General features: G+C 39.1%; 1 protein-coding gene and 3 pseudogenes across 1 annotated transcript; all 4 read right to left on the reverse strand.

The window, feature by feature from the left end:
• Positions 1-13,918: 13,918 nt before the first annotated feature.
• LOC100669912 (olfactory receptor 7E178-like) lies at positions 13,919-15,114 on the reverse strand (annotated as a pseudogene).
• A 19,241-nt stretch (positions 15,115-34,355) lies between these two features.
• LOC100670200 (olfactory receptor 7A17-like) lies at positions 34,356-35,712 on the reverse strand (annotated as a pseudogene).
• Positions 35,713-55,251: 19,539 nt separating this feature from the next.
• Positions 55,252-56,837, reverse strand: LOC100670486 (olfactory receptor 7E178-like). Its single transcript, XM_023542063.2, has one exon. The coding sequence runs from the start codon at positions 56,185-56,187 to the stop codon at positions 55,252-55,254; it is 936 nt and encodes a 311-aa protein (XP_023397831.1). The 5' UTR covers positions 56,188-56,837.
• A 13,731-nt stretch (positions 56,838-70,568) lies between these two features.
• LOC100659639 (olfactory receptor 7E178-like) lies at positions 70,569-71,437 on the reverse strand (annotated as a pseudogene).
• Between the last annotated feature and the right edge of the window lie 652 nt (positions 71,438-72,089).

The following is a 72,089-nucleotide window of genomic DNA, read 5'->3' on the forward strand; positions in this document are numbered from 1 at the left end:
TATCCAAATGCAGCACAATATATTTTCTGATTTGGAATATATTTTAAATAAACACCCAGTAAGAGATAGTACCACATTACTGGATTCTAAATTAAAATAAGTGTTCCTAAACAGAGATCATTTTTGCATGTCAATTATCTTCACTGGTTTGAGTAGGCAATCCTTTGGATGAGCCTGGCACTATGGTCTTCCCTGTTCCTTCCTTATTAGCATCTTTGAGCTTTAGGAACAAATCATCTCACCACCACCCCTCAAGCATAAAGCTTTGTCTAAATGTCAGCAAAGTTAAAAAGTTACAGTCCTGGATGAGGTGTCTGAGCACCTCCTCCTTGAATGGTCAGGTATGGAAAAATCTCCATGCTACAGGTTGTATAGGCTAGTGGTATCAAATATCTGGGGAGGGATTTTTCTCTGTCCCTCGGTTATGATGCTAATGGGCAGCATGTGTAGCATTAAGCTTATAGGCCGCCTAAGTGGACATAACTCTCCGAGGCAAGACCAGCAGAGGGGAGGCTCCCATTGTGTTCCACATCTATGATGCCAAGTCGGGGGGCAAGTGGAAAGCAGGCATGGAAGAATGAATACACACTGGGACAATTTCCAGAAGATGGGAGGGATAGGCTTGTCATATACTATTTATTTGTCTCACCCATGACACAAAATCTGGTGTGCATGGAAAAATTGTCATCTCTGCCTGGACAGCTTTTGAGCCAGAGGTGACTGCTTTCGTGTTGTATACTGTCTCCTTCTTATTGGATGTAATAAAATCTACTTTCCATGTGCTATCGTGTGGAGCAATCCATGTTAATTATTGGTGCCCTTTTTCTAATCGCCTCCTGGCTCTCTAGAACCAGGTACAACCTGGAATTGCATTGCACATTTGCCATGTTGTGCTGCAGTTATGGCTCAGCAGAGCAAGGTCTGATGATATTGTCCCTCATGGGTTTTCATACTCTTTGGTTTTCTGACATCCATCTTCCATAGAGGTAAGTGCTCACCCAAATATGTGGGTTGTCTTAAAAAAAAACTTTCAAATACAAACCCTACTCCTTGGCTTTGGTGGGCATCAAATTTTGATAAATGCACAAAATCATAATATCATTCAATATAAAAATGGAATTAATGTATGATAAGTTAATCAGTAAACATTAATTAACCTTTAAGAAACACTGTTTTCTTTTATTCATTTCATAAAATTTATTTGAATCAATTCTAAACCATCTCAGGGAAGTCTGGTGCTGAGTTCACTATAGCTTTATTTTGTTTCCATTCTATATTGGTTTCAGGAAGTATATTAAATGTATTTATCATTCTAAGTATTTGGAAAGCTTCATTTTCTTATCAAACCAACCCTCTTATTTACAGTTGAAGTATTTAGGATTGGGGAGAACCCAAAATAATATCTGATATCCAGCCATTTTGTGCCTACATAAGAGCTTTTCAAGCCAATCCTTCCTGATAGGGAGATTGCACTTCTCCTCATCTCAGCTCCCTGATGACAATTCAGTTCTTCATTTCTTGAAATGTCACAGTGTGATTTAATTTGGGAAAGTGAAAAAAGTAGAGAATAATATGGAAAACACATGGGTAGTTTGCACATTTATAAAAATGTAAATATTAATTGAACTTAACTTTTGGGGTTGTTGTAAGTAATTAAATCAAATAATACATATGAAGTGCTTAGACCTGTGGCTCTCAATGCTTATTTATCATTATAATTACCTATGGATCTTTTAAAATATACTAATGAATGAGCCACAGCCAAGAACCAATTAAATCAGGAGAGGCGGAGCCAAGACGGAGGAATAGACAGACCCTTCCAGCAAGCCCTCTTTACAACAAAGACCTGAAAAAACAAGTGAAACGAGTTTATTTGTCACAAGCTGGGAGCCCTGAACATCAAAGGCAAGCTTAGACAATGAACTGCAGGGCAGGAGGAGGAAGAGACCCTTCAGAAGTGCAGAAGAGTTATTGGACCTGAATCACAGAGAACCCTCAGGCACCATTCCAGGAGCGCCGGCAGCGGTGGCAGTGTGCTGGTACAAGCGTTCGGCCACAGTTTCCTTAGGGACAGGCAGTGAGCCACACAGCCTACTCGCACGTCTGGAACCTAAGAACGGCGTTCTTGGCAAAAGCTAAGCACTTGCGTATACTTTACCAAGCCTCCCCCAACCCCAAGCCGGCTTCAGCAGCTGAAACCCTGGGCCTGAGATAGACCTTGGTGAACACCTAGAGCCATCTGCCTGGCCTTGGGAAAGGAAAAAAAATGCAATTGGGGAAAAAAGATAATTTGCTAGCTCCATTAACTGGGGGAGCTCAGGACAGAAGCGGCTCCTGTCCAGGAATAAACCATCCATGGACCTTGAGCACCTTTCCCTTCTGCATGGACCTGTGTGGGCCTATTTCAGGAGAATAGGCCTTTGTTGGCAAACTCCAACCATTTCAGCTGTGCAGTGCAGAGGTGGATGTTTGACGTTTGACATTGCTTTGCCTGTTAAACAAGGTCCTCACCTACCCACATCAGGAACCTAAAGACTGGTAGCTCCACTCATGTTACTCAGCCAGCCGTGACAGGGGTCCAAAGAAAAATGGTACTTCCCAGTCCTTACAACAAAAACCTTGGGTGCCCATGGCCCATCTGCAGAACCCACCCAACAGCACGCTCTAGGGAACAGAGATGTGTATTCCTCAGAGACACGTGGTGGTCGGTTCTCAACTCCCTGCCTTGTTCAGAGCATGACCCCCTGCTGCAATCACATACCGGTATATACGACAATCACTCCTGCCCCTCTAAGACTGTAGGACAGAGTCTGTACCACACACTTGATGATCAGCTACCTGGAAACCTGAGCTGAATTCATACAAGAAAACTGAATGGACTCCTAGACCGATATACCTGATAACAGCTCTAGCCAGCTGGGGACAGGACACCAGAGCTCCAAAGGTGAAAATAATCAAGCTAGCTCACTCAAGCAACCCATAAGGGTGTACCAAAACAAAACAAAGCAAGCAGCTACGACACAGTAAGCAACCATAAACTAATACAATAACTTATAGATGGCTCGGAGACAACAGTCAATATCAAGTCACATAAAGAAATAGATCATGATTGTCTCAACAGGCTCTCAAAATAAAGAATCCAGAGATCTTTTAGATGAAAGTACATTCCTGGAATTACCAGATGCAGAATACAAAAGTTTAATATATAGAACCCTTCAAGACATCAGGAAGGAAATGAGGCAATGTACAGAACAAGCCAAGGAACACACAGATAAAGCAACTGAAGAAATCAGAAAGATTATTCAGGAACATAATGAAAAGTTTAATAATCTGGAAAAATCCATAGGCAGACAGCAATCAGAAATTCACAAGATTAAGAATAAAATTAAAGAATTAGACAACTCGATAGAAAGTCAGAGGAGCAGAATTGAGCAAGTAAAAACTAGAATTTCTGAACTCAAAGATAAAGCACTTGGCACTAATATATCTGAAAAAAATAAGATAAAAGAATTAAAAAAATGAAGAAACCTTAAGAATCATGTGGGACTCTATCAAGAGAAATAACCTACGAGTGATTGGAGTGCCAGAACAGGGAGGGATAACAGGAAATACAGAGAAAATTGTTGAAGATTTGTTGGCAGAAAACTTCCCTGATATTGTGAAAGATGAGAAGATATCTATCCAAGATGCTCATCGAACTCCACATATGCTAGATCTTAAAAGAAAGCCACCAAGACATATTGTAATCGAACTTGCCAAAATCAAACATAGAGAGAGAATTGTAAGAGCAGCGAGGGATAAACGAAAAGTCACCTACAAAAAAGAGCCACTAAGAATAAGCTCGGACTACTCGGCAGAAACCATGCAGACAAGAAGGCAATGGGACGATATATTTAAAAAATTGAAGGAAAAAAATTGCCTGCCAAGAATCCTATATCCAGCAAAACTGTCTCTTACATAGGAAGGTGAAATTAAGACATTTCCAGATAAACACAAGTTTAGGGAATTCATAAAAACCAAATCAAAACTAAAAGACATACTAAAGGGAGTTCTTTGGTTAGAAAATCAATAATATCAGGTATCAACCCAAGATGAGAACACTGGACAGAGCAATCAGAAGTCAACGCAAATAGGGAAATCGGAAAAAAAAAACAAGATTAAAAAAAAAAAAGCCCAAAACATGGTAAGAGTGATGTTATCATATAAAAGAAGACAACATTAAAATAATAGAGACTAAGAAATGTAATCATACACCTTCCAAATGGATAAGAAGATATGGCGATACAAAGAAATGAATGTTAGTTTTAAATTTAGAAAAATAGGGGTAAATAATAAGGTAACTAGAAAGGAGACAAACTATGCTACTCATCAAAATAAAATAAAAGGCAAAAATACAGACTCAGCAGAAACAAAATCAACAACAACAAATACAAGAAAGACAATATATAAAGAAAATCTGCTCAGCACATAAAATCAAGTGGGAAAGAGAAGCTGTCAACACACAAAAAAAGACATAAAAGTGATAGCACTAAATTCATACCTATCCATAATTACCCTCAATGTAAATGAACTAAATGAACCATTAAGGACACAGAGAGTGGCAGAATGGATTAAAAAACAAGATCCATCTATATGCTGCCTACAACAGACACACCTTAGGCTTAGAGACACACACAAACTAAAATTCAAAGGATGGAAAAAAATATATCAAGCAAACAACAATCAAAAAAGAGCAGGAGTGGCAATATTAATTTCTGACAAAATAGACTTTCAAGTTAAATCCATTAAAAAGGATAAGGAAGGACACTATATAATGATTAAAGGGACAATGCACCAAGAAGATATAACCATATTAAATATTTATGCACCCAATGACAGGGCTGCAACATACATAAAACAAACTCTATCAGCATTGAAAAGTGAGATAGACAGCTCCACAATAATAGTAGGAGACTTCAACACACCACTTTCGGTGAAGGACAGGACATCCCGAAAGAAGCTCGATAAAGACACGGAAGATCTAAATGCCACAATCAACCAACTTGACCTCACAGACATATACAGAACACTCCATCCAACAGCAACCAAGTATACTTTCTTTTCTAGGGCACATGGAACATTCTCTAGAATAGACCACATATTAGGGCATAAAGCAAGCCTTAGCAGAATGCAAAACATTGAAATATTACAAAGCATCTTCTCTGACCATAAGGCCATAAAAGTGGAAATCAATCACAGGAAGAGCATGGAAAAGAAATCAAATACTTGGACTGACAATACCCTGCTCAAAAAAAGACTGGATTATAGAAGACATTAATGATAGAGTAAAGAAATTCAGAAAATCCAATGAGAAAGAAAACACTTCCTAACAGAACCTTTGGAACACAGCAAAAGCAATACTCAGAAGCCAGTTTATATCAATAAATGCACACACCCAAAAAGAAGAAAGCGTCAAAAATCGAAGAATTATCTCTATAACTTGAACAAATAGAAAGAGAGCAACAAAAGAAACCCACAGGAACAAGAGGAAAGCAAATAATAAAAATTAGAGCTGAACTAAATGAAATAGAAAACAGAAAAAGAATTAATAAGATCAAAAGCTGTTTTTTAGAAAAAATCAACAAAATCGATAAACCACTGGCCAAACTGACAAAAGAAAAACAGGAGAGGAGCAAATAACCCAAATAAGAAATGAGAGGGGCAATATTACAACAGGCCCAAGTGAAATTTAAAGAATCATATCAGATTGCTATGAAAAACTATACTCAAACAAATTTGAAAACCTAGAAGAAATGGATGAATTCCTAGAAACACACTACCTACCTAAACTAACACAAACAGAGCTAGAACAACTAAATTGACCCATAACAAACGAAGAGATCGAAAAGGTAATCAAAAAACTCCCAACAAAAAAAAAGCCCTGGTCCAGATGACTTCACTGTAGAGTTCTACCAAATGTTCGGAGAAGAGTTCACACCACTACTACTAAAGTTATTCAGAGCATAGAAAAGGACGAAATACTACCAAAACTTATTCTATGAAGCCACCATATCCCTGATACCAAAACCAGGTAGAGACACCACAAGAATAGAAAATTATAGACTTATATCCCTCATGAATGTAGATGCAAAAATCCTCAACAAAATCCTTGCCAACAGAATTCAACAACATATCAAAAAAAAATTCACCAAGACCAAGTGGGATTCATACCAGATATGCAGGGATGGTTCAACATTAGAAAAACAACTAATGTAATCCACCGCACAGATAAAACAAAAGACAAGAAGCACATGATTTTATCAATTGATGCAGAAAAGGCATTTGACAAAGTTCAACACTCATTCATGATAAAACTCTCAGCAAAATAGGAATAGAAGGAAAATTCCTCAACATAATAAAGGGCATTTGTACAAAGCCAACAGCCAACATCACCCTAAATGGAGAGAGCCTGAAAGCATTCCCGTTGTGATCGGGAACCAGACATGGATGCCCTTTGTCACCACTCTTATTCAACATTGTGCTGGAAGTCCTAGCCAGAGCAATTAGGCAAGATAAAGAAATAAAGTGCATCCAGATTGGCAAGGAAGAGGTCAACGTATCTCTATTTGCAGATGACATGATCTTCTACACAGAAAACCCTAAGGAATCCTCCAGAAAACTACTGAAATAGAAGAGTTCAGCAGAGTATCGGGATACAAGATAAACATACAAAAATCAGTTGGATTCCTCTACACCAACAAACAGAACATCAAAGAGGAAATAAAATCAATGCCATTTACTGTAGCCCCCAAGAAGATAAAATATTTAGGAATAAATCTTACCAGAGTTATAAAAGACTTATACAAAGAAAACTACACTACGCTTCTGCAAGAAACCAAAAGAGACTTATGTAAGTGGAAGAACATACCTTGCTCGTGGATAGGAAGACTTAACATTATAAAAATGTCTATTCTACCAAAAGCGATCTATACATTTAATGCACTTCCGATCCAAATCCCAAGGACATTCTTTAATGAGATAGAGAAACAAATCACCAACTTCATATGGAAGGGAAAGAGGCCCCAGATAAATAAGGCATTATTGAAAAAGAAGAACAAAGTAGGAGGCCTTACTTTACCTGATTTTAGAACCTATTATACTGCCACAGTAGTTAAAACAGCCTGGTACTGGTACAAGAACTGATACATGGACCGGTGGAACAGAATTGAGAATCCAGACATAAATCCATGCACATATGAGCAGTTGATATTTGACAAAGTCCCCAAAACGGTTAAATGGGGAAAAGACATTCTTTTTAACAAATGGTGCTGGCATAACTGGATGTCCATCTGCAAAAAAATGAAACAAGACCCATGCCTCACTCCATGCACAAAAACTAACTCAAAATGGATCAAAGACCTAAACATAAAATCTAAAACTATAAATATCATGGAAGAAAAAATAGGGACAATGTTAGGAGCCCTGATACATGGTAGAAACAGTATACAAAACATTATAAAGAATGTAGAAGAAAAACTAGATAAGTGGGATCTCCTAAAAAATCAAACACCTATGCTCACCCAAAGACTTCACCAAAAGAGTAAAAAGACTACCTACAGACTGGGAAAAAGTTTTTAGCTATGACATTTCTGAGCAGCACCTGATCTCTAAAATCTACCTGATACTGCAAAAACTCAACTGCAAAAAGACGAATAATGCAATTAAAAAATGGGCAAAAGATATGAAAAGAAACTTCACTAAAGAAGACGTTCAGGTACCTAACAGATACATGAGGAAATGTTCACTATCATTAGCCATTAGAGAAATGCAGATCAAAACTACAATGAGATTTCATCTCACTCCAACATGGCTGGCATTCATCCAAAAAACACAAAATAATAAACGTTGGAGAGGCTGTGGAGAGATTGGAACACTTCTACACTGCTAGTGGGAATGTCAAATGGTACAACCACTTTGGAAATCAATTAGGCTCTTCCTTAGAAAGCTAGAAATAGAACTACCATAGGATCCAGCAATCCTACTGCCTTGAGTATATGCTAGAGAGATAAGAGCCTTCACAGGAACAGATATATGCACACCCATGTTTATTGCAGCACTGTTTACAATAGTAAAAAGATGGAAGCAACCAAGGTGCCCATCAACAGATGAATGGATAAATAAATTATGGTATATCCACACAATGGAATAGTACGCATTGATAAAGAACAGTGAGGAATCTGTGAAACATTTCTTAACATGGAGGAACCTGGAAGGCATTCTGCTGAGTGAAATGAGTCAGTTGCAAAAGGACAAACATTGCATAAGACCACTAGTATAAGAACTTGAGAAATAGTTTAAACTGAGAAGAAAACATTCTTTTGTGGTTATGAGAGGGGGGAAGGATGGAGGGTGTGAGAGGAGAATTCACTAATTAGATAGTAGATAAGAATTACTTTAGGTGAAGGGAAAGACAGCACACAATGCAGGGAGGTCAGCACAATTGGACTAAAGCAAAAGCAAAGAAGTTTCCTGAATAAACTGAATGCTTCAAAGGCCAGTGTAGCAGGGGCAGGGGTCTGGGGACCATGGTTTCAGGGGACATCTAAGTCAATTGGCATAGTAAAATCTATTAAGAAAACATTCTGCATCCTACTTTGAAGAGTGGCATCTGGGGTCTTAAACGCTGGCAAGCAGCCATCTAAGATGATCAAATGGTCTTAACCCACCTGGATCAAAGGAGAATGAAGAACACCAAGGATGCAAGGTGATTATGAGCCCAGGAGACAGAAAGGGCCACATGAACCAGAGACTACATCATCCTGAGACCAGAAGAACTAGATGGTGCCCAACTACAACCAATGACTGCCCTGGCAGGGAACACAACAGAGAACCCCTGAGGGAGCAGGAGAGCAGTGGGATGCAGACTTAACGGTCTGACTGAGACTGGAAGGACCCCGGTGGTCATGGCCCCCAGACCTCCTGTTGGCCCAGGACAGGAACCATTCCTGAAGCCAACTCTTCAGACTGGACTGGACAATGGGTTGGAGAAGGATGCTGGTGAGGGGTGAGCTTCTTGGATCGGGTGGACACTTGAAACTATGTTGGCATCTCTGACCTGGAGGGGAGGTAAGAGGGTGGAGGGAGTTAGAAGCTGACGAAATGGACAGGAAAAGAGAGAGTGGAGGGAGAGAGCAGGCTGTCTCATTAGGGGGAGAGTAATTGGGAGTGTGTAGCAATGTGTATATGGGTTTTTGTGTGAGAGACTGACTTGATTTGTAAACTTTCACTTAAAGCACAATAAAAATTATATATATATAAAAAAGAACCAATTAAATCAGATTCTCTGCATGTGAATCCCTTGGTCATCCCAAAGTCCAGCCAGGATTGAGAACCATTATTTTAGAATATTGACAGGCACTTAATAGCGCTCCAATAATGTTACCTGTTACTTTTATCATTAATACCCTCACCACATATTAATTATATTAAAAAGCTATATGAAAAATAGAAACATTGACTAGTATTTACTTCAGAGTCCAAACCTTATAGACACTTTAAATATTACCCATAAAAACGCGAATATTCTAGCTACACCTGCATAATCCCATTCCTCAGCACAGTCGTCCGTCAAATGCAAGCACTGTCACACACTTGGTGGGTATATTTCCACTCAAAGTTTCCATAGTATTAGCATTGCCTTATATATCTATAAACATTTTTCTTGAAAATGTGCCTAAATAGTATCATACCACACATGTAGTCTCCCAAGAGTCCTCATTTATTACAACATTGGGTTTTAAGTGTCCCTGTGAAGTACACACATCTCTTTCAAACACTTTAAATGATGCATGGTATTATCTTAGAGAGGGACTTCATTCTATTTGTCTATCTCTTATTGTAACAATCCTATGAAAATTCTTGTGCTACTCTTCACATCACACAGGTGAGAATTTCTATATGATGTGTGCTTGGAGCATAGTTGTTTGGATGTAAAAATCAATGCATGTCTAAATTTCCTATCAATTTTTAAAATTTAGTTACCTAAAAGAAAAATAAGACCATCAACTACATTTTCTTTTTGTCAAGGCATAGAATCACAAATATTCATGAAGTTAGTCTACTAAAGGTCATTTCATATAGTTCCAAATGAAAATATCATCCTGTATAGAGAGTAATATTCCCATATCTCAGATTTTCAAAGTATGAATTACTATTTTCAGAAAACCCTACAATCTACAGAATTTGAGCTATAAAGTAACCTGTAAAACATTTAGCCCATTCCCTTAATTCATCAACCAACTCACCAAGTTTTAAGAAGAAGAATGATTCATTCAGCCTCCATTTACTCATCTGGAACTAAAGCAGGTTTGAAAAGAACTGCGATCATTCTGCTCTGGTTAGGGGAACAGAGGACTGCAGTAGGAATCGGGAGACCAAGATCTGAGTCCAGATATTTCAGACATTACATATGGACTGCATGTAAATCTCCCAACCTCTCTGAGCTGGATGTGGGGGGAGTAACAACCATTTCTAGGAAAGATGTGGCAGCTAACGAAGGTTTACCACTTAATACATATTTCGTCATTGTTTATTTAATTAGAATTGGAGTCATTATGGAAGTTGCATATTTATTGATGAAATACAATGCCACAAAATATTTAATGTCCTTTTATTTGATTCTATGAGAGTGGTGGATGCCTAGCATGTTCCAGGAAAATTGACCGTAGAATGCTTTGGAATCTTAAAACATGCTCAGGTCCACAGTAAAAGTTATTTTCTCCTTCTCTTCCTTCTTTTTTCTTTTCCCTCCATTTTTGTGAAAATCTGCACAATTTTCAGAAAATAATTGAATATTGTAAATTCTATTAAATGGATGGTAATAGGTCCAACAGTAATTCCATAATGTAGACACATTCATGTCTTAGTTCATCTTGTCACTAGTCTTATGGGACATCCTTGGAGGGATGAACGCTCAGTGTATGAACTCCATACAGCCTACCCTCTGTTTCTGTGAACCAAGGAAGGATCTATTCCATATTTAACACAGTTTTGTTGTCGTTGTTGTAGCCTACTCTGTGCCAAACATGGGATAGGCTTTGGGGATCACAAATGAATTCAAAACGAAGTTGTCAATCTCTGAGGTACATGCGCTAAGTTTCACTCTGTTGCCCTACACTCCAGGAAGTTTTAAGCATAATTTCAGAGATTTTAATCAAAGATATACCTAGGGTATACCTTTTAACTGATTCTCGTTTCCTACTAGAAATGGAATCTAAGACTCAGATATGTCTCCCTTTGAGATTGAGAGGGGCTAAATTTAAAGAATTTGAATTTAAAGAAAGAGTGGATAGCTAAAGACAAAATTCAGGAGCAGGGGCAAGAAACAGGCCTTCCCAGAATTATCACCTGCCAACTCTTTCTGTGATTCCCTCCTATGATCTCACATATCCTTCCTATAGTTGATATAGCAAGGGGCACCCTCTGGAAGAGCACAAAGAATAGCTTACAGTGACCAGGAACGAGAGATGACAGGGCAGGTTGACAGGGAAGAATATGGTCAGATGCTCTGTGTCTGGAGTCAGACTGTACAGACTGAAGCCTGGCTTCACCCCTTCCTAGCCCAAGACCTGGTACAAGTTACATAAAAAGGCTGTGCTCCTGTCCTCATTTGTAAAATGATAATAATGTTTGTTGCCCTTTTTGGAAACTGGTAGCGCAGATGCAAGAAATAAGTTACGTGGAACTTTTAGCTCAGAGCCTGGCACTGTGAAGCCCTCAGTAAAAAGGCTCCTGATGTTGTACTAACATCATCACATTATTATTATCACCCCACCCCTTATGATCATTTTGGAGTCCTTGGGTGGTACAAACGGTTGACATTCTCAGTTGCTAACTTATAGGTTGGAAGTTCAATGTCACCCAGAGGTGCCTCAGAAGAAAGGCCTGGTGATCTACGTGCAAAAAATCAGCTATTGAAAACCTATGAAGCACAGTTAGGCTCTGAGACACACAAGTCATCATGAGCCAGAATCAACCCAGTGGCAACTGGTGGTGGTGGTGTTAGTTGTAGAAATTCTCAAAATTCTATGGTTTTTAATCTTGCATATACTATTAAATTGAAAAAAAAATTGATGTCATTGAATGTTAATAATCATAAAAACTTAAGCCATACAATTATTCTCTCAGGAGTTAATAGAAATCTATATAGAAGGACTAGTAGACCATCCAATACTGGATGTATCACTATCAAAATGTCTTCACTTTTTCTTGCAAGTCAGTGAATAACTTATTCAAAATTAAACAAAGAGTAGATATAACAGATCTATGCCCTAACTAAGCTAGCTTTTGAGTATAGAGAGCAATGATCTTCAGCCCTGCCCTAAAACTGCTCAAGGTCTCACTGTGCAAAGATGAAATTGTAAGGTCTTCTGTCAGGCATCCAGCTTAAAGCACACTTTGAATATCAAAGGTCCTCATCGGTGAAGTTGACTGGAGATTGACCTTAGTAGTAAAAGGCAGAGTAATTGAAACTAGCTGGTCCACAGGTTTTCAGAGCCCACGCTACTGCAGCAGGAGCTATGTGTGGCGTCTCTAAAAGAAAGATGGATATCTGCGTAGTGAAAGACAGAAGGAGCCCAAGGACACATTCAATAAGACAGAAGACAGTGAAGCATGGTTACAAAGTGGAATTCCAAGGCCCCCCTTCCCTGAGGACGTGAACTTTTGCTAGCTTAGAGTAATGAAAAACAGATAAAGTTAAATTTCCTCATAAGGACTTGGGTGACTTAATGATCCTCAGGTACCATTAGAGTCACACAACAACTGAAACGCCAACGTCAACTTCAACTGTACACACTTTCCAAGGTATATGATCTACAACCAACCTTTCTCCTGAGAACATTTGTAAGCTTCCATTTGCAGACACATGACGATATATCTTTATTCTCCACGTTATATCAGTCAGGGTTCAATCAAGAAGAAAGAAACAACACTAGTTATTTTTGATGAAGATGATTTAGTATAGGTAAGTATTTAAACAGTCATCGAAAGACTAAAAGACATAAAAGAAAAAATGTGGTAACAGAGAGATACAATCTGCAGGCAGCAGCAACCACACCAAAGAAGAAGGTGGGTAGCGAAAACATTAGGCTTATTGGGGGTGGGAGAAGGGTGGTGATCATTACAGACAACTATTGGAAGAACCTGACAAGAAAGCCAAACGGAAAATCAGAGCAGTGATGTGAGAATTTCCACACTGGCATCACAAAGTATAGTATAGAAAGGGGAAGTGGGAGCAGAGACACAAGAGCTAAATAACCAGCACATATGATTTGCTCTACGGTGTATGGTCTCTGTGAGTTAAAACCGACTTAACGGCACCTAATAACAACAACGGCATGCTAGAGCGAGAGGAGATATATGAAGAAATATTACCAAGAATATTGAGAAAAACCATATTGCCTGTTGCTAGAGTAAGTCCTCTCATATCTTCTCCCTTGTGAGCTCTGATGACTTTAAGATCTTCAGCATCTTCTCATAGTTGTCATTTTTTTAACAATGATTTCACTGAGATCAGTACTCTTCAACCTTGGTTGCCCACTAGTACCTGCTGGGGTGCTTTAAAAAACTTACCCCATACCCCACTCTAAATAAATCAGACTCTCTGGTGTTGGAACTCCAGCAGGAGTATTTTTTTTTTCACATTTTATTGTGTGTTAGGCAAAAGTTTACATAGTAAATTTGGGTTCTTTCTAAAAATTCGTATTCAACCTGTTCATGACATCAGTTATATTTTTCTTAATATTTCAACATTCTCATTATTTCCATTATTTTTGTTCTGTTTCCACTGATATAGCTTCTCTTCTCTTTATCTTCCCAACATTCTTTTGGAGTAAATAGTGACCATTTGGCCCATATAGTTAAGGCACAGGTCTTTAAATTAAGATATTCTGCTGAGGAGTCTCTGCAGGGCTCTCTTGATGTCTGTATTCCTCAGGCTGTAGATGAAGGGGTTCAGCATGGGGGTGACAACAGTGAATATCACTGAGGCCACTGTACTCATCCTGAGAGAAGGTGAGACAGCTGAGCTCAGGTATACACCAACACCTGTTCCATAAAATAAGCAAATGACTGACAGGTGAGAGCCACAAGTGAAAAAAGCTTTAGACTTTCCACCCGATGATGGGAGTCTCAGAATGGAGGAAACAATTCGAATATAAGAGAAAAGAATCCCTGAGATTGGAACACCACCAAAGATGGCACCAACCAAATACATTAATATGGTATTGGTGGAGGCATCAGAACGGGCAAGGTTGAAAAGTTGAGAAGGGTCACAGAAGACACTAGGGATTTCCACATCGGTGCAGAAGGTAAGTGTTGACACCATCATGCAGTGTAGCTGGGAGTCAAAAAAGCTGGTGAAAATTGACACCAGAACCAGCAAGCCACATAGACGGGGGTTCATGATGACTGGGTAGTGCAGGGGATGACAGATGGCCTCAAACCGGTCATAGGCCATCACTGTCAGGAGTAGACTGTCCAGATATGCAAAAAGATATAAAAAAAGACAACTGAATCACACAGCCTACATAAGAGATGTGTCTTTGGTGTGTGTGAGTATTCACAAGCACCTTTGGAACTGTGGTGGGGGTACAGCCAATGTCAGCTAAGGACAGGTTGGAGAGGAAGAAGTACATGGGAGTGTGGAGGTGGTGGTCGGAGATCACGGCCAGGATAATAAGTAGGTTCCCAGCCATTGTGACCAGGTACATGGACAGGAACATTCCAAAGAGGAGGGGCTGCTGTCTCGGATCCTCCGAAATGCCCAGCAGGAGGAATTCAGAGATATGTGTAAGATTCTGTGGTTCCAGGTAGCAGAGACAGCTTCCGTGAAAGAAAATAGAGGATTAGGAAAAGGAAACAAGTAAATGGGCACCCAGCTCTGTGTTTCTATTTTTAATTCAGGTAATTCACAAGGAAAGCATTCACACTTAAGGACCATACAGCACATTCAGCAACATTTCTCAGTTGTGGCGAACCCATTCTTCGTAGGACTCTTTCTCCTTGGTTTCATCCTTTTCTACCCACATCCACTTTAGAGACACTCAGCTGAAGAAAGTTACAGAAGCAAGAACATTTAGGGACACCAAATCCATACAGTCACTAAAATATCATCCCTTCTTAATGAAGGAAATGTGTGGATTAAGAAATATCTTTCTCCTTTGAAGAATAAAATCGGTCTAATTAAAGGACACTAAAATGCTTTAAAATGTATTATATTTTATCAAAATTCATTGCAATAAATGCCTTTGACTTATTTTAAGCTTTCAAAACATACTATATTGAATTTTTTTTATTGACACTGAAAATATATTAAACATTTTCCCCCATGGGGGGGGAATTCCTCTGATGGGACTATTTATAAACACCCTATGAGAGCTATGCAATAAAAAAGTCTGCCTCTATTTGTTTCGTTGTTTGACTGCTGACAGCTCTTAAACCTAACCCTTCCTGCCTTCTGGGTAAGCTAATAAGAGAGTCCAGGTGCTCTCTCTTTTGGCGATGGTAATAGATTCAAACCGGGCGAGACTCTGCCGATGTGCTAGAACCCTCAGACCAGATCTACCTCTTAACAACAACAAAAAATTCCCTGCCAGGCTCTTTCTTTGCTTTTTCAAGATACATTTGGAACATCTTGGGAGCCTGCCAAGGTCTCCCTAGACAGTCCTCTTTTTGAGTAATAAGGCTTTTCATCCACTCTTGGTTGCAGGGGCGGGGGGGGGGGAGTGGCACAGGCAGGTCTCATCAGCCTCAACATTGGAGCCAAATTCTTGGTGGATGAGAGTCCATCCTGACTCTCTAGAGTGCTGAGTCTCATTCATCTCTCTAGACCTACTGGGCACCCCTGAAAGGGAGGAAAGCAGAGGCAGAAAAGCACCCAATATGTGGACAACAGATTGAGTACACTTTGCTCCCCTGAACTAAAAAAGATAATCAATATTTAACCAAAATTTCTTGTTTGGTTGCCTACACTTTGCCAAGCGTGGTGTAGGCTATGTTGTTGTTAGATGCCATTGACTTGGGACCAACTCATCATGACCTTATATACAACAGAACAAAGCCTTGCCCATTCCTGTGCCATCCTCACAATTATTGCTATGTTTGAGCCCAGTGTTGTAGCCACTATGCTGATCCATCCCATTGGGGGGGGTTTTGTAGGTTCTAGGAAAGCAGAAAAGAATGAGGCTCTGTCATTTCCCTATAAGCACTCCACCTGGGTGACCCAAGTAGAGAAATAGCAGATTGTGTTAACAGGTTAGAATATTGGCTAGGTGCCCTGTGAGTGGGGTTTCACTGCCCAGATTCAAACCTGGATTCACTCCATTCTCCACCAAAATATATATATATAAAATTGCTGTGTTTCATTTCTCACCTATAAAGTAATAATAATCTATACTCTTATATTTTGGGAGAAAATTTTACAGATGAAATTTTAAAAGTCCTAAAACATATAACTGAGATCCTGCCACCAGGAAACCCTCAACACAGTTTGCCATTGTTATAGTTACTGGCATCATCATCATCACTGTCATCATCCTCAATTTCATAATTTAGAAGTCCTTATTTATTTATTTATTTTTTAGGGGACAGTTTAAAACCAAAAAAAAAAGCAAAAGAAGGAAAAACCATTGTAGGTGTGTTGATTCTGACTCATAGCGACCCTATGGGACAGAGCAGAACCATCCCATAGGTTTTCCAAGGAGCAGCTGGTGGATTCAAACTGCTGACCTTTTGGTTAGCAGCCAAGCTCTTACCACTGGCTGTTTAGAGGGATTTGTTTCCTGCTCTGGTGGAAACAATGTCCATAAAAAAAAGCGGTAGAGGACAGCAGAACTGATGAAGGTGAGTCCTCAGATTCCCACCAGTACAAAGGACTAAACTTCATAAACCTCTTAGTTAAAACCTTCCATTTTGGTTTTCCTTCTTGCTATCCCAACTCTGTTTTTGGTTCTGATGATGAGGAAACAATGGTCTTGACAGTCCCTCCTGTGTTCCTGTCTCCCTCAACACTCACTGGGTTGCACGGTGTCTCTGATGGGTCATAGTCAAAGAATGTGAATCCACTGCCCCCCTCCTGCCTGGTGAGAGATGAAGGCTGAGGCTCCTTCATCAGGAATGACAGGAAGACAGGCTCAGGCATAGACGTCCTGAGGTGAATGATGACAATGGGAGGAAGAGACACACATAAGTAGTCTGCTGCCCTGGGACAGACACTCTGAAGGGCTGGAGACACAGGCTAATAATTTGCAATTGTATGGCTTTGAGAGTGTATCTCACAGAGCGCGGTATTAGCCTAATTGGTCTATGTTATCCCAATCTCTGAGGCTTGTTAAATTAACAGATGAGGTAGGAGAAAAATGAGTGTCCTACAATGGTCTGGGCATTCCTAATCTCAGGAGGAAAAGCATGTATTCTCAGCTCTGACTTGCAAATTGCAGGAATTGTAATATGAAATTCACTTTTTTTCTAGTTGAAAGAATCAATGAGTAACTTTGATATCAGCAAAATCAATGAATTGATCAGGAAATTTAGGGAGAATTACAATGTCTATACCAAGAATGGAAACCCTGGTGACGTAGTGATTAAGTGCTACGGCTGCTAAGCAAAGGGTCGGCAGTTCGAATCTGCCAGGTGCTCCTTGGAAACTCTATGGGGCAGTTCTACTCTGTCCTACAGGGTTGATAGGAGTCGGAATCGACTCGGCAGTACTGGGTTTATACCAAGAATCTGATACTATTTCCATATCACTTTTAAGATTTGTATCTCTAAGTAGAATATCCTACTTTCCTTCCCATAGCCTTTTCTTGGGGTTTGGGAATTTATGCATTGAAAATTTATTTATTTTTGTGTGTGTGTGTGAATTTGAATGACAGAACTAGCTCTGATTTTTCTCTTTAGTTGATGTATGTTCCTATAATAGAAAACAATTTTTTGAATACTTGTTTGGTTACTTCATTATTTGTGTGAAATCTCAGGGTTCTACTAGGCTGCAATCAATGTGTTTCCCAGGAGACTTCAGTAATCTTAAGGCTTGATAGAGTTGTTGTTGTTAAGTACCGTCAAGTCGGTTCCAACTCATAGCAACCCTATGCACAACAGAATGAAACACTGCCCGGTCCGGAGCCATCCTTACAATCACTGCTATGCTTCAGCTCATTGGTGTCAATCCACCTCTTTGAGGGTCTTCCTCTTTTCCGCTGACCCTGTACTCTGCCAAGGATGATGTCCTTCTCCAGGGACTCATCCCTCCTGACAACACGTCCAAAGTATGTAAGACGCAGTGTCGCCATCCTTCCTTCTAAGGAGCATTCTGATTGTACTTCTTCTAAGACAGATTTTTTCGTTCTTTTGGCAGCCCATGGTATATTCAATATGCTTCATCAACACCACAATTCAAAGGCATCAATCCTTCTTCGGTCTTCCTTATTCATTGTCCAGCTTTCACATGCATATGATGCGATTGAAAATACCATGGCTTGGGTCAGGCGCACCTTAGTCTTCAAGGTGACATCTTTGCTCTTCAACATTTTAAAGAGGTCCTGTGCAGCAGATTTACCCAAAGCAATGTGTCTTTTGATTTCTTGACTGCTGCTTCCAAGGCTGTTGATTGTGGATCCAAGTAAAATGAAATCCTTGACAACTTCAGTCTTTTCTCCATTTGTCATGATGTTGCTCATTGGACCAGTTGTGAGGATTTTTGTTTTCTTTCTGCTGAGGTGCAATTCATACTGAAGGCTATGGCCTTTGATCTTCATTAGTAAGTGCTTCAAGTCCTCTTCATTTTTCAGCAAGCAAGGTTGTGTCATTTGCATAATGCAGGTTGTTAATGAGTCTTCCTCCAATCCTGAAACCCTATTCTTCTTCATGTAGTCCAGCTTCTTATATTATTTTCCAGCATACGGATTGAATAGGTTTGGTGAAAGAATACAACACTGACACACACCTTTCCTGACTTTAAACCAATCAGTATTCCCTTGTTCTATCTGAACAACTGCCTCTTGATCTATGCAAAGTTTCCTCATGAATACAATTAATAAGTGTTCTGGAATTCCCATTCTTCGCAGTGTTATCCATAGTTTGTTATGATCCACACAGTTGAATGCCTTTGCATAGTCAATAAAACACAGGTAAACATCCTTCTGGTATTCTCTGCTTTCAGCCAGGATCCATCTGACATCAGCAATGATATCCCTGGTTCCACATCCTCTTCTGAAACCAGCCTGAATTTCTGGCAGGTCCCTGTTGATATACTGCTGCAGCCATTTTTGAATGATCTTCAGCAATATGTTGCTTGCGTGTGATATTAACAATAAAAAAATGATATCGCTCTATAATTTCCACATTCATTTGGATCACCTTTCTTGGGAATAGGCATAAATATGGAACTCTTCCAGTCGGTTGGCCAGGAAGCTGTCTTCCATATTTCTTGGCATAGATGAATGAGCACCGCCAGCGCCGCATCTGCTTGTTGAAACATCTCAGTTGATATTCCATCAATTCCTGGAGCCTTGTTTTTTGCCAATGCCTTCAGAGCAGCTTGGACTTCTTCCTTCAGTTCCATCGGTTCCTGATCATACGCCACCTCTTGAAATGGTTGAACATGGACTAATTCTTCCATCTTCTTAAGGCTTGACTGGGAGAGGATCCAATACCAAGATAATTCACATGGCTATGGCAGGATTCACGTCCTCACAAGCTATTACCAGAGGTCCTCCTAAATTTCTGGCCACATGGACCACTTCATGGGGCAGTTCTCAACATGGCAACTGGCTTCCAACCAAGTGTGTCAGCAAGAGATCAATACAATTCTAGGAAGATGAAGGCCAGAGTCCCTTTGCACTATAAACTTGGAAGTCACACCCCATTTTTTTTGCCATACCCTATTTTTTAAAGTGTTTTACCAGGTCTGTACCACACTATGGGAAGGAGATTATTCCGTGGATGAAATAAGAGGAGGCATGGGCCATTGTGAGATTTTTAGGCACTGCCCACCACACAGGCCTTGCCTTCTATTAGGCTGTTAGGCTCTAAGCCCAGCATAGTCATACCCCATCTTTTAATCCCATCGCACCTCATCTTCTCAACAAAACTCACCTAGGGAAGAACTGGAAGATGGGTACATCTACCTCTGCATTGAATACTTCTGTAGACTCCATGATGCTGCTCCTGGCTGTACGTTAGAAGAAGAAGGCTCCCTGGTTTCCATTGCAGAAGCAGAACTCTTCCATAGGCATCATGCAAATTGAACGCATATTGTGCCCTAATTCAATAAATATTTCCAGTGGCTTCTGATTTCTACTTAACTGAAAAGGGCTCCCACCACCCATTTGTCAGTTTGTCCTACTGTGGTGTCTTCCATGTTGCTATGATGCTGGAAGCTATACCACCAGTATTTGAAATATTAGTAGGGTCACCCATGGTGTACAGGTTTCAACAAAGCTTCCTGATTAAGACAGACTAGAAGCCCTGGCTCTGAGTGGTCAAGAGCTTGGCTGATAACCAAAAAGTTGGCAGGTCGAATCCACCAGCTGCTCTTGGAAAACGTATAGGGCAGTTTTACTGCAGTTGGAATGGACTAGACAACAAAGGACTTTTTTTTGTTCTTGGTTTTATGAAGATTGATACAATAGCCAAAATAATGGACTCAAACATATCAGTGATGATGAAGATGGTGCAGGAGCAGGCAACATTTCGATCTGTTATAAATAAGTCCACTATGATCGGAGCTGACTAGATGGCAACTAACACAACGAAAAGGGCTCAGTTCACTCCAGAATAAAATTTTCTTTAGACTCTGCATTCAGAGCTTTTGAAGTCTTTTATAAAATGTCCTTTTATCTTATCTAGTTATTTTTGTTGTTGTTGTTGGTTGTTTTTTTTGTTTGTTTTTTTCCTTGCAGATAAAATGGGGTTTATGGGAAAAATATCTGTAGCACATTTTACATCCTACTTTTGTGGCCTTCCTCGTTCAGGGATCTCTTTTTTGAGGAATTGGAGATTGGTATGTCAATAGCTGATATGAAGAAAACTTGAATATAAATCCAATCTGTTGGATATGTAGAAAAGGATGCTATTTACCTGTATGTAGATCCATAGTAGAGACCTATTTTTGGATATCAAATGACAAAATGGCAGAAGTATAAAAATGTATCGGAGAAGGAGAGGATGGGTGTTGGGACCTTTTAGAATGCTTGGACAGTAGCAAAAATTTAATATTAAACTGAAGTCACTTCATAATGGGTAGTGGGTAGAAAACATTAGAGAAAATGAGAGAAAAATTCCATGAGAAAGACTGATGTGGTGGCTGCAACATTGGGCTCCAAACATACCAAACACACCAAAGATTATAAGGACAGTGCAGGACCAGGCAATATTTCATTCTGTTAAACATAAGACTGCTATGAGTTGGAGCTGACTTGATGGCAACTAACAACAAAGAGGATATCAAATTCTGTAGTCACTTCCAAAGAAGAATGCAGAGGGCAGGTGTATGCAAACCAAAGACAGTTGTGTTCTTGTGGTGAAAAGTGAAGATTTGCTTTGTGCTTTTCCCAATTTCCTCTCACATGATGACTATCCTTGAAAGAAACAGAAAGACTGTCACCTTCCTGCAACCTGTTTAGATGTACAATTGAGCAAAGACTACCCTCAATTTTTTATCTCTGTTTAATTATAGAATGTATCAAAACCTAGCCTTTTATTCCATGATTCTTACTCTTACACACACAATTAAATGGAATAATTTGTTGTGGTTGTTGTTAGGTGCTGTCGAGTCAGTTCCCACTCATAGTGACCTTATGCACAACAGAACGAAACGATGCCCAGTCCTGTGTCGTCCTTACAATCATTGTTATGCTTGAGCTCATTTTTGCAGCCACTGTGTCAATCCACCTGGTTGAAGGTCTTCCTCTTTTCCGCTGACCCTGTACTCTGCCAACAATGATGTCCTTCTCCAGGGACTGATTCCTCCTGACAACATGTCCAAAGTATGTAAGATGCGGTCTCGCCATCCTTGCCTCTAAGGAGCATTCTGGCCGCATTTCTTCCAAGGCAGATTTGTTCATTCTTTTGGCAGTCCATGGTATATTCAATATTCTTTGCCAACACCACAATTCAAAGGCGTAAACTCTTCTTCAGTCTTCCTTATTCATTGTCGACCTTTGACATGCATATGATGTGATTGAAAATACCATGGCTTGGGTCAGGCACACCTTACTCTGCAGGGTGACATCTTTGCTCTTCCACACTTTGAAGAGATCCTTTGCAGCAGATTTGCCCAATGCAAAAAAAAAAAAAAAGAAAAAAAAATTTTTTTTTTTTAATGCGTCTTCTGATTTCTTGACTGCTGCTTCCATGGCTATTGATTGTGGATCCAAGTAAAATGAAATCCTTGACAACGTCAATCTTTTCTCCATTTGTCATGATGTTGCTCATTGGTCCAGTTGTGAGGATTTTTGCTTTCTTTATGTTGAGGTGTAATCCATGCTGAAGGCTGTGGTATTTGATCTTCATTAGTAAGTGCTTCAAGTCCTCTTCACTTTCAGCAAGTAAGGTTGTGTCATCTGCATAACTCAGGTTGTTAGTGAGTCTTCCTCCAATCCTGATGCCCCATTCTTCTTCATATAGTCCAGCTTCTCGTATTATTTGTTCAGCATACAGATCAAATAGGGCCTTGGGCATAGAAACAATGCCAGAGATCGAATGATAGAATTTTGCAAGAGCAACAACTTCTTCTTCATTGCAAATATGTTCTTTCACTAACATAAATGGTGACTATACACATGGACCTCGCCAGATGGAACACACAGAAATTAAATTGACTACATCTGTGGAAAGAAACAATGGAAAAGCTCAATATCATCAGTCAGAACAAGGCCAGGGGCCGACTGTGGAATAGACCATCAACTGCTCATATCCAAGTTCAAGCTGAACCTGAAGAAAATCAGAGCAAGTCCACGAGAGCCAAAATATGACCTTAAGAATATCCCACCTGAATTTAGAGACCATCTCAAGGATAGGTTTGACGCATTGAACACTAGTGACCGCAGACCAGACGAGTTGTGGAATGACATCAAGGACATCATCCAAGAAGAAAGCAAGAGGTCACTGAAAAGACAGAAAAGAAAGAAAAGACCAAGATGGATGTCAGAGGAGACTCTGAAACTTGCTCTTGAGCATCGAGCAGCTAAAGCAAAAGGAAGAATTCATGAAGTAAAAGAACTGAATAGAAGATTTCAAAGGGCATCTTGAGAAGACAAAGTAAAGTATTATAAGGACATGTGCAAAGAGCTGGAGATGGAAAACCAAAAGGGAAGAACACACTCAGCATTTCTCAAGCTGCAAGAACTGAAGAAAAAAATCAAGCCTCGAGTTGCAATAGTGGAGGATTCCATGGGGAATATATTAAATGACGCAGAAAGCATCTAAAGAAGATGGAAGGAATACAGAGTCATTATACCAAAAAGAATTAGTTGATATTCAACTATTTCAAGAGGTGGCATATGATCAGGAACTGATGGTACTGAAGGAAGAAGTCCAAGCTGCTCTGAAGGCATTGGCAAAAAATAACAAGGCTCCAGGAATTGATGGAATATCAATGAGATGTTTCAACAAACAGATGCAGTGCTGGAGGTGCTCACTCGTCTATGCCAAGAAATGTGGAAGACAGCTTCCTGGCCAACTGACTGGAAGAGATCCATGTTTATGCCTAGTCCCAAGAAAGGTGATCCAACCGAATGTGGAAATTATACAACAATATCGTTAATATCACAAGCAAGCAAAATTTTGCTGGAGATCATGCAAAAACAGCTGCAACAGTATATCGGCAGGGAACTGCCAGAAATTCAGGCTGGTTTCAGAAGAGCACGTGGAACCAGGGATATCATTGCTGATGTCAGATGGATCCTGGCTGAAAGCAGAGAATACCAGAAGGATGTTTACCTGTGTTTTATTGACTATGCAAAGGCATTCAACTGTGTGGATCATAACAAACTATGGATGACATTGTGAAGAATGGGAATTCCACGACACTTAATTGTGCTCATGAGGAACCTGTACATGGATTGAGAGGTAGTTGTTCGGACAGAACAAGGGGATACTGATTGGCTTAAAGTCAGGAAAGTTGTGCATCAGGGTTGTATTCTTTCACCATACCTACTTAATCTTGTAAATGGAATAATAGATCCCATCAAATATCCATAATAATAAAAAACAAACAAATTATACATTTCTTCCTTCAGGAGTTCTTAAAGATCTCTATGGAAGGTACAGTGCTCCAGGCAGGAAGGAAAATACAGGATGTATTGATTCAAAATGTCTTCGCCTTTTCTTATAAGATAGTGAATATTTCATTCAGCGTAATACAATGTAGAGAGGACTAATCTCTGGCTTCACTGTGCTATATTTTGAGTGTGTAGACAAATGATATCCAGTCTCTGCCTCTGCACTATTCAAGGTCTTATTGTGTAAAGATGCATTATAATGGCCTGTCAGGTAACCAGGATAAACCACACTAAGAGTTTAAATAACTTATTTGAACTACATCAGTCATAGAGTAGATGACAATGGAATGGTATCTGTATTTACTCTCCATGCATGTACATTATCTGTTTAATCCTTACAGGGTTGTATGCTAAGTATCATTTAAAATGAAGAACTGGATACCATGAGAGTTTAATAACAAGTCCCAGTACACAAAGCTAATAAGGTAGAGGAGCTGATGTTGAAAATCAAATATTTTCTCTGCAAAATCCATTAGTTGAAAAATTTCATTGGCCTACCCATATGGTGACTATGTTAGTGCCCACTTATTGATCTATTATGTGTACTAAACACTGTTCTAATCAGTACTTTTGATTACACCCTCTTAATCACTCTCTCAGACGAGTGCTTTTGTTATCACAGCTATAGAGAAGTTAAGCAGAAAGAAGTTTTATATTATGCTGAAAATCACAGTTTGTAAAATCAAGGTCTTTTTGAATTCTTGAAGTGCACACTTAAAATGCGCTTCTTTAAAATGATGTTAAGGGCTACCCTACGATGGGAAATTGTCATTTGATCCAACCTTGACATCATTATATTTAGTCATTACAATGGCCTTGGGAGGTTAGCACTATTAACCTTAATTTGATGATGAGGACTCTGAGGCTTAATGAGGTGCACTGAGTTTCCAAAAGTGTCCAGTTTATAAGCCAAGATCTGGTTGGAGGTGTGTCATCAAATCCCACACCCTTCCTGTTATCTGTGGCTCCTCTTCCATATCAAAGATAAATACACCACTTTCTGATAGCCATTAGGAAACTCTCACATATTTCCTTCCAGTCTTTTCCCCGTTCATAGAATGAATCAACTTGTATCATCCAATTTAGGCCTTGAAGTTTAAAGAGGAAAAAGAAAAGATTACCTTTGAGAAGAGCCTACCATGAGAGAGACATCAAAAAGAAACATTACCTTGGATGTGTCAATTTTGGGGGGGCATCCCTAGGTTTGCAGAACTGGATGTGCAACCTGGTTGTAGGGACCCAAAAAGTCTCATTGCAGTTAACCATAACCAGAGAATGAATACACTACTTTCATGACTTTTAATGAGAGCTATATCTTCCCACAAGCTGGTCTGGCCTCATCCTCTCTCCAGTGCAGTCCATTATCCTTTATCAAAGTTTCTCATCAGGAAAATTTGTAGGGAATTTAACTCAGTGGTAAAAGACAGGGTAAATTACTTATTGGGCAGATTTTCAGAGAGCCCCAAGTCGCTTCCTCAGAAATGATGTCAATATCTCTAAAGGAGAGAAGCATACCCAGGTAGTAGAACAAAAAAGGAACCCAAAGAAAATGAAACATGATAACACAGTAATGTCTTAATCAAGCTGTTACAAGTGAAAGACAAGAGCTCCCCTTCAGTGGAGACATGACCCTTTGCAATCCTAGGCTCTGGAAAAATAAAATAACATTTGATTTTTTCATAATGATTTAGTGAAGTAATGATTATGGAGCTCCACTAGAGCCACAGCAATTGGATTTGTGATACCACCCCCTTTATCCTTTTTTGTACAACCTTGACCAAGACATATCATTTACAACCACCTTTTTTTCCTGATCATGCTTTGTGATGTTCCAATTTTAGACACTTGACAAATAGTTTTAGTCCCTAAATTCAATTTATCAGTTGGGAATCAATAAAGAAAAGTGCAAACGCCATGAAATCATTTCATACAGGAAACTGGTAAAATACTTATACAAGGACTGAAAGGCAAAAAAGGAACAATGCGGCAATATGCAGATAGTAACTGCAGAAAGAAGCTACTACACCAAGGTCTAAGGAAACAGGTATAAGGAAAAACGTCAGGCTTATTAGGATGTGGTGACCATTACTGATCATTATGGGAAGACATAACAGTAAAACCAAATGGGAAATCAGGACAGTGGTTTAAAAATCCTCTCCTCTTCTGCCTGAGCATCACAAAGTATAGAAGAGTGGATTTTGATAAGGGAAGTAATAGCTTATTAACAAGCACACATGGCCAACTGTATGGTGTGCAGGGCAGAGGCAGTGGTGATTCATTGCTGAAATTCTCCCTTTCCATGTTGAAGACCAGGTTCGATTCCCAACCAGTGTACCTCATGGGCAGCCACCACCTGTCAGTAGGGACTTATGTGCTGCTAAAATATTGAACAGGCTTCATCAGAGATTCCAGACTAACATGAACTAGTAAGAAAGTCTTGGCAATCTACCTGCAAAAATCAGTCAATGAAAACCCCATGGATCACTATGTTCATACAATTGATCATGGGAATGGTACAGGACTGGGCAACATTTTCTTCTGTTGTGCATGGTGTCACCACATGTCAGGGAGGCAACTCAAGAGCTCTTAACAACGACGTGACGTAGAGGGAGAAGATATGAGAAGAAATATCATCAAGGTTATTGAGAAAAATCACTTGCCTCTTGTTCAGGTAAGTTCTTTCATATCTTTCCCCTTGTGAGCTCTGATCACTTTCAGGTCTTCAGCATCATTCAGGGGGAGTAAAAGACCCATGACAAACTAGTCATCTTTGAAAGAGAAGTCTGAAAAGATGAGTTGTTCTCTCCTTGGCTATACAGTAGAACCACCTATGGTGCTTTAAAAATCTTATGCTCAAGCCACATACTGGCCCAATTAAATCAGAATCTGTAGTGGTGGGACCAAGGCATCAACTTTTTAGGCTTTCCAGATGATTACATCATGAAATTCAGGTTTGGGACCAGTGACGTGCATTCTCACACATAACCTCCATGTACGGTTCTGTTAGATGCAAAAGTAGTCTCAGCAATACATATTAATTATGGTAAAGGATGAAGATTACAAGTACATAAAAATAGATGTGTGTATTTTACCAGGAAGCCTGGGTCATAGATGAGAAGCTAAAAAAGGCTCCACAGCTATAATGGGATTTGGTCATGCAGACTGACATATCCCAGAATACTTCCTCCATGCAATTAAAGATGTGACAAAAGAAGCAAACTTCAGATATGAAATCTTCAGATTGAAATCTATGAAGAAAAAAATCTATGAGAGCTACAAAAATTATGTAGCCAAAAAGGCAAGACTGGGGCGGAGCCAAGATGGCGGACTAGGCAGACGTTACCTCGGATCCCTCTTACAACAAAGACACGGAAAAACAAGTGAATCGATCACATACATAACAATCTACGAACTCTGAACAACAAACACGGATTTAGAGACGGAGAACGAACTAATACGGGGAAGCAGCGATAGTTTCCAGAGCCTGGAGCCAGCGTACCAGTCAGGTACGGCACAAGCACAGAGACCTCCTCCACCCCCCTGAACTAACCCCGGGACGGGGACCAGCCGGTTCCACGGGTGGCGTGGGACGCAGCCGGTAGGAGAAGTCCCCGGGAGGCAGCGACTGATCTTGGAGCAGAAAGAGCAACATCCGAGCCGGGGAACCGTCCCGCAGGGATTTGGACTGCTCGCAGTTTTTTTTTTTAGCGGATTTTCTGGAAAAACTAGTTTCCCAGTGATGGCTCGGAGACAACAATCCATATCAAACCACTTAAAGAAGCAGACCATGACAGCTTCTCCAACCCCCCAAACAAAAGAATCAAAATCTTTCCCAAATGAAGATACAATTTTGGAATTATCAGATACAGAATATAAAAAACTAATTTACAGAATGCTTAATGATATCACAAATGAAATTAGGATATCTGCAGAAAAAGCCAAGGAACACACTGATAAAACTGTTGAAGAACTCAAAAAGATTATTCAAGAACATACTGGAAAAATTAATAAGTTGCAAGAATCCATAGAGAGACAACATGTAGAAATCCAAAAGATTAACAATAAAATAACAGAATTAGACAACACACTAGGAAGTCAGAGGAGCAGACTCGAGCAATTAGAATGCAGACTGGGACATCTGGAGGACCAGGGAATCAACACCAACATAGCTGAAAAAAAATCAGATAAAAGAATTAAAAAAAATGAAGAAACCCTAAGAATTATGTGGGACTCTATCAAGAAGGATAACCTGCGGGTGATTGGAGTCCCAGAACAGGGAGGGGGGACAGAAAACACAGAGAAAATAGTTGAAGAACTTCTGACAGAAAACTTCCCTGACATCATGAAAGACGAAAGGATATCTATCCAAGATGCTCATCGAACCCCACTTAAGATTGATCCAAAAAGAAAAACACCAAGACATATTATCATCAAACTCACCAAAACCAAAGATAAACAGAAAATTTTAAAAGCAGCCAGGGAGAAAAGAAAGGTTTCCTTCAAGGGAGAATCAATAAGAATATGTTCTGACTACTCAGCAGAAACCATGCAGGCAAGAAGGGAATGGGACGACATATACAGAACACTGAAGGAGAAAAACTGCCAACCAAGGATCATATATCCAGCAAAACTCTCTCTGAAATATGAAGGCGAAATTAAGATATTTACAGACAAACACAAGTTTAGAGAATTTGCAAAAACCAAACCAAAGCTACAAGAAATACTAAAGGATATTGTTTGGTCACAGAACCAATAATATCAGATATCAGCACAACACAAGGTCACAAAACAGAACGTCCTGATATCAACTCAAATAGGGAAATCACAAAAACAAACAAATTAAGATTAATTAAAAAAAAAAAATACACATAACAGGGAATTATGGAAGTCAATAGGTAAAAGATCACAATAATCAAAAAGAGGGACTAAATACAGGAGGCATTGAACTGCCATATGGAGAGTGATACAAGGCGATATAGAACAATACAAGTTAGGTTTTTACTTAGAAAAATAGGGGTATATAATGAGGTAACCACAAAAAGGCATAACAACTCTATAACTCAAGACAAAAACCAAGAAAAACGTAACGACTCAACTAACATAAAGTCAAACACTATGAAAATGAGGATCTCACAATTTACTAAGAAAAACGCCTCAGCACAAAAAAGTATGTGGAAAAATGCAATTGTCAACAACACACATAAAAAGGCATCAAAATGACAGCACTAAAAACTTATTTATCTATAATTACCCTGAATGTAAATGGACTAAATGCACCAATAAAGAGACAGAGAGTCACAGACTGGATAAAGAAACACGATCCATCTATATGCTGCCTACAAGAGACACACCTTAGACTTAGAGACACAAACAAATTAAAACTCAAAGGATGGAAAAAAGTATATCAAGCAAACAATAAGCAAAAAAGAAGAGGAGTAGCAATATTAATTTCTGACAAAATAGACTTTAGACTTAAATCCACCACAAAGGATAAAGAAGGACACTATATAATGATAAAAGGGACAATTGATCAGGAAGACATAACCATATTAAATATTTATGCACCCAATGACAGGGCTGCAAGATACATAAATCAAACTTTAACAGAACTGAAAAGCGAGATAGATACCTCCACAATTATAGTAGGAGACTTCAACACACCACTTTCGGAGAAGGACAGGACATCCAGTAAAAAGCTAAACAGAGACACGGAAGATCTAATTACAACAATCAACCAACTTGACCTCATTGACTTATACAGAACTCTCCACCCAACTGCTGCAAAGTATACTTTTTTTTCTAGTGCACATGGAACATTCTCTAGAATAGACCACATATTAGGTCATAAAACAAACCTTTGCAGAGTCCAAAACATCGAAATATTACAAAGCATCTTCTCAGACCACAAGGCAATAAAACTAGAGATCAATAACAGAAAAACGAGGGAAAAGAAATCAAATACTTGGAAAATGAACAATACCCTCCTGAAAAAAGACTGGGTTATAGAAGACATCAAGGAGGGAATAAGGAAATTCATAGAAAGCAACGAGAATGAAAATACTTCCTATCAAAACCTCTGGGACACAGCAAAAGCAGTGCTCAGAGGCCAATTTATATCGATAAATGCACACATACAAAAAGAAGAAAGAGCCAAAATCAGAGAACTGTCCCTACAACTTGAACAAATAGAAAGTGAGCAACAAAAGAATCCATCAGGCACCAGAAGAAAACAAATAATAAAAATTAGAGCTGAACTAAATGAATTAGAGAACAGAAAAACAATCGAAAGAATTAACAAAGCCAAAAGCTGGTTCTTTGAAAAAATTAACAAAATTGATAAACCATTGGCTAGACTGACTAAAGAAATACAGGAAAGAAAACAAATAACCCGAATAAGAAATGAGAAGGACCACATCACAACAGAACCAAATGAAATTAAAAGAATCATTTCAGATTATTATGAAAAATTGTACTCTAACAAATTTGAAAACCTAGAAGAAATGGATGAATTCCTGGAAAAACACTACCTACCTACACTAACACATTCAGAAGTAGAACAACTAAATAGACCCATAACAAAAAAAGAGATTGAAACGGTAATCAAAAAACTCCCAACAAAAAAAAGTCCTGGCCCGGACGGCTTCACTGCAGAGTTCTACCAAACTTTCAGAGAAGAGTTAACACCACTACTACTAAAGGTATTCCAAAGCATAGAAAATGACGGAATACTACCCAACTCATTCTATGAAGCCACCATCTCCCTGATACCAAAACCAGGTAAAGACATTACAAAAAAAGAAAATTATAGACCTATATCCCTCATGAACATTGATGCAAAAATCCTCAACAAAATTCTAGCCAATAGAATCCAACGACACATCAAAAAAATAATTCACCCTGATCAAGTGGGATTTATACCAGGTATGCAAGGCTGGTTTAATATCAGAAAAACCATTAATGTAATCCATCACATAAATAAAACAAAAGACAAAAACCACATGATCTTATCAATTGATGCAGAAAAGGCATTTGACAAAGTCCAACACCCATTCATGATAAAAACTCTTACCAAAATAGGAATTGAAGGAAAATTCCTCAACATAATAAAGGGCATCTATGCAAAGCCAACAGCCAATATCACTCTAAATGGAGAGAACCTGAAAGCATTTCCCTTGAGAACGGGAACCAGACAAGGATGCCCTTTATCACCACTCTTATTCAACATCGTGTTGGAAGTCTTAGCCAGGGCAATCAGGCTAGACAAAGAAATAAAAGGTATCCGGATTGGCAAGGAAGAAGTAAAGTTATCACTATTTGCAGATGACATGATTATATACACAGAAAACCCTAAGGAATCCTCCAGAAAACTACTGAAACTAATAGAAGAGTTTGGCAGAGTCTCAGGTTATAAAATAAACATACAAAAATCACTTGGATTCCTCTACATCAACAAAAAGAACACCGAAGAGGAAATAACCAAATCAATACCATTCACAGTAGCCCCCAAGAAGATAAGATACTTAGGAATAAATCTTACCAAGGATGTAAAAGACCTATACAAAGAAAACTACAAAGCTCTACTACAAGAAATTCAAAAGGACATACTTAAGTGGAAAAACATACCTTGCTCATGGATAGGAAGACTTAACATAGTAAAAATGTCTATTCTACCAAAAGCCATCTATACATTTAACGCACTTCCGATCCAAATTCCAATGTCATATTTTAAGGGGATAGAGAAACAAATCAAAAATTTCATATGGAAGGGAAAGAAGCCCCGGATAAGCAAAGCACTACTGAAAAAGAAGAAGAAAGTGGGAGGCCTCACCTTACCTGACTTCAGAACCTATTATACAGCCACAGTAGTCAAAACAGCCTGGTATTGGTACAACAACAGACACATAGACCAATGGAACAGAATTGAGAACCCAGACATAGATCCCTCCACGTATGAGCAGCTGATATTTGACAAAGGACCAGTGTCAATTAACTGGGGAAAAGACAGCCTTTTTAACAAATGGTGCTGGCATAACTGGATATCCATTTGCAAAAAAATGAAACAGGACCCATACCTCACACCATGCACAAAAACTAACTCCAAGTGGATCAAAGACCTAAACATAAAGACTAAAACGATAAAGATCATGGAAGAAAAAATTGGGACAACCCTAGGAGCCCTAATACAAGGTATAAACAGAATACAAAACATTACCAAAAATGATGAAGAGAAACCCGATAACTGGGAGCTCCTAAAAATCAAACACCTATGCTCATCTAAAGACTTCACCAAAAGAGTAAAAAGACCACCTACAGATTGGGAAAGAATTTTCAGCTATGACATCTCCGACCAGCGCCTGATCTCTAAAATCTACATGATTCTGTCAAAACTCAACCACAAAAAGACAAACAACCCAAGCAAGAAGTGGGCAAAGGATATGAACACACATTTCTCTAAAGAAGATATTCAGGCAGCCAACAGATACATGAGAAAATGCTCTCGATCATTAGCCATTAGAGAAATGCAAATTAAAACTACGATGAGATTCCATCTCACACCAGCAAGGCTGGCATTAATCCAAAAAACACAAAATAATAAATGCTGGAGAGGCTGCGGAGAGATTGGAACTCTCATACACTGCTGGTGGGAATGTAAAATGGTCCAACCACTTTGGAAATCTATCTGGCGTTATCTTAAACAGTTAGAAATAGAACTACCATACAAGCCAGAAATCCCACTCCTAGGAATATACCCTAGAGATACAAGTGCCTTCATACAAACAGATATATGCACACCCATGTTTATTGCAGCTCTGTTTACAATAGCAAAAAGTTGGAAGCAACCAAGGTGTCCATCAACGGATGAATGGTTAAATAAATTGTGGTATATTCACACAATGGAATACTACGCATCGATAAAGAACAGTGACGAGTCTCTGAAACATTTCATAACATGGAGGAACCTGGAAGGCATTATGCTGAGCGAAATTAGTCAGAGGCAAAAGGACAAATATTGTATAAGACCACTATTATAAGATCTTGAGAAACAGTAAACCTGAGAAGAACACATACTTTTGTGGTTACGAGGGGGGGAGGGAGGGAGGGTGGGAGAGGGTTTTTTTATTGATTAATCAGTAGATAAGAACTGCTTTAGGTGAAGGGAAAGACAACATTCAATACATGGAAGGTCAGCTCAATTGGACTGGACCAAAAGCAAAGAAGTTTCCGGGATAAAATGAATGCTTCAAAGGTCAGCGGAGCAAGCGCGGGGGTCTGGGGAGCACGGTTTGCGGGGACTTCTAAGTCAATTGGCAAAATAATTCTATTATGAAATCATTCTGCATCCCACTTTGAAATGTGGCGTCTGGGGTCTTAAATGCTAACAAGCAGCCATCTAAGATGCAGCAATTGGTCTCAACCCACCTGGAGCAAAGGAAAATGAAGAACACCAAGCCCACATGACAACTAAGAGCCTAAGAGACAGAAAGGGCCACATGAACCAGAGACCTACATCATCCTGAGACCAGAAGAACTAGTTGGTGCCCGGCCACAATTGATGACTGCCCTGACAGGGAGCTCAGCAGAGGACCCCTGAGGGAGCAGGAGATCAGTGGGATGCAGACCCCAAATTCTCATAAGAAGACCAAACTTAATGGTCTGACTGAGACTGGAGGAATCCCGGCGGCCATGCTCCCCAGACCTTCAGTTGACACAGGACAGGAACCATCCCCGAAGACAACTCATCAGAAATGAAAGGGACTGGTCAGCGGGTGGGAGAGAGATGCTGATGAAGAGTGAGCTAATTATATCAGGTGGACACTTGAGATTGTGTTGGCAACTCTTGTCTGGAGGGGGGATGGGAGGATAGAGAGAGAGGGAAGCCGGCAAAATTGTCAAGAAAGGAGAGACTGAAAGGGCTGACTCAAGACGGGGAGAGTAAGTGGGACTAGGGAGTGAGATGTATGTAAACTTATATGTGACAGACTGATTGGATTTGTAAACGTTCACTTGAAGCTTAATAAAAGTTATTATAAAAAAAAAAAAAAAAAGGCAAGACTTCTGGTTGCAGATGTTCATTTTGCTGTCATTTCCAACCCAAACCTAACCCATTGCCATCTAGTAGATCTTCATAGTCATCCTATAGGACAAAGTAGAACTGCCCCATAGAGCTTCTAAGGAGCACCTGTGGATTCAAATGGCTGATCTTCTGCTTAGCAGCCAAACCCTTAACCACTACGCCACCAGGGTTTCCATTTCCAACCCACATACCCAAAAAGATGGCACAAGTGTTGATATTAGGTTGATCTCCTAAGAATCCTCTGGAGAGCTCTCTTGATGTCCCTGTTCCTCAGGCTGTAGATGAAGGGATTCAGCGTGGAGGTGGCGACAGTGTACACCACTGAGGCCACTGCACCATTCCTGGCAGAAGGGGAGATGGCTGAACTGAGGTACACTCCAATGCCCATTCCATCAAATAAACAAACAACTGACAGGTGAGAGCCACAGGTGGAAAAGGCTTTATACTTCCCACCTGAAGATGAGATTCTCCAAATGGATGAAGCAATTTGAGTGTAAGAGAAAAATATTCCTGAGACTGGACCACCACCAACGATGGCACCGGTACGATACAGTAACATGCTATTTGTGGAAGTGTCAGAACAGGCAAGGTTGAGGAGCTGAGGAGGGTCACAGAAGAAATGAGGAAACCTCACATCTGTACAGAAGGTAAGTAGTGACACCATTGAAAGGTTCAGCTTGGAGTTCAAAGGGCTGATGAAAAAAGATACCAAAACTAGCAACCCATAGAGGTGGGGGTTCATGATGACTGTCTGGTGCAGGGGCTGACAGATGGCCACAAATCAGTCATAAGCCATCACAGTGAGGAGCAGACTGTCCAGATATCCAAAGAGATAAAAAAAAAAAAAAAAAAAAGGACACCTGTATCAGGCAGCCCGCATAGGTGATGGGTTTGTTCTGTGTCTGGATGTTCACTAGCATCTTTGGGACTGTGGTGGAAATGAAACCGATGTCACCCATGGACAGGTTGGAGAGGAAGAAGTACATAGGGGTGTGGAGATGGGAGTCAGATGTAACGGCCAGAACGATGAGAAGACTCCCAGCCATAGTGATCAGGTACATGGACAGGAACAGCCCAAAGAGGAGGGGCTGCAGTTCTCGATCCTCAGAGAGGCCCAGTAGGAGGAATTCGGTAACACCTGTTAGATTCCGTGTCTCCGTGTACCTGATACAGCTTTTGGAAAAAGAAAAGAGGATTGTCAAAAGGAAACAAGACACACCTAACACTGTTTCTATATTTTGAATTCAAGAAAATCACAAGTGCACAAATTCACAAGATTCCGGCTTAAGGAACTAACACCCCAGTACCTTCAGCCATATTACTCGGTTGTAGCAAACCCAACCCGTGTACTTCTCAGAAATCTTTCCTCAGTGTTTTCTGTGCTGTTCACCAGTTTCTGTACATAATCATTTTAGAGATACTAGGCTAGAGAATGTTAGAATGGCAAGGATATTTTAAGATAACAAATTCATATACAGAGCAAAATATCAGCCACCTCTATCAGGAAAACATAGGCAATGAGAAAACAATCATTTCAGTTAAAGGACACTAAGAAGCACTTGCAGCCCTAGGGTGGGCAAATGGTTAACACACTTGGCTGCTAACCAAAAGGTTGGAGTCCACCCAGAGGCACCTCAGAAGAAAGGCCTGGTGATCTACTTCCCAAAAATCAGTCATTGAAAACCCCGTGGAACACAGTTCTACTCTGACACACATAGTATCGCCATCAGTCAGAATCAATGGCAAATGGTTGTTCTCTTTAAATGTAGTCAAATGTGCTTCATTTTATCCAAGTACAGTACAATAAATTCCCCTGATGTGGAATATTTATAAAACAATAAATAAGGAATATGAACACATTAAAAAACAAACAAAAAACAGTTGCCATTGGTTTGATTCCCACACATGGCAACCCCATGTGTTACAGAATAGAACTGCCCCATAGGGTTATCTCCCTCTCTCTCACCTGGTGGCGTAGTGGTTAAGTGCTACGGCTGCTAGCCAAAGAGTCAGCAGTTCAAATTCGCCAGGTGCTCCTTGGAAACTCTGTGGGGCAGTTCTACTCTGGCCTATAGTGTTGCTATGAGTCAGAATTGACTCGACGGCACTGGCTTTTTTGGCCTTTAGGGTTATCTTGTCTTTTAATCTTTACAGAGCAGATCGCCAGGATTTTCTTTCATGGCACTAAATGGTATGTTCGAAACACCAACTTTTAGATTATTGGTTTAGCTCAAACTGTTTGCTTCACCCAGGTAACTCATTAGCCGGATTCTAAATTAAAATAAAACATTCATAACTAGAGACTTGTTTATATGTCAATTATTTTCACCATTCTTTGGTTTTCTGACATCCATCTTAATATGGAGATACATGGTCATTCAAATATATGGGTTGCCTTTAAAAATCTTTTAAAATATATATGCTCTCTCCCTTAGGTTTAGTGGACATTAAATTTTGTAATGATGGTTTGGTAAATGCACAAAGTCATGCATCATTGCTGATTCCAAAGATGGCATTAGTGTAAAATGTGCCAATGATTAAACAACAATATACTTTTCGGGAACACTCTGTGCCTATTTTTCACTGTGTAGACACTGGTATTTGCATCAATGCTGCACCATCTCAGGGAAATGTCTGGGGTTCAGTTGGTTTTTTCCTTTATTTGTTTCCATTCTCTATTGACTTGTTAAAATGATGGAATATGTTTTTCACCCTAAATGTTTAGAAAGTGTTGTTTCCTTATCAAATCAACACTCCTATTCATCCAAAGCCAGGTTTGAAACCCAGCCATCTTAGGCCTACTGAAGAGCTTTCCAAGTCAATCCTTGCTTATCAGGAGGATTGGAATTCTCCCCATTTCAGCTCCCTGATGGCAACTCACTTCTTCATTTGTCTCAGAAGGTGCAATATGATTTAATTTGGGAAAATGTAAAAGTGAAAAGAACAGAGGATTACATGAAATAACACACTGGTAATTTGCATATTTGTTGAAAGATACGTATTAATTAAACCTAATGTTCAAAGTTGTAGAAAGAAATTAGATTAAATAATACATATTAAGTGCTTACACCAATGGTTCTCAATGTCATCATAATTATCTCTGGATCTTTTGAAATATACTGATGAACCCATGAAATCAGATGCTACATGTGAGTTCCTTGGTCATCCTGAAGTACAGGCAGGGTTGGGAACCATTGCTTTACATTATTGCCAGGCACTTAGTAAGTTTATTAATATGATCTATTATTATCATTAATACCCAATCCCAACATTAATTATACAAACATTTAATGATATTTGCTTCATAACTCATATTTTAGAATTTAAATATTACCAATAAAACTTGTGCTTTCTTGTTCTCGATGTATGATCCTATTCCTCCATACACCTGCTCCCCAAAAGGCAACCAGTGTAATAAATTTTGTAGGCATATTTTCCTCTCAAATTTTCATGATATTAATATTAATTTATGTAACTATAACCAGTTTTCTTGAAAAAAAATACCTAAAGAGTATTATCCCACACATATTCTTTCATAACATTTCTCGTTTACTACAACGTTGCATTGTAACTATCTCTGGGAAGTACATACATCTATTTCACACCCTTTAAATGGTGCATGGTATTGCTGAGCAAAGGATCATTTTATGTCAATTTCTTATTAAGACCATCAAAGTAAAATTCTTGTTCCAATCACTGTATTATTCACAATTGAATATATTTCATTTATTTATTATTCACGATTTATAATTTATGAATTTATTATTATCAGTTGAGAATTTCTGTGTGTGCATGGAACATAGTCATTTGAGGTGTAAAATGTTGCATGCCCAAATTTACTATAATTGCCAACATTTGTTTAGCAGTACAAAGTCAGATTCAACTACATGTTCTTATTTCAAGGCATGGAATCAAGTATCCATGAAGGCTGACAGGTAATGGTCATTCCATAATAGATCCACATGAAAATTACCTTCCTGTTTTTTATAGTGAATAAGGGAAACACTGGTGGCAAAGCGTTTAAGTGCTACGGCTGCTAACCAAAAAGGTCGGTCGTTCGAATCTGCCAGGGGCTCCTTGGAAACTCTATGGGGCAGTTCTACTCTGTAGGGTCGCTATGAGTTGGAATCACTCGATGGCAATGGGATAGGGAGTAAAATTCCCATAGCTCAGATTTCCTAAGTGTGCAGTAAAATGCATTGCTATTCGTAGAAAACCTGGTGATCCACAATATTCAGGCTATAAATTTCCCTGTAAGCCATTTGGCTTATTTTTTTTATTTCGTTGATCAACTCACCGAGTTGTAAAAGGAAGAATGGATGGTTCAGTCCCCATTTGCTCATCTGAAAGGAAACGCAATCATTTAGCTCTGGTTGAGTAGACAGAGCCCTGGAATAGGAATCAGGAGGACAAGGTCCAAATCCCTTATCTTTCACTAACTAAATTTGGAGTGCTTGTAAATCTCTCAGCCTCTTTCTCCTGGAAATAGAGTGAATAATACCCATCTCTATGATTGCTTGGCAGCTAACAAAGGTTAGGTACTTAATAAATTCTTGGATGTTGTTTTTTCCATTATTTTTTATTGTGCTTTATGTAAAAGTTTACAGCACAAGTTAATTTCTCATGCAACTATTTATGTACATACTGTTATGTAACAGTCGAATCCCTGCAATGTGACAGCACACTCTCACTTTCCACCCAGGGTTTCTTGTGCCCACTCAACCAGTTTCTGTCCCTTCCTACCTTCTCAACCTGCCTCCAAATAGAAGCTGCCCATTTGGTCTTGCATATCTAATTGAACTAAGAAGCACACTCCTCATGAGTTTTATTTTTTAATCAGAATTTTTATCAATATGAGAGTAGTGGGTTTATTGTTGAAATACAACCCTAGTTTCATCGGATTATGTGAGAAAGATAGAAACCTAATATATCCCAGGAAGTTCAAACATAGAATGTATTGAAATCATGGAATGTACCTAGGTTCACACAATAAGATTTTATTTCTCCTTCTCTTTCTCTCTTTTTCCTTTTTGGTTTTTATTTCTTTGTAAATCTCCACAATTTTTTGAAAATAGTTGAATGCTGTACATTCTGTTAATTAAATAGGTCCCATAGAAAGTCCATGATATAGACATAATCATGTCTTATTTTATCTTGTCTCTGGTCCTATGGGACACAACCTTGCTTGCTGAAAGTGAAGAGGACTTGAAGCACTTACTGATGAAGATCAAAGGCTACAGCCTTCAAATGGATTACACCTCAACATAAAGAAAACAAAAATCCTCACAAATGGACTAATCAGCAGCATCATGATAAACAAAGAAAAGATTGAAGTGGTCAAGGATTTCGTTTTACTTGGATCCGTACTGAACATCCATGGAAGCAGCAGTCGACAAATCAAACAAAGCATTGCATTGGCCAAATCTGCTGCGAAAGATCTCTTTAAAGTGTTAAAAAGTGAAGATGTCACTTTGAGGACTAAAATGCACCTGACCCAAGCCATAATATTTTCAATTACCTCATATGCATGTGAAAATTGGGCAATGAATGAGGAAGACCGAAGAATTGACAACTTTGAATTATGCTGTTGGTGAAGACTGTTGAATATACCGTGGAAAGCCAAAAAACAAAGAAATCTGTCTTGGAAAAAGTAGAGCCAGAATGCTTCTTAGAAGCTAGGATGGCGAGACTATGTCTCACATACTTTGGACATGTTACCTGGAGGGATCAGTCCCTGGAGAAGGACATCATGCTTGGTAAAGTAGAGGTTCAGCAAAAAAAAGGAAGGCCCTCAATGAGATGGATTGACTCAGTGGCTGCAACAATGGGCTCAAGCGTAACAACAATCATAATGATTGTGCAGAGACTGGCAGTGTTTTGATCTGTTGTATGTAGGGTCACTATGAGTCGGAACCAATTGGATGGCATCTAACAACAACAGCAGTCCTATGGGACATCCTTGGAGAGATGAAAACACAGGCAAGAAAGCACTCAGCATGGAAACAATACAGCCTATGCTTGGATCCTGTGAACTAAGGAACAAAGGAACCAAAAGTTTATTCCATATTTAACTCATATTTGTTGTCATTGTGGTTGTATCCTACTCTGCGCCAAGCACATGATAGGCTCTGGGAAATCAGAAATGAATAAGATTCAGTTGTTTCCTTCCAAGCATTCTTATACATTCTTGTATAAGGATGAAAATAAAATGCTCCTACAGGGATTCAGACAAAACAAAACCTTCAGACCACAGGATACTTTAGTTGAATGGTACGAAGCTTCATCTAATTTATATAAATAATAATATGTAAAATTAATGTGCCCTGACTATATGCAAAAAAAAATTTTTTTTTTGACTATATGCATCCATCACATATTTAATCACATATGTAATATCCATCTGGAAACCCTGGTGGTATAGTGATTAAGTGCTATGGCTGTTAACCAAAGGGACTCCATAGAGTTGGAAACTCTATGGGGCAGTTCTACTCTGTCCCATAGGGTTGCTATGAGTCAGAATTGACTCGACGGCACTGGGTTTCTGGGTAATATCCGTTGTAGGTTCAATCCTTACAGCAACGCAGACCTCTCTATCATCTGTGGATAAATTTGGATGGCAACGTAGAGGTTGAGAGATACTAAGAACTTGCCCCATGACACACAGATCATAAGTAGAACAGGTAGGATTCACTATTAAATTGTTTGTCATTGAGGCCCATATACTATCTTTACTCTGTTTCCTCTTATTTCAAAATATTTAAAGCAGAAGTCCAGGGAACTTAACCAAAGATACATCTAAGTTATACCTTTAAACTCATTCCAGCTTCCTGACTAGGAGTGGAACCCAAGATCCTGCCTTTGTATGTCTGAGATTGAGATGGGCTAAATTACAAGGATGAAGAAGGAAGTGGGCAGCTGAGAAAAAATCCAGGAAAAGGAGCAAGAGAAAGATGTGTTTAGATATATCATCTGCCAAGACATGATGCGAACCCCTCCTGTATTGTTAACTATCCTTGGAAAGTCGAGGCACCAAGAGACACCCACTGCTGTCTACTGTGGTCTAGCAGAAACCCCCATGAAAGAGCACAGTGAGCAGGGAGTCTGTACCTGGAGCGACAACCAGGGAAGCAAAATGTCACGGTGGGTGGACAAGGGAGAATATGGCCATGTACCCTGTGTCTGGTGTCACACTGCCTGGGTTCAAACACGGCTTCAACATTTTCTGGCCCATTACCAGGAACAAGTTACAAAGAAAAGTCTGTGCAATTTTTCTATTCTATGAAATGATAATAACTCTATGTTGCTCTTTTCTGGGTGTGGTTGTACACAAAAAGGAAACAAGTTACATAGAAAACTTAGCTCAGATCCTGGCACTGGGCAGCCTTTAATAAACATTCACAATATTGTGGTTACTGTAAACATCCTCATCATTGTCATTATAACCATCTACAAGATCATTTTGAAGTGTTTAGGGAATATGTGAGAGGGACCCATTTCCTACGCTAATGGAGAATTGTCTACAGGACACAGAACCAACGTAGAAGAAATTAAAACTCTAAATGAGCTTTCTTGGACCCCTACCAAAACAAGGAACGGAAACTTCCCGGCCCTCTGAGCTGAAACTCAGCACTTCAGGGGTTCCCATCTGGCCATCCCAAGTGTGCTGTTTGTCCTGATCAGGAGGAAACAATGCTTCCCAGCCCCTCTGTATTCACAGTCTCCCACGGCACTCACTGAATTGTACTGGGTCTCTGCTGGGGCCTGACAAGGAGCATGGGTCCATCACCTCTCTCCTGCCTGATGGGCTTGAGGGCTGAGGCTCCTTCCTCAAGACTGGCAGGAAGAGAGACTCAGGTAAGGGCCTCCTGAAGAAGAAGACCACTCTAGAGGAGAGGCACAGGTATGGAGCTCCCTGGAGTGGGACTGGCGAACTGAAGGTCTGGAAGCCATAAGTGTGTTATATACAGTTGTATGGCCTTGAGAGCTCAACGCCCAGAACTTACAATTAGCCAAATTGGTTCAAATTATTCCAATTCTCTAAAGACTTGTTAATATTAATGAAGCAGAAAGAGGAGAAAGTGAATGTCCCTGGTATCTGGGCCCTGCCATTCTAAGGAGGAGGCTCGCCTGTATTCCTTACCTCTAACTTCCCAGTTACAGAGGTCATAACATAAAAATCAGACACATTTAAAAATTTTTCAATTAAAAAATATCAGTGTGTGATTTAATATTTTCAAACCCATTGAATGAATCATGTAATTTAGGGAGGATTAAGAATACTATGCAGTGGCAATTATGAGCCCAAGAGACAGAAAGGGCCACATAAACCAGAGACAACAACAACCTGAAACCAGAAGAACTAGATGGTGCCTGGCTACAACCGATGACTGCCCTGACAGGGAACACAACAGAGAACCCCTGAAGTAGCAGGAGAGCAGTGGGATGCAGACCTCAAATTCTCGTAAAAAGATTAGACTTAATTGTCTGATTGAGACTAGAAGGACCCCAGAGGTCATGGTCCCCAGACCTTCTTTTAGCTGAAGACAGGAAACAGCCCCAAAGCCAACTCTTCAGACAGGGATTGGGTTGGACTATGGGATAGAAAATGATACTGGTGAAGATTGAGCTTCTTGGATCAAGTAGATACATGAGACTATGTGGGCAGCTCCTGTGTGGAGGGGAAATGAGAGGGCAGAGGGGGTCAGAAACTGGCCGAATGGACATGAAAATAGTGTAGGGAAGGAGTGTGCTGTCTCATTACAGGGAGAGCAACTAGGAGTATATATAAAAAAAAATATATATGTATATATATATATAGCGAGGTGTATATAAGTTTTTGTATGAGAGACTGACTTGGTTTGTAAACTTTCACTTAAAGCACAATAAAAATTACAAAAAAAAAATGTCATGTAAGTATTCTATAGCCACTGGTGGCACAGTTGTTAAAACGCTTGGTTACCAACCAAAAGGTTGTTGGTTGGAACACACTTAGCTCCTCCACAGGAGAAATACCTGGCAGTTTGCTCCCATAAAGATTACAGTCTAGAAAACCCTATGGGGCAGTTCTACTCTGTCACAGCAGGTCAGTATGAGTCGAATTTGACTCGGCAACACCTAACAACAACAACAGGTCTTCTATTCCAAGAACCTGATACTATTTCTATTTTCTGAATTAATATTTGTTTCATTAAGTAGAACTTCCTATCTTCTTTTCTGTAGCCCTTGCATGTGGTTTGGGGTTTTATGCACTGGCAATTTTGTATTTTTTTGCTAGTTTGAATAACAGCACCCATTCTAATTTTTCTGTGTAGCTAATGTATGTCTGTACTTTGGGAAACTATTTATTTTGTCATACTTATTTGGTAACTTGATCCTTCCTCTAAATACCTCTGTGGGCCTCACAGAAGGCTGCATTTAAAATGTTGGCATGGGCTGCAGTCCTCTCAAGGGTTGACTAGATGAGGATCCAATTCCAATTCTCAGGTGTCAACTGGCAGGATTTGTTCCTCACAGGCTTTTGACCAGAGGTCTCCCTCGTCTTCTGACCACATGGGCAACTCCATCAGGCAGCTGGCAACACAGAAGCTGGTTTTCATCAGAATGAGCCGGGTGGAGAGGAGGAAGGGGCTGGCAAGATGACAGCCAGATTCTTTCCACTCTCCAATGTTGGAAGTGATATCCCAGTAGTTTTCCAAATTCTGGTTCTTGGAAGCAGATAACTAATTCCAGCATACACTCAACAGGATGGTTATTCACAATGGCGTGAATACAGAAGGTAGGCAGAATTGGGAGAATCTTAGAAGCTACACACTACACAGGCTTCACACTTCACTCTCGATAAGAACAGTTGGCTCTAAGCACAGCTAGACTCTAGACAGATCCCTCTGATTTCCAGCATAGTACCAATCTGTCCTTCTACTATGCTGTCAGCAAACATTCCCTGGAGAGAAAGAGGCACATGGTAGAATTCCTACAAGCCCCACCATGCTGCTCCTGGCCTTGCAGTCAGAAGCCTCTCCAGTTTCTCTAAAACCGGCAGAATTCTCCCATTGATATTAGACCTGTCATAGCCATTCCATGCACAACTTCAACGAATATCCCCAGGAGCTTCTGATTTACATTTAACTAGGGCGGGCTCACTTCACTCTAGAATGTGTTTTTACTTAGATGTCTTTGTGTCTGGAACTCTTGAAGTCTTTTTTTTTTTTAATTGTGCTTTAAGTGAACTTTTACAGTTCAAGTCAGTTTCTTATATAAAAACTTATACACACATTGTTATGTGACCCTAGTTGCTCTCCCTACAATGTGACACCACACTCCACCCTGTATTTCCCCTGTCCATTCAGTCAGATCCTGTCCCCTTCTGCCTTCTTATCTCACCTCCAGACAGGAGCTGCCCACATAGCCTCATGTGTCTACTTGAGCTAAGAAATACACACCTCACCAGTATCATTTTATATCTCATAAAAAAAATATAGTCCAGTCTAATCTTTGCCTGAAGAGTTGGCTTCAAGAATGGTTTTAGTTTCAAGCTAACAGTCTGGGGGCCATGACCTCTAGGGTCCCTCCAGTCAGTCAGACCATTAAGTCTAGTCTTTTTACTAGAATTTGAGGTCTACATCCCACTTTTCTCCTGCTCCATCAAGGATTCTCCATTGTGTTCCCTGTCAGGACAGTCATTGGGGGTAGCTGGGCACCATCTGGTTCTTCTGGTCTCAGGCTGGTATAGTCTCTGGTTTATGTGGCCCTTTCTTTCTCTTGGGCTCATATTTTCCTTGGGTCTTTGGTGTTCTTCATTCTCTTTCGCTCCAGGTGGATTGAAACCAATTGATGCATCTTAGATGGCTGCTTGCTAGCTTTTAAGGCCCCAGAGGCCACTCACCAAAGTGAGATACAGAACGTTTTCTTAATACACTTTGTTATGCCAACTGACTTTGATGCCCCCTGAAACCATGGTCTCCAGACCCCTGGCCCTGCTACTCTGTCTCTCAAAATGTTTGGTTGTATTCAGGAAACTTCTTAGCTTTTGGATTAGTGCAGTTGTGTTGACTTCCCCTGTATTGCGTGCTGTCCTTCCCTTCATCTAAAATAATTTTTGTCTACTATCTAATTACCGAGTACCCCTTTCCCTCCCTCCCTCCTCACCCTCGTAACCATCAAAGAATGTTTTCTCCTGTGTTTAAACCTTTCCTCGAGTTCTTATAATAGTGGTCTCATACAGTATTTGTCCTTTTGTTACTGACTAATTGCACTCAGCATAATGCCTTCCAGATTGCTCCATGTTATTATATGTCTCACGGATTCACCATAGCTGTTTATCGTTGGGTTGTGTTCCATTGTGTGAATATACCATAAGCTTTTTATCCATTCATCCATTGAAGGGCACTTTGGTGGTTTCCATCTTTTTGCTATTGTAAACAGTGCTGCAATGAACATGGCTGTGCATATATCTATTCATGTGAAGGCTCTTATTTCTCTAGGATATATTTCAAGTAGTGGGATTGCTGGATCATATGGCAGTTCTATTTGTAGCTTTCTAAGGAAGTGCCAAATAGATTTCCAAAGTGGTTGTACCATTTTACATTCTCACCAGCAGTGTATAAATATTCCAGCCTCTCCACAACCTCCCCAAAATTTATTATTTTGTGTTTTTTGAATTGACAGCCTTGTTAGGGTAAGAAGGTATCTCATTGTAGTTTTGATTTGTATTTCTCTAATGCCTAATAACCACGAGCATTTTCTCATGTATCTGTTAGCTGCCTGAATGACTTCTTTGGTGAAGGGCCTGTTCATAACCTTTGCCCATTTTTTAATTGGTTATTTATTTTTGTTCTTGAGGTTTTGCAGTGTCTTACAGATTTTAGAGATTAGACTCTGATCGGATTTATCATAGCCAAAAAATTTTTCATTGTCTGTAAGTTCCCTTTTTACTCTTTTGGTGAAGTCTTTGGATGAGCCCAAGTGTTTAGATTTTAGGAATTCCCAGATATCTAGTTTCTCTTCTGGTGTTTGGGCATTGTTAGTAGTGTTTTATATATTCTTTATGCCATGTATTAGGGCTCCTAGCGTTGTCCCTATTTTTTCTTCCATGATCTTTATCATTTTAGATTTTATACTTAGGTCTTTGATCCATTTTGAGTTAGTTTTTGTGTACGATGTGAGGTATGGGTCTTGTTTCATTTGTTTGCAGATGGATATCCAGTTATGCCAGCACCATTTGTTAAAGAGACTGTCTTTTCCCGTTTTAACAGACTTTGGGCCTTTGCCAAATATCAACTGCTCATATGTGGATGGCTTTATGTCTGAATTCTCAATTCTGTTCCACTGGTCTATGTATCTGTTGTTGTACCAGTACCAGGCTGTTTTGACTACTGTGGTGGTATAATAGGTTCTAAAATTAGGTAGAGTGAGGCCTGCCACTTTATTCTTCTTTTTTCAGTAATGCTTTACTTATCCAGACCCTCTTCATTTTCCATATGAAGTTGGTGATTTTTTTTCCATCTCATTAAAAAATTCCATTGTAATTTGGATTGGAATTGCGTTGTATCTGGAGATCGCTTTAGGTAGAATAGATATTCTCACAATGTTGAGTCTTCCTATCCATGAGTAAGGAATGTTTTTACACTCATGTAGGTCTCTTTTGGTTTCTTGCAGTAGTGTGTTGTAGTTTTTTTTGTATAGGTCCTTTACATCTATTGTTAGATTTATTCCTAAGTATTTTATCTTCTTGGAGGCTATTGTAAATGGTATTGATATGGTGATTTCTTCTTTGGCGTTCTCTTTGTTGGGGTAGAGGAATCCAACTGATTTTTCTATGTTTATCTTGTATCCTGATACTCTGCAGAACTCTTCTATTAGTTCCACTAGATTTCTTGTGGATTCTTAAGGGTTTTCTGTGTATAATATCATATCACCTGCAAATAGAGATACTTTTACTTCTTCCTCACCAATTTGGATGCCCTTTATTTCTTTTCCTAGCCTAATTGCTCTGGCTAGGACCTCCAACACAATGTTGCATAAGAATTGTGATAAAGAACACCTTTGTCTGGTTCCTGTTCTCAAGGGGAATGTGCTCTCAGACTCTCACCATTTAGGATGATGTTGGCTGTTGGCTTTGTATAAATGCCCTTTATTGCATTGAGGAATTTCCCATCTATTCCAATTTTGCTGAGAGTTTTTATCATGAATGAGTGTTGGCCTTTGTCAGATGCCTTTTCTGCATCATTTGATGGGATCATTTGGCTCTTGTCTTTTGTTTTATTTATGTGGTGGGTTACATGGATTGTTTTTCTAATGTTGAACCATCCCTGCATAGCTGGTATGAATCACATTTCGTCATGGTGAATTATTATTATTATTATTTTGGATTTGTTGTTGAATTTTATTGGCTAGAATTTTGTTGAGGATTTTGGCATCTAAGTTTGTGAGGGATATAGGTCTGTAAGTTTCCTTTTTTTGTTGTGTCTTTACCTGGTTTTGGTATTGGGGTATATCACCTTCATAGAATGGGTTTGGGAGTATTCCACCCTTTTCTATGCTCTGAAATATCCTCAGTAGTAGTAGTAGTGTTAACTCTTCTCTGAATGACTGGTAGAATTCTCCAGTGAAGCCATCAGGTCTAGGGCTTTTTTTTGGGGGGGGGGGAAGTTTTTTAATTACCTTTCAATCTTTTCTTTATTATAGGCTTATTTATTTGTTCTACCTCTGTTTGTGTTAGTTTAGGTAGGTAGTGTTTCTAGAAATGTGTCCATTTCCTCTGGGTTTTCAAATTTGTTAAAGTATAATTTTTCATAATATTCTGTTATGATTCTTTTAATTTCAGTTGGGTCTGTTGCAACATCGCCCATCTCATTTCTTACTTGGGTTGTTTGCTTCCTTTTCTCCTTTTTCTTATGTCGGTTTGGCCAATGGTTTATTAATTTTTTTGATTTTTTTCAAAGAACCAGCTTTTGGTCTTGTTAACTCTTTCAATTTTCTTTCTATTCCCTATTTCATTTAATTCTGCTCTAATTCTTATTATCTGCTTTCTTCCGGTGCTTGAGAGTTATCTTTGCTGTTCTCTTTCCATTTGTTCAAGTTGTAGGGTTAATTCTTTCATTTTGGCCCTTTCTTCTTTTTGGTTGTATGCATTTATTGCTATAAATTGACCTCTGAGCACTGTTTTTGCTGTGTCTCAAAGGTTCTGGTAGGATATGTTTTCATTCTCATTCAGTTCTATGAATTTCTTTATTCCATCCTTAATTTCTTCTATAACCCAAGAGTTTTTGAGCAGTGTTGTTCAGTTTCCATGTGTTTGATTTTTTTTTTTTTCCTTTCTTTTTCTGTTATTCATTTCTACTTTTATGGTTTTATGGTCAGAAAAGATGCTTGGTAATATTTTGATGATTTGGATTCTGTTAAGGCTTGCTTTATGCCCTAATATGTGTTCTATTCTGGAGAATGTTCCATGTGCATTGGAAAAGAAAGTATACTTGGCTGCTGTTGGGGAAGTGTTCTGTATATGTCTATGAGATCAAGTTGGTCGATTGTGGCATTTAGATCTTCTGTGTCTTTATTGAGCTTCTTTCTGGACGTTCTGTCCTTCACCAAGAGTGGTGTGTTGAAGTCTCCTACTATTATTGTGGAGCTGTCTATCTCTCTTTTCAATGGTTTTAGAGTTTGTTTTATGTATTTTGGAGCCTTGTCATTGGGTGCATAAATATTTATTTTGGTTATGTCCTCGTGGTTTATTGACCCTTTAATCATTATATAGTGTCCTTCCTTATCCTTTGTGGTGTATTTAACTTTAAAGTCTATTTTGTCAGAAGTTAATGTTCCCACTCCTGCTCTTTTTTGATTGTTGTTTGCATGATATATTTCTTTCCATCCTTTAAGTTTTAGTTTGTTTGTGTCCTTAAGACTAATGCATGTCTTTTGTAGGCAGCACAAACACAGATTGTGTTTTTTTATCCTTTCTGCCACTCTCTGTTTCTTTATTGGTGCATTTAGTCCATTTACATTCAGTGTTATTATGGATAGGTATGAGTTTAGTCCTGTCATTTTGATGTCTTTTGCATTGCTGACAGGTTCTTTGTCCCACTTAATTTTCTGTGCCGAGTCGTTTTTCTTTACATATTGTCTTTTCCTCTTTTTCATTGTTGTTGCCTTTGTATTTGCTGAGTCTGTATGTTTTTCTTGGTGTTTATTTTGATGTGTAGGATTGTTAGTTTCCTTTGTGGTTACCTTAATATTTACCCCTATTTTTCTAAGTTTAAACCAATCTTTTATTTCTCTATATTGCCTTGACTTCCTCTCTATATAAAAGATTGCTGACTATATTTTTTATTCCCTCTTTATTGATTTAATGTTGTCATCTTTTACATAATGACATCTCTATTTCCCTGTTTTGAGTGTTTTAGCTTTGATTTATTTTTGTGATTTTTGTATCTGGGTTGATATCTGGTTGCTCTCTCTTGTGTGGTAGTTTTGGGTTGTTATCTGATGTTATTGATTTTATAACCAAAGGACTCCCGTTAATATTTCTTGTAATTTTGGTTTGGTTTTTGTAAATTTCCTAAACATTTGTTTTTCTGGAAATATCCTAATTTTGCCATCATGTTTGAGAGGCAGTTTTGCTGGACATGCAATTCTTGTCTGGCAATTTTTTTTTTCTTCTAGGCTTTATATATGTTATCCCATTGCCTTCTTACCTGCATAGTTTCTGCTGAGTAGTCCAAGTTTAGTCTTAATTCACTCTCCTTTCTAGGTGACTTTTTTTTTTTTTTTTTTTTTTTATCCCTAGCCACTCTTAAAATTCTCTCTTTTTGTTTGGTTTTGGCAAATTTGATTATGTCTTGGTGACTTTCTTTTGGGATCTACCTTGTGTGGGGTTCGATGACCATCCTGGATAGATATCTTCTCATCTTTCACAATATTAGGGAAGTTTTCTATCAAAAAATCTTCAACAATCCTGTCTGTATTTTCTGTTATCCCCCCTGTTCTGGTACTCCAATCACTCATAGGTCATTCCTCTTGATAGAGTCCCACATAACTCTTAGGGTTTCTTCTTTTTTTTTTTTTTTTAATTCTTTTGTCTGATTTTTCCTCAGACATGTGGGTGCCAAGTGCTTTATCTTCAGTCTCACCAATTCAGACTTCCATTGCCTCAATTCTGGTCTTATGACTTTCTACTGAATTGTCTAATTCTGAAGTTTTATTGTTAATCTTTTGGATTTCTGTTTGCTGTCTCTTTATGGATTCTTGCAGCCTATTAAATTTGTTATTATGTTCTTGCCCAATCTGCTTAAGTTCTTCTAATGCTTTGTCTGTGCATTTGTTGCTTATTCTTTGTTTTGCCTGAACTCCTTCCTGGTATCTTGAAGGGTTCTCTATATTAATCTTTTGTATTCTACTTCTTATAATTCCAGGAAGTTCTCTTCATCTGGAAGATTTCTTGAGTCTTCGTTTTGGGAGCTTGCTGAAGCCATCGTGGTCTGCCTCTTTATGTGATTTGATATTGACTGTTGTCTCCAAGCCATCTATAAGTTTTTGAATTTATTTATTTTATGTTTGCTCATTGTGTCCTAGCTTCTTGTTTTGTTTTGTTTTGATATGCCCAAATAGGCTGCTTGAGTGAGGTGGTTTGATTATTGTCATCTTTGGAGCTCTAACATCCTGTCACCAGCTGGTTAAAGCTGTTACTAAGTATGTGAGCCCAGGAGTCATTCGCTTTTCTTTTATGGATTTAGTTCAGGTGTCCAAATAGTCACCAAGTGTGTGGTGCAGGCTCTCACCTACAGTCCTAGATGAGCAGGGGTGATTGATGTAGGCACAGGTGTCTGGGTGCTGTAGGGGGTCACGTGCTTAGCAAGGCACCCCTGACAAGGACCCCTGAGTGTCTGTGAGGAAAGCATGTCCCTGTTCCCTAGGGTGCATAGGTGGGTGGGTTTTGCATCCAGACTATGGGCACCCAATGCTGTTGGCTGTAAGAACTGGGAGCCATTACCCCTGTCAAAGGTGCCTAGTTGTCATTGGCAGAGCCACCAGTCCTGAAGCCCCTGATGTGGGTAGGTGAGGACTCTGCTTAAGAGGCAGAGCAGTGTCAAATGACATGAACTTGCCCCTCCACTATGTAGGTGAAACAGTTGAAGTTAGACTTCAGGCACATACCTTGTTGTACTGTGCTAATAAGGGCCTATGATGTTGAAATGGGCCACAAAGGTCTATGCAGGGGTACAAGGCATTCAAAGTCCGTGGACCCCTTATGTCTGTGCCTAGGCAAAGGAGCTGTTTCTCCCCTGAGTTCCCAGTTTAGGGGAGATGGCAGATTATTTTTTCCCTGTTTGTTAATGTGTTCCCTCTCCAAGGCCGGGAGAATGGCTCAGGGTGCGTGCAGGGTCCTTCTACCACCCCAGGGGATGCAGCCAGCTGGGACCCAGTGCAAAGCAGGAAGGGAGCAGGTAAAGAGGTTAGAGGTTTTTCCCGAACCCATTCCATGCCCAAATTCAGCAAATATCCCCAGTGGCATCTGATATCTGCTTAACTAGAAAGGGCTCACCTTGTGCAGGTTGTATTTTCTTAGGATTTCTTTATGTTTAAAACTCTGGAATTCTTAATAAAATGTGCATTTTACTTATTTGATTTATTCTTAGTGGATAAAGTGAAATGTATGAGAATTATGGTTTGCTGAAAAACTTGAGGATTGTTTTCTGGTTAACTTCTATGAAGAAAGCCTGAATATATACCCAATTAAACTGAATACAGAAGAAATGATACTATTTATGATTGTGTGCATAAACGGCAGATCTTAATTTTGGAATGACAATATGAACAAAAAGACCTCTTGAAAGAGTTAAAAAGTATAGATGTCACTTTAAGGCTTAAGATGCCCCTGACACAAACTATGGTGTTTTAAATTGCCTCGTATGCATGTGAAAGCTGGACAGTGAATAAGGAAGACCAAGGAAGAATTAATGACTTTGAATAATGGTGGTAGTGAAGAATATTGAATAGACCATGGACTGCCAAAACCAAAAGCAAATCCTTTGCCATTGAGTCGATTCTGACTCATAGTGACCTTATAGGACACAGCAGAACCACCCCATAGAGTTTCTGAGGAGCGCTTGGTGGATTCAAACTGCTGACCTTTTGGTTAGCAGCCGTAGCACTTAACTACTACCCCAGCAGGGTTTCCATGGACTGCCAAAAGAAGAAACAAATGTGTCTTGGAAGAAGTACAGCCAGAATGCTCCTTAGAAGCAAGAACGGCAAGACTTCATCTCACATGTTTTGGACCTGTAATTAGGAGGGACCAGGCCCTGGAGAAGGACATCATGCTTGGTAAAGTAGAGGGTCAGCGAAAAAGAGGAAGACCCTCAATGAGATAGATTGACACAGTGCCTAAAACAATGGGTTCAAGCACAACAATGATTATGAGAATGGCATGGGATCCGGCAGTGTTTAGTTCCATTGTACATAGGGTCACTATGAGTTGGAACAGACTCAATGGCGCCTAACAACAACAGCAACAAATATGACCAAATGACAGGCATATAGATACAGATTGAAGTGGTAGGGGTTGGCTGAGTTTTGAGACTCTTTAGAATGCTTGCAAAGTAGCAAAATTGTAATATTAAATGAATGTAATTTCATAGTGGGTAGAAGCCTTCTGATAGTAGGGTCTTGCCAAATCTGAGCTTAGTATATGAAAACCAAAATAGTTATGATGGTCTGGTAAAATGTGGTTCTTCCAGTTTCTGATCTTATGATAAATATCCTTAAAGGAAACTAAAAGAACATGATATTCTTACATTCCTTTTTTAAATGTCCAATTGAGAAATATTTATCATAACGTTTTTAATCCCTTTGATTTTTGTGGAGTCTCTGGGTGGTGCAAATGGTTAACACATTCAGCTGCTAACTGAAAGGTTAAAAGTTTGAATCCACTCAGGGGCACCTTGAAAAAATTCACGGCCATCTACTTCCACAAAAACAGCCATTTAAGACCTTGGAAATCCAGTTTTACTCAGAAACACATGGGTCACTGTGTTAATTATCTAGTGCTGCCATAACAGAAATACCACAAGTGGATGGCTTTAACAAAAAGAAATTTATTTCTCACAATCTAGTAGACTAGAAGTCCAAATTCAGGGAGTCAGCTCCAGGGAAAGGTTTCCTCTGTCAGCTCTGGAGGAAGGTCCTTCTTGTCAATCTTTCCCTGGACTAGGAGCTTCTCCATGCAGGAACCCTGGGCCCAAAGGATGAGCTCTGCTCCTGGTGCTTCTTTCTTGGTGGAATGAGGTCCCCATGTCTCTTTGCTTGCTTCTTTTATATCTCAAAAGAGATTATCTAAGACACTATCTAATCTTGTAGATTTCATCAATATAACTGCCACTAATCCATCTCGTTACATTGTAGTGATAGGATTTACAACACAGAGAAATCACATCAGATGACAAAACGGTAGACAATCATACAATACTAGGAATCACAACCAAACCAAGTTGACAGATATTTTAGGGGGGACACAATTTAATCCATGACAGTCACCATGAGTTGAAATTGACTTGACTGCAACATATGGTGGTAATGGTCTTATTTGCACATATTACCAAAACCCACTCTTTATTCTGTGATTCTTAATCTTGCATACACTATTATATTGAAAAAAAATTATGTCATTAAATGCTTATAACAAAAACAAAGAAACCATACATTTATTTTCTGAGGAGTGAATAGAGATCTACAGCGAAGGAAGGTCTAGTGGTCCATCTGACAACTGGATGTACTGATGTTAAAATGTCTTCACTTTTTCTTGTGAGACAGTGAATGACGTATTCAACATTAAACAAGGTAAAATGTACCAAAACTATCCCCTGATTAAGCTAGATTTTGAGTATATAGACCAATGATATCCAGTCCTTGCCCTTAAACTGCACAGGTTTCATTGTGTAAAGGTGAAAATGTAAGGTTTTCTCTCAGGCATCTAGGTTTAACCACAAATTGAGTATCTAAGTTCTTCATCAGTAAAGTTGGACAAGGATTCAGCTTAGTGGTAAAGTGCAGAGTAATTTAAACTAGTTATTGCACAGGTTTTCAGAACCTACATTGCTGTATCAGGACCTATATGTGACATCTCTAAAGAAAATATGAATGTCCCTGTAAAGAAAGAGGAAACCTGTTTCTAGGGTAATTTTTCTCACTTCTTCTCCCATGTCAGCTCTGATAACTTTAAGATCTTCATCATAAACTCATGAGGTATAATGAGCCCAAGACATATATATTAGTCATTTTTGAACAACTCACTTAAATCTATAACCTTGGAAGTTGGCTGCCCACTAGTACCTGCTGGGTGTTTTGAAAAATCCTGTCTCAGCACACACCTCAGTCTAAATAAATCAGAATCTCTGTTGGTGCAACTCAGACATGTGTAGTTTTAGAGATCACCAAACGTTTGCAATATGAAGCCAAAACTGAGGACTGGTAGCAAGAATTCTCACAGCTAAACTACATAAATAGATAAGATGGATATAAAGGTATGGAAAATAGGCATGAACCTTGGAAAGGGTAATGATTTTTTTTGTTTTTTTTGGAGTTGTGCATTTCACCAAGATGCCTTTGTCTTAGGTGACAAAAACAAAAGGCTCCATAGGTATTATAGGACTCAGTTGAGCAGATTTATGATATACAATAGATTCTAGAACATCCCCCAATTCCCAATATGTAACAAATAAGCATTATTCTGATATGAAACACTAAGAGGAATGAAAGCCATGAGAGCTACAAAAATTATATCACCAAATTAGCATATTTTCCAGCTCCATATATTTGGTTTTTCTTCCTATGCTAATTGATGGAACAAAAAAGATGGCACAGGTGTTAAAAATATGCTGTTCTGCTGAGGAGTCTCTGCAAGGCCCTCTTGATATCCCTGTTCCTCAGACTGTAGATGAAGGGGTTCAGCATGGGGGTGACAGTGGTATACATCACTGAGACCACTTCACCACTCCTAAGAGAAGGCGAGACAACTGAACTGAGGTACTCTCCAAGGCCTGTTCCATAAAATAAGCAAACGACTGACAGGTGCGAGGCACAGGTGGATAAGGCTTTATACTTCCCACCTGATGATGGAACTTTCAGAATAGAGGAAACAATTTGCAAGTAAGAGAAAAGGATCCCCGAAACTGGAACACCACCAAAGATGGCACAAATACAATATACTAATATGGTATTGGTGGAGGTGTCAGAACAGGCAAGGTTGAGGAGTTGTGGAGTATCACAGAAGAAACTAGGGATTTCCACATCTGTGCAGAAAGTAAGTTGTGACATCCTAACGCAGTACAGCTGGGAGTAAAAAAGGCTAATTAAAAAAGACACCAGTACAAGTAGACCACAGAGGTGGGGGTTCATAATGACTGGGTAGTGCAGGGGTTGACAAATGGCCACAAACTGGTCATAGGCCATTGTAGTGAGGAGCAGACTGTCCATATAGCCAAAAAAATTTAACAAAGACAATTGAATCAGGCAGTCAACATAGGAGATGATTTTGTGGCATGTGTGGATGTCATTAAGCATCTTTGGGACTATGGTAGAGGTGAAACCAACGTCAGCCAGGGATAAGTTGGAGAGGAAGAAGTACATGGGAGTGTGGAGGTGGCTGTCAGAGTGGACAGCCAGGATAATGAGTAGGTTCTCAAACACAGTGACCAGATACATGAATGAGAACATTCCAGACAGGAGGCTCTGCAGTTCTGGATCATCTGAGAGGCCCAGGAGGAGGAATTCAGAGAAGCGTGTTATATTCTGTGGTTCCATGTAGCAGAGACAACTTCAGGAAAAGAAAAGACGGGATCATAAAAGGAAACACGTAAACGGGTAACAAGCAAGGTGACGACATTTTGAATTCTGGAAATTCACATGTAAAGCATTCACAATTAAGAACTATACACCACTTTCAGCAATATTTCTCAATTGTAGCAAAACTGTTATTTTGCTCTTTCTTCATTGATTTCTGTACCCACTTCTATACATACCCACTTTAGAGGCACTCAAATGAAGAATATTAGAGGAGCAAAGACATGTGTGAATTTGTTAAATACATTTAGAGATAACAAATTCATAAAGACAGTAAAACAACTCAAGAAGAAATACAAGATTTCAACAGACCATAACAAGAGATAAAAGCAGTAATCAAACACATAATTAAACACATCCCAAAAAAGGAAGCCCAGAGCCAGGTGGTCACTTGGAAATTCTACTAACCATTTTCAGAAGTGACTCCAGTGTTTCTTAAACTTTTCAAAAGAAAAAAAAAAATGAGACAATGCCACTTAATTCACCCTATGAGGCTAGCATTACCATGATACCGAAAGAAGACAAACACACAAGCAAACAACAGGCCAATATCCTCATGAATGTAGATGCAAAAAATCAACAAAATATGAGCAAACTTACTCCAAAAGGATATTAAAAGGATTATGCACCACAATCAAATAGGTTTTAGCCCACAAATGCAAGGGTGGTTTGACGATAGAAAATCAGTGCAATATACCACCTCAATAGAGCAAAGGAAACGAACCGCATGATCTCAATCAGTGCACGAAAGGCTTTTAACAAAATCCAACACCCTTTCATGATAAAAAAAAAAAAAACTCTCAACAAGATAGGAATAGAAGGGAAATTCCTTATCTTGTTAGACGGCACTTATAAATATTCTACAGTTAACATCAAGCTAAATGGAAAAAAACTGACAGCTTTCCCTTAAGATCATGAACAAGACAAGGCACACTGGCTCTCACCACTGCCACTCAATATTGTACTAGAAGTTCTAGAAAGAGCAATTAGGCAGGAAAAAGAAAAGGCATCCAAATTGGGAAGAAAGAATTAAAACTATCCTTTTTTTGCAGATGACATGATCCTAAATATAGAGGACCCCAGAGAATCCACAAGAAAGATATTAGAACTAATAAATGAATTCATCAAAGTGGCAAGATACAAGGTCAAAAGACCAAAAAAGTGGGTTTTTATACATCAGATATAAACAATCTGAAAAAGAAATTAAGGAAACAATTCTACTTACAGTACAATCTAAAAGAATAAAATACCTAGGAATAAACTTAACAAGACAGGTGAATGACTTATACACTAAAAAGTATAAGACGTTACTAACAGAAGTTAAAGATGCCCTAAATAAATGGAAGGACGTTCCATGCTCGTGGATTGGAAGACTTATATTGTCAAGATGTCAATACTAACTAAAACAATCTGTAGATTCAATGAAATATCCATTAAAGTTCAACAGCCTTCTTTGCAGACATGGAAAAGCCAATCCCCATATTTATATGAAACCACAAAGGAACCCAAATAGCCAAAGCAATCTTGAAAAAAAAAAAAAAAGGAGAACTCACACTTCCTGATCTCAAAATATACTGTAAAGCTATAGTAATGAAAACAGTCCTCACTGGTATAATGATAGACATATAGACCAATGGAATTGAATTGAGATTCCAGAGATTAGCAGGCACATCTACAGCCAATTCATTTTGAGAAGAGTGTTAAACCCATTAAATGGGGAAAGAACTGTCTCTTTAATAAATGGTGCTGGAATAACTGGATTTACACATGTGAAAGAATGAAGCTGGACCCGTACCTCATATCATATATGAAAATTAATTCAAAATGTGTCAAAGGCCTACATGTGAGAACTAAAACCAAACAAATCTTAGAAGAAAACATAGGTGCAATACTTTGGGACACGGTTTTTAACCATAGATTCTTAGATATAATATCAAAAGCACAAGCAACAAAAGACAAAATAGATAAATTGTATCCATCAAAATTAAAAACTTCTGCCCATCAAAGCACTTTATTAACAAAGTGAAGAGATAACCTACAGACTGGGAGAAAATTTTAGGAACCATACATCGCATAAGGGTTTAATAACCAGAATGTATGAAAAACTTCAGCAATTTAACAAGGAAAAGACAATCTAACTGAAAAGTTGAAAAAAGACTTGAATAGACGTTTCACCAAAGAGGATATGCAAATAGCCAACAAGCACGTGAAAAGATGCTGACCTTCATTAGCCATTAACTTCATTAAAGCCAAAACAAAACAAAAAACATTGCTGTCAAATTGACCCCCATTCATAGTGACCGTATAGGACAGATCTTTGGTAGACTTCACATTTTGATAAGTATGTCTTTGTTAATGTACAAAATCATACAGTACCACTGATTCAAAATGACATTCAGAGCAATTTCTCTGTTCAAGATTAAACAATAATTAACTGGTAGTGAACACTCTGTCCTCCTTTTTCATTTCATTTTCTTTCTATGCAGGCTTATTTGTATACCATACACGATCTCTGGAAAAACATACACAATCTCCAGAAAACACCTGGTGTTTGAGGCCACTCTTTGCTTTTGTTGTCAGCATTTGAAGAGCCTTGGTAAAAGTGCTTAACTATTTCTAATCTTAAACATTTAAAGCATTTGTTTCTCATCAACCAGTTTCTCATCCAACCAAGTATATTTACAGTTGAGGAATTCAGGATCAGGGACATCCTAGAGTCAGATCATAAAACCCACCCTTAAAATGCCTAGTTAATATTTTTTCAAGTTAAGCTTTCTTGGTACCAAAACCAAACCAAATTTGTTGATGTCGAGTCAATTCCAACTAATAGGGACACTATAGGAAACAGTAGAACTGCCCCATAGAGTTTCCGAGGAGCAGCTGGTAGATTCGAACTGCCAACCTCTTGGTTAGCTGCCCAGCTCTTAAACCACTGCACCATCAGGGCTCCAAGCCTTCCTGGCAAGAGGATTGTAATTCTCCTAAATTTAGCTCCCTGAAGGCAAATCATGTTGTCGTTCCCCTTGGATGGACACAATGTGATATAATTTGGTGGAAATGTGAAAAGGAGAAAAGTACAGAGTAAAATATCACAAACTCCTGGACAGTTACCTCATCTCTGAAATGAGGACAATAATTGAATCTACGGTTTAGTGGTTAAGAGCTATGGATGCTAATCAAAAGATCAGCAGTTTGAATCCACCAGTCTCTCCTTGGAAGCTAACTCTATAGGGCAGTTCTACTCTGTCCTATTGGGTCACTATGAGTTGGAATTGACTAGACAGCAACGGATTGGTTTTTTCTTTGCTTGTTTGTTTTATACTGTTGTTGTAGTAAGAAATTAAAATAAAAGATATATGCTGTTGTTGTTAGGTGCCATCGAGTTGCTTCCAACTCATAGCAACCCATGCACAACAGAATGAAACAATGCCCAGTCCTGTGCCATCCTCACAATTGTTGCTGTGCTTCAGCCTATTGTTGCAGCCACTGAGTCAATCCACCTCGTTGAGGGTCTTCCTCTTTTTCGCTGACCCTCTACTTTACAAAGCATAATGTCCTTCTCTAGGGACTGATACCTCCTGATAACACATCCAAAGTACCATCCTTGTTTCTAAGGAGCATTTGGTTGTACTTCTTCCAAGACAGATTTGATCATTCTTTTGGCAGTCCATGGTATATTCGATATTCTTCTCCAACACCACAATTCAAAGACATCAATTCTTCTTCAGTCTTCCTTATTCATAATCCAACTTTCACATGCATAGGAGCTGATTGAAAACACCACAGCTTGGTTCAGGCACACCTTAGTCTTCAAGGTGACATCTTTGCTTTTCAACACTCTAAAGAGTTCTTTTTGCAGCAGATTTGCCCAGTGCAATGTGTCTTTTAATTTCTTGACTGCTGCTTCCATGGGTGTTGATTGTGGATCCAAATAAAATGAAATACTTGACAATTTCAATCTTTTCCCCATTTACCATCATGTTGCTTATTGGTCCAGTTGTGAGGATTTTTGATTTCTTTATGTTGAGGTGTAATCCATACTGAAGCTATGATCTTTGATCTTCATCTGTACTGCTTCAAGTCCTCTTCACTTCCAGCAGGCAAGGCTGTGTCATCTGCATAAGGCAGGTTGTTAACAGGTTTTCCTCCAATCCTGATGCCCCATTCTTCTTACAGTCCAGATTCTCAGATTATTTGCTCTGCATACAGATCGAATAGGTATGGTGAAAGGATACAACCCTGACACACACCTTTCCTGACTTTAAACCACACAGTATCCCCTTGTTCTGTTTAAACAGTCGTCTCATAGTCTATGTAAAATTTCCACATGAGCACTTTCAAGTGTTCTGGAGTTCCCATTCTTTGCAATGTTATCCATAATTTGTTATGATCCACACAGTCAAATGCCTTAGCATAGTCAATAAAACACAGGTAAACATCTTTCTGGTATTCTCTGCTTTCAGCCAGGATCCATCTGATATCACCAATGGTTCCCAATCCTGGTTGATCATTATAATTACCCATGGGTCTTTTTTTTTAATATATTGATGCAGTAGCCACATCTGAGAACCAGTCAAATCAGAATTCGTACACAGAAGGTTCTCAGTGACCCTAATGTAAGCTACTGTAGTGAATCACTGACTTGGAATATTTCCTTGTGTTTAGCAAATGCTCCATTAAGATTAGCTATTATTATTATCATTAACACCCACTGTACATATTAAGTATGTAAACATTTAATAATATTTGCTTCAGAACTCATATTTTATGAACACTTAAAATATTACCTAGAGCATTTAAGTTTCCTTCTATTTCTGCATGATCCTATTCTCCAGCATATCCATTTCCCCAAGGGCAACCACTGTCATGAATTTGGTAGGAACACTCACCTGAAAATGTTTCTGTAATGTTAGTATTGGTTTATATATCCATAGAAAGTTTTCTTGAAAATTTACTTAAATAGTATTATACTACACATATTTACCCCAAATTGCTGACTTTTACCACAACATGATATTTTAAGTCTCTCTGTGAAGCTCATAAATTTAGTTAAAATCTACTTTAACTAATGTGTAGGATTCCCCAGGGAATGAACTTCATTTTATTTTTCAACTGCTTATTACAACACTACTATGTAAATCTTGGGCTTCTCTCCATTCACACGAGTGAGAATTTCTATAAGATGTATGAATGAAGGATACTTGTTTGAGTTGTAGCTATCAATGTGTGTTCAATTTTATATTGCTTGTAACTGTCAATATTTGCTTTCTCAACAGAAAGAGTCAGATTTATGATCTTATTGTCAAGATATAGACCCACAAATATCACTGAAGTTGGTCTAGTGATAGTCACTGTTCCATGATACTCCACATGAAATCCTCATCTTTATAAAGAATAATATTGCTATATCTCAGATTTCCAATGTGGGCTGTAAAATGAAAACCCTGTGATCCACAATATTCATACTAGAAAGACCCTGTAAACCACAGCCACGTTCATCTAATTTACAGATGAATTCACTGAATCCCAAGAGGCCAAATTGATGGTTCTGCTTCTATTTGTTCATCTTAAACCAAAGTAGTTGTGAGAAGAAAAACTCTTTTTTTATCTTGTTGGAGGGGACAGAACATCAGATGGAAGTGAGGGGAATGAGGTCTGGGTCCCATATCTTTCATTTCTGGAAGTTTTGCAGTTAATATTCTATCATGGGTTTTTAATTGGAGTTCGAATCACTATTGAAGTAGCATGTTTACTGATGAAATACTGTACATGAGAGACCCAATTACTTTATTTGCAATTATAGGGCAGAGAGATCGAAGCTTCTCATCTCAAGGACTAGAGCATTAATGAATTGAAATGCTAAAATATGTCTCAGTCCATACATTCTCTTTTGCTCTCTTCTTTTTCTGTTTTCTTATTACGAAAATCTAACCAGTTATTAAACATTATGTTGTATACCTAATTAAAGGAAAAAAAATATGTTCCATAGAAATTTCATAACATAGACACACTCAAGCCCTATTCTATTTTATTTATTTACCTGGGCAGTGAGACTTCATTCGCAGGGCACCTAGTGAATATTTAACCTGCCAACCCAATGCACTATTTATTTTCCCTGGTGACTCCAGGTGGAGAGCTTGGAGAGAAATAACTGAGACTCATTCATCTCTCTCATCCTACTGGACATCTTAAAAGGGATGAAAGCACGAGCAGGAAAGCACCCAGTGTCTGGAGGACATACACTTTCCACTAGTTCCTGTGAACTAAAAAAGGGTCATCAAGATTTAACAGATATTTTGTATTGTTGTCCTCAGCTGTGCCAAAAGTGATGTAGCTCTAGGAAAGATAAATGAATGACATCCAGTTTTCCCTGCAAGCACTCCACCTGGGGTGACCCAAGTAGAGAAATAACAATGTGTTGACAGGTTAGAATATTGGCTAGGTGACCTATGAATGGAGTCTCACTACCCAGATTCAAACCTGGATTCACCCTTTTTGACCCTAAAACTAGTTTTAAATGCATCCACCATCTGTAAAATAACAATAATCTATATATCTATATATTGCATGTGCTTGTACAGATAGAATAGAAAAAACTACCTAACACATAGCTCAGAGTCTAGCACCAGGAAGCACTCAAAACAGTCAGTTGATATTATGACTACTGTCATCATGAGCGTTGTTATTATCATCCTCAACTTCATGATCATTAAGCAGTGCTTAAGGGACAGTTTAGAGTCCTTGGGTTGTAGAAACAATTAGACATTTGGTTATTAACCAAAAGGTTGGTGGTTCCGACCCACCCAGATGTGCCTCTGAAGAAAAACATGGTGATCTTATTTTAAAGGTCACAGTCATGAAAACCCTACGGAGCGCATGTCTACTCTGCAACATATGGGGTTGCTATGAGTCAGAATTGACTCCACCAGCAACTGATTTTTTGTTTTTACAGTAGGTTTTACAAAAAAAAAAAAACAGTTACTGTCAAATGGACTCTGATTCATGAACACCCCATGTGTATCAGAGTAGAACTGTGCTCCATAGCATTCAATAGCAAGTCTTTTAGATGTAGATCCTCAGGCCTTTCTTCCAAGGCATGTCTAGATGTACTTGAACCTTGATCTTCCCATTAGCAGCTGAGGGCATTAACCATTTGCAGCACCTAGGGACTCCAGGGGACAGTTTAGAGGGTCTCATTTCCTACTGTGGTGGGGGCAATGCCTACAAAAGTTGAAATGGAGGTTGATGAGAGCAGAGCTCTGAATGAGATTCTTCAGATCCCCACCAGTACAAAGAACTTAAAATTCATGTACCTCTTAGCTGAAACTTCTCATTCTGGACTCTCCTGTCTTGCTATCCTGACCGTCCTATTGGTTCTGATGATGAAACCAATTCTCTTGACAGTCCCTCATGCCCTCCCGTCTCCCTGAACACTCACTGGGTTACATTATGTCTCTGCTGTTCATGGTCAAGAAGTGTAGATCCATTGCTCCTCATGTCCATGGTGGGAGATGAGGACTGAGACTCCTTTCTCAGGACTGGCAGGAAGACAGACTGAGGCATGGGCTTTTTCATGTAGATGACCACTCTGGAAGAAGAGCTGCAAGTTTGTAACCTGTTGTACTGGTGAGGCACTTTGAAGGGCTGGAGACACAAGAAAATAATTTATGGATGTTTATCTTATCTTTGAGAATACAATTCACAGAGCTCATAATTACCCAAATTGATCTATGTTACCAGTCTCTGAAGGCTTGTTAATAAAGGAAGGAGGAAAAAATTGAAAGTCTTGGAAGGGTGAGGGCCCTTCCTCATCTGAGGAGAAATCACACTTGTACTTCTCACTTCTGACATATAGGTTAAAAAAAAAAAAAAAAACTCCCTTTGAGTCAATTCCGACTTGTGGAGGCTCCATGTGTTACAGGGTAGAACTGTGCCCCACAGGGTTTGCTTGGGTACAACCTTCAGTGAAGCAACAAGGCAGTTGATTTGATTCAAAGAGAGTCAGTAGGAGAAGAACAGAATATCATCAAGACAAGAGTTGTACCCTAATCTTGGAGGAAAAGTAAAACCAGAATGCTCCTTAGAAGCAAAGATGCTGAGACTACATCTCACATACTTTGGCCGTGTTATCAGGAGGGATCAGTCCCTGGAGAAGGACACCATGCTTGGTAAAGTAGAGGGTCAGTGAAAAAGAGGAAGACCCTCAATAAGATGGATGGATTCAGTGGCTGCAACAACGGGCTCAAGTGCAGGAACAATTGTGAGGATGGCACAGCACTGGGCAGTGTTTCTTTCTGCTGTACACAGGGTTGCTATGACTCAGAACAAACTCGACGGCACCTAACAACAACAATCTTGAAGGTGACATTTCTGTACTTTTCGCATAGACTATGCCTTGAAACAAGTCACTAGGTCTTTCCCACACACGTTGGGAGGGGATTTCATCAGGGCATGAACACCATCATTTGTGTTATTGGGAGAGTCTTAAATGATAGCCTTCACATAGACCCTGGCCTCTATCATGTTTTGGGGCTCTAAACCCAGCTTAGTCCTCAACCCATCATACCCCATTCTCTAAACCAAAATTCCCTGTGGAAAAACTGACAGATAAGCAGATCTACCTCTGCTTTGTGTACTTCTGCACACTCTACCATGCTACTCCTGGCCATGTAATTGCGATAAGCATCCTTAAAAAAAAAAAAAGTTCATCTTATATCAGCAGAGCCCCTCTATCAGCATCAAGCCATACCACATCCATTCTGTGCCCAAATTCAACAAATATTCCCAGTGGCTTCTGATTTCTGCTTGACTAGAAAAGGCTCACTTCACTGAAGAATGTGATGTTCCTTAGATATCTTTGTGTTCCCAGTTCTTGAAATCTGTAGTAAAATGTGCTTTTTGCTTATCTAGGTATTCCCCCAAGTAGATAAAGTGGAATGATGGTGTGTTGTACATTTTACATCCTATCCATGTGGCCACCTGGGTGATGTTTCTCTGTTCTGAAGGACTTTAAGATTGGTTTGTCATTAGCTGATATGAAGAAAACTTGAATATATGCCCAATGACATTGAATATGGACAAAAGAATGCTATTACCTATGTGTGGATAAATGGTTGAGGGTAATTTTGGGGAGATCAAATGGCAGGTGTGTAGAGGTGGGTTGGAAAGATAAAGGATAAGCCTTGAGAGTTTCAGAGTCTTTGGACAGAGCAAAATTTATTATTTAACATTCACTGGAAAGAGGGGATTTCACTTTAGAGTCACGGCTAAAGCTGAGTGTAGAGGACAGGTGTATGTATACCAAAAAGAGTTGTGTTCTTGTGGTAAAAGGAGAGATTTGCTTTGTGCTTTTCCCACCTGTCTCTCTGAATGAGTATTCTTAAAGGAAAAAGAAAGATACTACATTCCCGCATTCCATTTTTAGATAGCCAGTTGAGGAACATCCACCCTCAATTTTGTACCACTGTGTTATTTACAGAACTTATCAAACCCTACCCTTTATTCTATGACTTTCTTGCACATACAATTCAGTCGTGAATAATGGATCCCATCAAATGTCAATAATAATAAAAACATACTATACTTTTTCTTCTTTCAAAAGTTCTTAAAGGTCTGTATAGATGGTATAATATTCCAGGAAGGAAAAAAAAATACTGGATATATGGATGTCAAATTGTCTTCACCTTTTTTTTTTTTTTAATAAGATAATGAGTAATTTGTTCAACATTATACAAAGCAGGGATGGGGCTAATTCCTGGACTTACTGCAGTACATTTTGAGTATGTAGATAAATTATATTCAATTGTTGCCCATGAACTGCTCAAAGTCTTGTTGTGTAAAGGTAAATTGTAATGATCATCAGGCATCAAATGTAAAGCACAAATGGAGTTCCGATAATTTATTTGAATGGCATCTGTGTTACACTAGATGACAACAATGATGATATCTATATTTATTGAAGTCTTACCATGCATGAGAGGCATTATCTGCTTAATCCTTACAAAGCAATAAGCTAAATACTATTGAAAATAAGAATCAAAGGCCTTGAGAGTTAAATAATAAGTCCACACAACTAGTGAGTTAGAGGAGCTCAAGTTGAAAATCAAATATTTTCTTTGCAAATCTCATTAGTTGAACTACTCTACTGACCTACTCATATGGTGACCATGATTGTGTTCACCTATTGACCCGTTACTATATACTAAACACTGTTCTAATCAGTACTTTTGATTATCTCCTCTTAACCACCCTCTCAGATGAGTGATTTTGTTTTTACAACTATAGAGATGAAGACGTTAAACAGAAAGGCATTTTATATTATGCCTAAGATCACAGTTTGTAATATCAAGTTCTTGAATTCCTGGAATGCACACTTAAAATAACTTCTTTAAATTGATATTAAGGGCTAGCATTAGATGGGAAACTACCATTTGATCCAACATTGAAAACATTACATTAGTCACTACAATGGCCTTGAAAGATGATCACTACTAATCTCAATTTGATGATGAGGACTCTGAGGCTCAGTGAGGTCCACTGAGTTGACAAATGTGTCCAGTTTATAAGCCAAGATCTGGTTGGAAGTGTGTCATCAAATCCCACACCCTTTCTGTTATCTGTGGTTCCTCTTCCACATCAAAGATAAATACATCATGTCCTGACAGCCAATAGGAACCTCTGACATATTTCTTTCCAGTCTTTTCCCCATTCATAGCATTAATTAACTAGTATCACTCATTCTAAGCTTTGAAGTTTAAAGAGGAAAAAGAAAATGTTACCTTTGAGAAGAGTCTACCATGAGACATCAAAAGGAAACTTTACCTTTGGTACATCAAATTTTTCAGCCATCTTCAGGTTTGCCAAAATGCATATGCAACCTGGTTCTAGGGTAGATGGGATCCATAAAGTCTCATTGCAGTTAAATGTAACCAGAAAATCAGAACACAACTTGCATGATTTTTAATAAGAGCTATTTCTTCCCAGGAATTGGTATGACCTCATCCTCTGCCAAGTGCATTCCATTCTCCAACATCAACGTTTCCCACTAGGAGAGTTTGTAAGTGATTTAACTCAGTAGTAAAAAGACAGAGTAAATTACTCTGTTGATTCAGCAGGTTTTCAGAGCATTCCAAATTGCTCCCTCAAAAACTATGTCAATATCTGTGAAGGACATATGCATACCCATGTAGTAGAACACAGAAGGAGCCTGAGGACAAGGAAACAGGGTAACAAGGTAAAGTCTTAATCAGACTGTTACAAGTAAAAGGCAAGAGTTTCCACTGGCTGAAGACATGACCCTTAGCTACCCTTAGCTAGTGGATTATTGATCCTAGATCACCAACTGAGCAACAACAACTGGAAATATGATGTTGTTATTGGGTGCCATCAAGATGATTCCAAACTACAGTGACCCTATGTGCAAAAGAACAAAACACTGCCTGGCCCTGAGCCATCCTCACAATCATTGGTATATTTGAGCCCATTGTTGCAGCCACTGTGTCAATGCATCTCGGGGGTCTTCCTCTTTTTTTCTGTCCCTCTACCTTGCCAGGCATGATGTCTTTATCCAAGACTGGTCCCTTCAGATAATAAGTCCAAAATATGTGAGAAGTCCCACCATTCTCGATTTCAAAAGGCACTCTGACTGTATTTCTTCAAAGACAGACCGGTTAGATCTTCTGGCAGGGAATGTTATATTCAATATCCTTTGCCAACATAATAATTCAAAGGCATCAATTCTTCTTCAGTCTTTCTTATTAATTGTCCAGCATTTGCATGCATATCAGATGATTGAAAACACCATGGCCCGAGTCAGGATCCCCTTGACCTCCAGATGACATCTTTCCTTTTTAACACTTTAAAGAAGTCTTTTACGGCAGATTTGCCCAATGCAATGGGGTTTTTGATTTCTTGAGTGCTGCTTCCAGGGGTGTTGATTTTGGGTCAAAGTAAAAATGAAATATTTGATAACTTCATTATTTTCTTCCAATTGTCATGATGTTCTTATTGGCCCAGTTGTGAAGATTTTTGTCTTCTTTATGTTGAGGAGTAATCCACACTGAAGGCTCTAGTCGTTTATCTTCATCAGTAAGTGCTTCAGGTCCTCTTCACTTTCAGTAAGCAAGGTTATGTCATCTGCATTTCACAGGTTGTTAGAGAGTTTTCCTCCAGTCCTGTTGCCCCATTCTTCATATAGTCCATCTTCTCATCTTATTTGCTCAGCATAAAGATTAAATAAGTATGGTGAAAGGATATAATAGTGACTCATACCTTTTCTTATTTTAAACCATGCAATATCCCCTTGCTCTGTTAGAATGACTACCTCTTGGTCTATGTACATGTTCCATGTGAGCACAATTAAGTGTTCTAAAATTCCCATTCTTTGCAATGTTATCCATAATTTGTTATGATCCACACATTGCATGCCTTTGCATAGTCAATAAAACACAGGTAAACATCTTTTTGGTATTCTCTGCCTTTAGCCAAGATCCCTCTGACATCAGCATTGATATCCCTCTTTCCACATCCTCTTCTAAATCGGGCTTGATTGTCTTTGAGTTCCCTGTCAATGTACTACTGCAACCACTTTTGAATTATCCTCAACAAAATTTTACTTGCATGTGATATTAATAATATTGTTTATGTTGTTGAAAGAGATTTGCAATGAATGTCGTTAGTCTTGCAAAATTCTGGAAATATGATCCCCCCACTTTAATCCTCAGTTGTACAGTCTTGAACAAACGTGTCATTTGCAACCAGCTCTTTTTCCTGATCATGCTTTGTAATGTTCCAATTTTAGACACTTCACAAATACTTTTATTCCACAAATACAATTTATCAGTCAGGATTCAATAAAGAAAAGTAAAAACACCATGAAGAGCATTTAATGCAGGAAATAGGTAAAATAGTTACACAAGGACTAAAAGGCAAAAGGAGCAACCTGGCAATACAGAGATAGTAACTGCAGAAAGAAGCTACCACACCAAGGCTTAGGGAAACCGGTATAAGAAAAATGTCGGGCTTATTAGGGTGTACGACATTCACTGATCATTACTGGAAGAACCTAAGAATAAAGTCAGATGGGAAATCAGAACAATGGTTTAATGATTCTCCCCTCTCCGGTCCCAGCATCACGAAGTACAGTATAGAAGGGAGAGTCTGGAGAATGGAGGCAATAGGGTATCAACAACCACACACGACCAATTTTATGATGTACGGGATAGTAGCAGTGGTGGTGCATTTGTAGAATTCTTCCCTTCCATGTGGAAGGCCTAGTTTGATTCCCAACAAACGTGCCTTAGGGCAGCCACTATCTTTCAGTAGAGGCTTGCATGTTGCTAAAGTGTTCGACAGGATTCAGCAGAGACTCCACACTAAGATGAACTAGTAAGAAAGGCCAGCAAATCTACTTCAAAAAAAAAAAAAATCAGTCAGTGAAAACCCTATGTATCACAATGGTCTGATACACAATAGACCACGGGGATGATGCAGAACTGGGCAGCATTTTCTTCTGTTGTGCATGGGGTCACCGTGTGTCAGGGAGCCAACTCAAGAGCAGCTAACAGCAACATGATGTGAAGGGAGAAGTATGAGAAGAAACATCATCAGGAATATTGAGAAAAATCATACACCTTTTGTTAGGGTAAGTTCTCTCATATTTTTCCCATTGTGAGCTCTGATTAATTTGAGATCTTCAGCATCTGTTCAGCAGGAGTAAAAGACCCATGGCAAAATAATCTTTGAAGGAAAATCTGAAAATTTCAATAGTTCTCTCTTTGGCTGCACAACGACACCATCTGCGATGCCTTAAAAATCTTATGCTCAAGCCATATGCTATTTCAATTAAATCAAAATCCATAGCGGTAGGAAGAACGCATAGATATTCTTTCAGCTTCCCAGATGATTCTATTACAAAGTCAAGGTTCTGGACCAGCAACAGGCCTTCTCACCCATAACTTGTACATACAGTTTAGTTAGATGCAAAAGTATTTGGGTAATAGATACGAATTATGGTAAAGGACGAAGATTCTAAGTACATAAAAATAGAGTCGTCCATTTTACCGGGAAGCCTTTGTCCTCCATGAGACACTACAAAGCCTCCATAGCTATAATGGGATATGATCATGCAGACTGACATATCCCAGAATATTCTACTATCCCATTAAAGATGTGATAAAGGAAACAATGTTCAGATATGAAATCTCAAGGTTAAAAGCTCTGACAGCTACAAAAATTATGTAACCAAGAGGCAAGATTTATGGATGCAGATATTATGTTTTTCCATCTTTTCCATCTAACAGGCAAAAAAAAAAAAAAAAAAAAAAGTGGCACAAGTGTTGAGATTAATCTATTCTACTGAGGAGCCTCCACAGGGCCCTGTTGAAGTCCCTATTCCTCAGCCTATAGATTAAGAATTTCAGCAGGGGGGTGGCCACAGTCTACATCACTGAGGCCACTGTATCCTTCCTGGCAGAAGACAAGACAGCTGAACTGAGGTACACTCCAAGGCCTGTTCCATAAAATAACCAAACAACTGTAAGGTGAGAACCACAGGGGGAAAAGGCTTTCTACTTTCCACTGGAAGCTGAGACTCTCAGAATGGAGAAGGTAATTCAGGTGTAAGAGAAAAGTATCCCGGAGACTGGAACATCACCAATAATGGCACCAACAGAATACAGTAATATGGTATTTGTGGAGGTATCAGAACGTGCAAGGTTAAAGAGTTGAGGAGGGTCACAAAAGAAACAGGGGTTTTCACATCTGTACAGAAGTTAAATTGCGACACCATTGAAATGTGTATTTGGGACTCCAAATGGTTGATGAAAAAAGATACCAAAACTAGCAAGCCACAGAGGCAAGGGTTCGTGATGACTGTGTAGTGCAAGGGGTGACAAATGGCCACAAATCAGTCATAAGCCATTGTGGTGAGTAGCAGACTGTCCAGATACTCAAAGAGATTTAAAAAAAAAAAAAAAAGGACACTGTCAGGCAACACCCATAGGTGACGGATTTGCTCTGTGTCTGGATGTTCACTAGCATCTTTGACTGTGGTGGAAGTGAAACTGCTGTCAGCAAAGGTCGGGGAGGAGAGTAAGAAGTACATCAGGATGTGGAGGCGGGAGTCAGAGGTGACTGCCAGGATAATGAGTATGTTCTCAGCCACGACAATCAGGTACATGAACAATAACATACAAAAGAGGAGGAGCTGCATTTCCAGATTCTCAGAGAAGCCCAGGAGGAGGAATTTTGAGACCCCTGTTAGATTCTGAGGTTCCACATACCCGAGAAAGATTTTGGAAAATGAATAGTATTGTTAAAAGGAAACAAGTAAACAGGCACCCAGCACTGTGTCTGTATATGGAATTCAGGAAACTCACAAGTAAAGCACGCAAACACACAAGTGTTCACACTTAGGGACCTAATACCCAAGTACCTTCAGCAATATTTCTCGGGTGTAGCAAATAAAACCACTGTACTTCTCAGAACTCTTTATTCGTTGTTTTCTCAGTTGTTCACTAGTTTCTGTACACAACCATTTTAGAGATGCTGGACTGGAGAATGTTAGAATGGCAAGGACATTTTAATATAAAAAATTCATAGAAAGAGAAAAAAATGAGGAACCTCTCTGAGGAACCCCCATGCATCTGTCAGTTTGTCATACTGTGGGTGCTTGCATATTGCTGTGAGGCTCGAAGCTATGCCACCGGTACACAAATACCAGCAGGGTCACCCAGGGCTGACAGGTTTCAACTGAGCTTCCAGACTAAGACAGACTAGGAAGAAGAGCCTGATGGTCTACTTCTGAAAAGAATTAGCCAGTGAAAAGCTTATGAATAACAGAAGAATATTGCCTGATATAATGC

Source organism: Loxodonta africana, chromosome 3 (genome assembly GCF_030014295.1).
Source record: "Loxodonta africana isolate mLoxAfr1 chromosome 3, mLoxAfr1.hap2, whole genome shotgun sequence".
Taxonomy (NCBI): Eukaryota; Metazoa; Chordata; class Mammalia; order Proboscidea; family Elephantidae; genus Loxodonta; species Loxodonta africana.

Bases quoted from the DNA above. Each gene is read 5' to 3' on its own strand.
- LOC100670486 (XM_023542063.2), bottom strand. From the start codon at position 56,187: ATGGAACCACAGAATATAACACGCTTCTCTGAATTCCTCCTCCTGGGC.